Source organism: Dama dama, chromosome 5 (genome assembly GCF_033118175.1).
Source record: "Dama dama isolate Ldn47 chromosome 5, ASM3311817v1, whole genome shotgun sequence".
Taxonomy (NCBI): Eukaryota; Metazoa; Chordata; class Mammalia; order Artiodactyla; family Cervidae; genus Dama; species Dama dama.
The window spans coordinates 79,507,022-79,578,781 of record NC_083685.1 but is presented as its reverse complement, the minus strand read 5'-3'; the positions used below and the strand labels follow the sequence as shown (position 1 = coordinate 79,578,781).

Sequence of the window (71,760 nt, the reverse complement as noted above, 5' to 3'; positions counted from 1 at the left end):
AGGAGCCTAGCAGGCAACAGTCCTTGGGATCATAGAGTAGGACATGACTGAAGCGACTTAACTTGCACACAACCTAGTTGACCTTTCTATCTATCTGTAAGATCCCCTGCTATATCCTTCCTGTTTGAAGTGTGGTCTGCACTTTGAGTAGAAGAGTCTGCACCTGCAGCATTGGAATCCTCTGGGAGCTATCTGGGCCCGTCCCAGACCTATCAAATCAGAATCTGCATTTTCACAAGATCCCTAGGTAACACTTATTCACATTAAACCTGGAGAAGTACTGCTCTATCTCATCTTTGACAGATCACCAAGTCTCTGGTTAAAACTCCTGGTTGGAGAGCTCATTACGTAGCAACCTGCTTCTTTGGTGGGTGGTTCTAATTACTGAATACCTCTTTCTTAGAGTGAGTTCAGCTATTCACTCACCCACATGTATTTTCTGTTACTATGGGCACAGTCTAAAAAGCTGAACAAGAAAAACAGTCATCACACTTCAGCCATTTAAATTTTAAAAAATTATTTTATTGACGTATAGTTGATTTACAATGTTGTATTGATTTCTGCTGTACGGCAAAGTGAGTAAATTTTTTATATGTATATATATACACACACACACACACACACACACACATATATACACACACACAATCTTTTACATATTCTTTTCCATTATGATTTATCACAGGATATTGAATATAATTTCCTGGGCTATACAGTAGGACCTTGTTGTTTACCTATTTGACAGGTAGTACTTTGCATCTACTAATCCCAAACTCCCAATCCAGCCCTCCTTCACCCTCTCTCCCTCAGGCAACCACAAATCTGTTCTGTATGTCTGTGAATGTTTTCTGTTTTGTAGATTAGTTCATTTGTGTCATATTGTAGCTTCCACATGTAAGTGATTTCATATGGTATTTGTCTTTCTCTGTCTGACCTACTTCACTTAGTATGATAATCTCTAGGCCCATCCATGTTGCTGATTATGGCATTCCTTCATTCCAAAATGGCTGAGTAGTACGCCATTTTGTGTGTGTATATATATATGTGATCATCATCATCACCATCTTCATCCATTTGTCTGTTGATGAGCATTTAGGTTGTTTCCATATCTTGGCTATTGTGAAAAGTACATTTCAGCCATTTTTAAAAACTGTAACTCACAGGCAACGAGAACCTCTCTTAACAGAGATATGTTTCGTTCTTTCTCTGTTTTCACACAAGCCAGTGTGAGGCTAAACATGCCTCTTTTTTGTACAAAAAAAAGAGGCTTACCAAGTGCTACAAAAGTTGGCAACACAATCCTGCATCCTCCTCCTAACGCAACAGAAAGCACGGCACATAGACTGTCTTCCCAGACACCAGCTTAACACCTTGCTATATAAAGTGTGGCTCATGGATCAGCAGCACTGGAATCACAGTGGGAGCTGTGATGCTAAATACCAAAAAGGATTGCTAACTTTTCAGCCCAGGATCAAGCCCTATCTTTCCAGGTCAGCCAATTTCATCAGATTTAAAATCTGTTCATTGCAGCATTCCAAACTGATTAAGAGCTTAACTATTTTCTTCTGTTGAAAGGATAAAAGTACTTTTCCTTCCACCCTCCCTCAAGAGAGCAGTTAAAAGCTTTGTGTCATGGAAGGCTGGATTTTTCTTGCCTCCCAGGAAATTAATAAGCTTTTGTTTTAAACAAACAAGCAGATAGTCAACCTATCAACCACCATCACTACAACCGGCATAACTGACAGACAAACCTAGGTCACAGGAGTCGGGGAGTTCCTCTAAGGTATTGGGGCTGTAGAGTGGGGAGGAATTGAAGTTTACCTCTGAAACCCCTTTTTTCTTCTTCCTGTATCTGGACATTCAACTCTTGTCCTTAACTGAATTGGGAAATTTTGCTTCTTGCCCTGTATGGCCTTGGCTCCTTTTGTTCTTTGCAGACTTGCTAGCAACTGATAAGATCTTCATGCTCTGGTTCTTCAATTTCCTGCCTGGTGACACTGACATTAAGTCCTGAGAGGGGGTTAATTGAGAGAGTAGCTTTGACATTTATATGCTACCATGTGTAAAATAGATAGCTAGTGGGAAGGTGCTATTTAACACAGGAACCCCAGCCTGATGCTCTGTGGTGACCTAGCAGGGTGGGATGGGAGGGAGACTCAAGAGGGAGGGTGTATATATGTATATATATATCAATTCAGTTCAGTAGCTCACTCATGTCTGACTCTTAGTGGCCCCATGTACAGCAGCATGCCAGACTTTCTTGTCCCTCACCATCTTCCAGAGCTTGCTCAAACTCATGTTTATTGAGTCAGTGATGCCATCCAAACATCTCATCCTCTGTTGTCGCCTTCTCCTCCTGCCTTCAATATTTCTCAGCATCAGGGTCTTTTCTAATGAGTCAGCTCTTTGCATCAGGTGGCTAAAGTATTGGAGCTTCAGCTTCAGCATCAGTCCTTCCAATGAATATGCAAGACTGATTTCCTTTAGGATGGACTGGTTGGATCTCCTTGCAGTCCAAGAGACTCTCAAGAGTCTTCTCCAACACCACAGTTCAAAAGTTCCTCAGCGCTCACCTTTCTTGATGGTTCAGCTCTCACACCCATACATGACTACTGGAAAAACCATAGCTTTGGCTATATGGATCTTTGTTGGCAAAGTAATGTCTCTGCTTTTTAATATGCTCTCTAGGTTTGTTGTTAACTCTTCTTCCAAGGAGCAAATGTCTTTTAATTTCATGGCTGCAGTCACCATCTGCAGTGATTTGGGAGCCCAAGAAAAGAAAGTCTGTCACTGTTTCTATTGTTTCCCCACCTATTTGCCATGAAGTGGTGGGACCAGATGCCATGAGCTTCGTTTTATGAAAGCTGAATTTTAAGCCAGCTTTTTCATTCTCCTCTTTCACCTTCATCAAGAAGCTCTTTAGTTCCTCTTCATTTTCTGCCATAAAGGTGGTGTCATCTGTGTATCTAAGGTTATTGATATTTCTCCTGGCAATCTTGGTTCCAGATTGTGTTTCATCCAGCCTGGCATTTTGCATGATGTACTCTTTATAGAAGTTAAATAAGCAAGGTGACAATATACAACCTTGACATATTCTTTTCCCAATTTGGAACCAGTCTATTGTTCCATGTCTGATTCTAACTGTTGTTTCTTGACCTGCAGACAGGTTTCTCAGGAGGCGTGTAAGGTGGTCTGGTATTCCCATATCTTCAAGAATTTTCCACAGTTTGTTGTGATCCACACAGACAAAGGTTTTAGCATAGTCAATGAAGCAGAAGTAGATGTTTTTCTGGAATTCTCTTGCTTTTTCTATGATCCAGCAGATGTTGGCGTATTGTTCTCTTGTTTCTCTGCTTTATGTAAACCCAGCTTGTACATCTGGAAGTTCTCAGTTCATGTACTGTTGAAGCCTAGTTTGAAGTATTTTGAGTATTACCTGGCCAGCATGTGAAACAAGTGCAAATGTACAGTAGTTTGAACATTGGCCTTGCCTTTCTTTGGAATTGGAGTGAAAAGTGACCTTCTCCAGTCCTGTGGCCACTGCTGAATTTTCCAAATATGCTGGCATATTGAGTGTAGCACTTTAACAGCATCATCTTTAGGATTTGAAATAGCTCAACTGGAATTCTATCACTTTCATCAGCTTAGTTCATAGTAAAGCTTCCTAAGGCCCACTTGACTTCACACAGTAGGATGTCTGGCTCTAGGTGAGTGATCACATCATCAGGGCTATCCGGGTCATTAAAACCTTTTTTGTACAGTTCTGTGTATTCTTCCCACCTCTTCTTAATCTCTTCTGCTTCTGTTCTTTGCAGTTTCTGTCCTTTATCATGCCTATCTTTGCATGAAATGTTTCCTTGGTATCTCCAGTTTTCTTGAAGAGATCTCTAGTTTTCCCATCCTATTGTCTTCCTCTATTTCTTTGCATTGTTCACTTAAGAAACCTTTTTTATCTCTCCTTGCTGTTCTCTGGAACCCTGCATTCAGTTGGGTATATCTTTCCCTTTCTCCTTTGCCTTTTTGCGTCCCTTCTTTTCTCAGCTATTTGTAAGGCATCCTCAGACAACCACTTTGCCTTCTTGCATTTCTTTTTCTTGGGGATGGTTTTGGTCACCGACTCCTGTACAATGTTATGAACTGTCATCCATAGTTCTTCGGGCACTCTGTATATCAGACCCAATCCCTTGAATCTATTTGTCACCTCCACTGTATATAAGGAATTTGATTTCCCTTAAAAGTATTTCAAACTCTTCTACACTCACAATTCTCATTATCCTTCCTTGTTTGATTTTTCTTCATGGAACTGGCCACCAAATATTGTACCATGTTTTACCTTTTTCTTTGTTTACTGTCTGCATGTCTACTTAGAATGTAAATTTCATGTGGTCAGAGAATGTTTAGTATGTCACATATCCACAGAGCTTACACAGTGGCCTACACGCAAAAGACCAACAATAAATATTTGTTGAATCAAGTGAATTAATTAATAAATTGTGGAGCAAACTTATAACTATCACATCTTAGGGGCCCAGAGAGGATTGCTAAGAATTCATACTCAAAGTAATTTGTATCATCACTTAATTTCAACGTTAGTAGCTATAACCAAATAATTCTTTTGCGGCAATAGCCAAAAACTTGATTCAAAATTATTGTGTAGATATAGACACAATAACTGGATACAGACACAAAAAACTGTTGATATGGGGGGGGGGTCAGTGAACCTTAATGAAATTAAACTCGAAAGACTCACAGTTGGCAGAAAGTTCTACCGTTTATGAGAATTTAGTGAAGAGATAAATTTCTTTGTATTTCTGTATTTCCAGGAGAATGCGAAGAAAGGGAGGAGCATGGAAAGAAAAACTTAAAGTCCCCGTGTTTCCAAGAATTGAAACCACTTCTTGGAGGAGGAGGGGCCATAGAAGCCAATGTCATCAGAATCCTACCATTGAGAACACTCCTTTTGCTCCAAATCTTGACCGTGTCACTGAAGGCCTGGGCCAACTTGTTGGGACACATTGTAGGGAAAATGGGCTGCCCAAGATGAACGCATTTGATTATCAAAAGCTGAGTATGTTTCTTAAGAAAAGATATTTGAGTTCTGGCTAGGGCACACAAATGAACAGTTTCAGAGGCTGGGTACTGTTGATCTCCTTTATTTTCCTACTGATTCTGGTAATATCCATGTCATGACACCCATGTGGTCCCACCTGTTCCACTGTTGACTCATTGCCTGGAAAGGGCTGGGGAAAGGTGAGGATGCTTCCTCTCTTGGTGCCCTGGGTAAGCTGTCCTGTAAATAGCACTCTTGTACCAGTGTTTCCTGGAATCTCCAAAACACACTTGCAGCAGATGCTGTTGGCACCCTGCCCAGGTCCCCGTGACCAGCTGCTGAGCATGTTGGCTGTTAACAATTTATACATGCACTCATCTCAGGATTGCCCTTGGCTGATGGAAGGCATCTAGCCCAGTGATTTTTAAGAGGTTCCATTCTATTTCTTCCAGGAAATCAATCAATTCTCCAAGGAGATTTGATCCCTTGTAATGAAGAATGATAGATACAAACCAAATCTGGGTACTAGGGATGTTCATTTCTACTGGAAAGTGACTGCTTCTGGACTCTCTGGATGGATAGAGCTGGGAACTATATGTATGTATGGAACTCATGCAAACACACATACGTACATACTTACATACCTATATTCATGTCTGACTCTGTCTTTGTACATATTTTTTTAAATATCCAGGAGTTTTATTGTTAACTCCAAATCTGATCCAGCACCACAGGTTTCATTCCCCGCTTTATCCCCTTTTCTTATTTGCAACTTCTTTCTCAGACACTGAGAAGCATGATTCTTGTTCTCTACAATATGATTACTTATTTGTTCAACTCTTGTAGACAAATGAAGTAGTTTAAGAATTGTGAACCAATAATCCCCTGAGAGATGAATTTGCTAACTAGAATACAGTGTTTGTGGACAGTTCTTTTTGTCTTTAGCCTTGTGAATCTATCAAAACACTACTTTCCAGAGTTATTTCAGTTAGCGCCTTATTTTCTCACTCCCTTCAGTGTGGTTATGTAAGTTATTTGTAAGACAGTTAGAATCCTTGGTCATAGTCTGCATTCCATTTTGGATCCTTCTCACAACTCGGTAAATAGATTACAATTTACATACAATGACATCCACTCGTTGTGACACATGGTTCTTTAGATTTTGAGTTGTGTTTGGCTCTTTGGATCCCATGGATTGTAGCCCATCAGGCTCCTCTGTCCATGCAGATTCTCCAGGCAAGAATACTGGAGTGGGTTGCCGTGCCCTCCTCCAGGGGATCTTTCCAATCCCAGGATCGAACTCAGGTCTCCTGCATTGCAGGCGGATTCTTTACCATCTGAGCCACCAGGGAAGCCCACTCAGCACACTCACAACTTGGTAAATAGTTTACAATTTACATACAAGGACATCCACTCATTTTGACACACAGTTATACAGATTTTAAGTTGTGTACCATCACCTTGAAAGTGAAGTCACTCAGTCGTGTCCAACTCTTTGTGACCCCATGGACTGTAGCGTACCAGGCTCCTCCATTCATGGGATTCTCCAGGTGAGAATACTGGAGTGGGTTGCCATTTCCTTCTCCAGGGGATCTTCCCGACCCAGGGATTGAACCCGGGTCTCCGGCATTGCAGGCAGACGCTTTAACCTCTGAGCCACCAGGGAAGCCTATAAAACAGTTTCTTACCCCCCAAGTTCCTTTATGTTGCCACTTTATTGTTATTTGCTGTTGTTCAGTCACTGAGTCATATGTGACTCTTTCCAATCCCTTGAGGAACTCTTTGGCAGGTTCCTCTGTCCTTCTCTATCTCCCAGAGTTTGCTCAAATTCATGTCCATTGAGTGGTGATGCTATCTAACCACCTCATCATCTGCCACCGTTTTCTCCTTTTCCCTTCAGTCTTTCCCCACATCAGGCTCTTGAGTTGGCTTTTCACATCTGGTGGCCAAAGTATTGGAGCTTCAGCTTCAGCATCAGTCCTTCCAATGAATATTCAGAGCTGATTTCCTTTAGTATTGACTGGTTTGATCTCCTTATTGTCCAAGGGGCTCTCAAGAGTCTTCTCCAGCCCAATTCAAAAGCATCAATTCTTTGGCTTTCTTTATGATACAACTCTCACATCCATACATGACTACTGGAAAAACCAGAACTTTAACTATATGGACCTTTGTCAGAAATTCCAGAGGGAATGCTTTCAAACACATTCTATGAGGCCAGCATTTATCCTGATATCAAAACCAGAGACATTACCCCCCCCCCAAAAAAAAAAATCAGGGGCCAATATCACTGATGGACGTGTTCACAAAAATCCTCAACAAAACATTAGCAAACCAAATTCAATGATACATTAAAAGTATCATACATCATGAGTAAGTGGAATTTATTCCAGGAATATAAAGATCATTCAATATCCATAAATCAATGTGTTACACCACATGAATACAATGAAGTCACATAATCATCTCAATAGATGCAGAAAAAGCTTATGAAGGGAGGGAGGAGCCAAGATGGCGGAGGAATAGGACAGGGAGACCACTTTCTCCCCTACAAATTCATTGAAAGAACAATTGAACGCTGAGCAAACTTCACAAAACATCTTCTGATCACTAGCAGAGGACATCAGGCACCCAGAAAAGCAGCCCATTGTCTTCGAAAGGAGGTAGGACAAAATATAAAAGATAAAAAGAGAGACAAAAGAGCTAGGGATGGAGACCCGTCCTGGGAAGGGAGTCTTAATAGAGGAAGTCTCCAAACACCAGGAAACCCTTGCACTGGCGGGTCTGGAGGAAGTTTTTGAATCTCGGAGGGCAACCTAACTGGGAGGAAAAATAAATAAAACCCACAGATTACATGCCTAAAAGCAACTCCCAGCAGAAAAGTACCCCAGACGCCCTCATCCACCACCAGCAAGTGGTGGCAGAACGGAGAGGAGCGGGCGGCATTGCTTAGGGTAAGGACCGGGCCCAAAGGCCCTGAAAGCAATCAGAGGGAGCTTTCATGAGATAGGAACTTAAACTGTGGGATAGCAAGAGAGAGAGAGAAAATTAACCGGTCCAAACACACTGCCGGCTGTTCGCAGAACAAAGGGGCTGAGCAACTCCAGAGAAGAGCTAGCCGGCTGTGGACCAGCCCAGCCCCGCCGGAGGCAGGAGGCAGTGGGGAGGGGAAAGGGGCAAATTCGGCCCCAGAGACGGTATCCCCTACCACACTGCAAACAGGCCTCCAGTTTCTAACCAAAGACTTCCTGAGATTCTGGATGGCTGACATCCGCCGGGAGGGTCGTGGCTAAACACAAGGCACACGCACCAACTGGCATGGGCTGAGGCTGGGACCGCGGAGGGGAGAAGGCACACCGCACCCGGGGAGAGTACGCCTGTCAGGCTGTCAAGCTGCCTGAGCTGCTCGGGCCAGGAAAGGCACAAAACGCAGGCGCAACCGAGCCCACACTTTTGTGGAATACCCGAAAACTGGAACCGCACACCACGCAGGGCCCGCTCCATATAGAGCAGCCGGGAGCCTGAGCAGTGTAGACGGGGAAAGCACACACACCTGTGAGCGGGGCAAACCCAGTGTGGCTGGAACACTGTGAGTGCTCCCCACACACAGCGATATCTGTCTGCAGCGCCCCTCCCTCCCCGCAGCAGGACTGAATGAGCGAACCTGAACAAGAGACCACCTCCGCCCGCCTGTGTCAGGGCGGAAATTAGACACTGAAGAGACCGGCAAACAGAAGCCAAATAAACAAAGTGAACCGCTTCAGAAGGGACCGGTGCAACAGATTAAAATCCCTGTAGGTAACACCGACTACACCGGAAAGGGCCTATAGATATCGAGAAGTGTAAGCTGGAACGAGGAGCTATCTGAAACTGAACTGAACCTCCCACTGACCGAAACAGCTCCAGAGAAATTCCTAGATATATTTTTACCTTTTTTTTTTTAAATTAAAAAATTTTTTTCTTTTCTTTTTTCTCTTTTATTTTCTTTTAAAATTCCCTATTACTCCCCCATTACTCCTTAACTTTCATTTTCATATATTTTTACGATTTTTTTAATTAGGGAAAATTTTTTTCTTGTTTTTTTTTTCTTTTTTTTCTCTTATTTTCTTTTAAAGTCCTCTATTACTCCTCTATTACTCTTTAATTTTCATTTTCATTTCACTGTAACCTTGCAAAAAAGAAAAAAAGAGAAGCCCTATTTTTAAACCGAACTACATATATATTTCTAAAATTTTTTGTGTTTTTGTTTTTGTTTTTAATATTGTATTTTTAAGAGTCTAACCTCTACTCTAGATTTTTAATCTTTGTTTTTCAGTATGTGATATAAATTTTGGACATTTAAGAATCCAGTATTCAGTTCCCATTTTTATTCAGGAGTGTGTTGATTACTCTCTCCCACTTTTGACTCTCCATTTTCTACCTCAGAACACCTCTATTTCCTCATTCCCCCTTCTCTTCCCAATCCAATTCTGTGAATCTTTGTGGGTGTCTGGGCTATGGAGAACACTTTGGGAACAGAGAACTGCGTAGATCTGTCTCTCTCCTCTTGAGTCCCCCCTTTTCTCCTCCTGCTCATCTCTATCCCCCTCCTACCTCTCCTCTTTTTCATGTAACTCTGTGAACCCCTCTGGGTGTCCCTCATGGTGGAGAATCTTTTCACCATTAACCTAGAAGTTTTATTATCAGTGTGTATAGTTGCAGAAGTCTTGAGACTACTGGAAGAATAAAACTGAAATCCAGAGGCAGGAGACTTAAGCCCAAAACCTGAGAACACCAGAAAACTCCTGACTACATGGAACATTAAGTAATAAGAGACCATCCAAAAGCCTCCATACCTACACTGAAACCAACCACTACCCAAGAGCCAAAAAGTTCCAGAGCGAGACATACCACGCAAATTCTCCAGCAATGCAGGAACATAGCCCTGAGCGTCAATATATAGGCTGCCCAAAGTCACACCTAACACATAGACCCATCTCCAAATTCATTACTGGGCACTCCATTGCACTCCAGAGAGAAGAAACCCAGTTCCACTCACCAGACAACCGACGCAAGCTTCCCTAACCAGGAAACCTTGACAAACCAATCATCCAACCCCACCCACTGGGTGAAACCTCCACAATAAAAAGGAACTACAGACCTCCAGAATACAGAAAGCCCACTCCAGACACAGCAATCTAAACAAGATGAAAAGGCAGAGAAATACCCAACAGGTAAAGGAACATGAAAAATGCCCACCAAGTCAAACAAAAGAGGAGGAGATAGGGAATCTACCTGAAAAAGAATTTAGAATAATGATAATAAAAATGATCCAAAATCTTGAAAACAAAATGGAGTTACAGATAAATAGCCTGGAGGAAAAGATTGAGAAGATGCAAGAAATGTTTAATAAGGACATAGAAGAAATAAAAAAGAGTCAATTAAAAATGAATAATGCAATAAATAAGATCAAAAACACTCTGGAGGGAAGCAAGAGTAGAATAACGGAGACAGAAGATAGGATAAGTGAGGTAGAAGATAAAATGGTGGAAATAAATGAAGCAGAGAGGAAAAAAAAAAGAATAAAAAGAAATGAGGACAACCTCAGGGACCTCTGGGACAATGTGAAACACCCCAACATTCGAATCATAGGAGTCCCAGAAGAAGACAAAAGAAAGGCCATGAGAAAATACTCGAGGAGATAATAGCTGAAAACTTCCCTAAAATGGGGAAGGAAATAGCCATCCAAGTCCAAGAAACCCAGAGAGTCCCAAACAGGATAAACCCAAGGCAAAACACCCCAAGACACATATTAATCAAATTAGCAAAGATCAAACACAAAGAACAAATATTAAAAGCAGCAAGGGAGAAACAACAAATAACACACAAGGGGATTCCCATAAGGATAACAGCTGATCTATCAATAGAAACCCTCCAGGCCAGAAGGGAATGGCAGGACATACTTCAAGTAATGAAAGAGAATAACCTACAACCTAGATTACTGTACCCAGCAAGGATCTCATTCAGATATGAAGGCGAATTCAAAAGCTTTACAGACAAGCAAAAGCTGAGAGAATTCAGCACCACCAAACCAGCTCTTCAACAAATGCTAAAGGATCTTCTCTAGACAGGAAACAAGGAAAGATTGTATAAACGTGAACCCAAAACAACAAAGTAAATGGCAACAGGACCACACCTATCAATAATTACCTTAAATGTAAATGGGTTGAATGTCCCAACCAAAAGACAAAGACTGGCTGAATGGATACAAAAGCAAGACCCCTATATATGCTCTCTACAAGAGACCCACCTCAAAACAAGAGACACATACAGACTAAAAGTGAAGGGCTGGAAAAAAATATTTCATGCAAACAGAGACCAAAAGAAAGCAGGAGTCACAATACTCATATCAGATAAAATAGACTTTCAAATAAAGGCTCTGAAAAGAGACAAAGAAGGACACTACATAATGATCAAAGGATCAATCCAAGAAGAAGATATAACAGTTATAAATATATATGCACCCAACATAGGGGCACCGCAATATGTAAGGCAAACGCTAACGAGTATGAAAGAGGAAATTAATAGTAACACAATAATAGTGGGAGACTTTAATACCCCACTCACAACTATGGATAGATCAAAAAACAGAAAATTAACAAGGAAACACAAACTTTAAATGACACAATGGACCAGCTAGACCTAATTGATATCTATAGGACATTTCACCCCAAAACAATCAACTTCACCTTTTTCTCAAGTGCACACGGAACCTTCTCCAGAATAGATCACATCCTGACCCATAAATCTAGTCTTGGTAAATTCAAAAAAATTGAAATCATTCCAGTCATCTGACCACAGTGCAGTAAGATTAGATCTCAATTACAGGAAAAAAATTGTTAAATTCAAACATATGGAGGCTAAATAACATGCTTCTGAATAACCAACAAATCATAGAAGAAATCAAAAAAGAAATAAAAATATGCATAGAAATGAATGAAAATGAAAACACAACAACTCAAAACCTATGGGACACTGTAAAAGCAGTGCTAAGGGGAATGTTCATAGCATTACAGGCTTACCTCAAGAAACAAGAAAAAAGTCAAATAAAAACCTAACTCTACACCTAAAGCAACTAGAGAAGGAAGAAATGAAGAACCCCAGGGTTAGTAGAAGGAAAGAAATCTTAAAATTTAGGGCAGAAATAAATGCAAAAGAAACTAAAGAGACCATAGCAAAAATCAACAAAGCTAAAAGCTGTTTTTTTGAAAAAATAAACAAAATTGACAAACCATTAGCAAGACTCATTAAGAAACAAAGGGGAAAGAACCAGATTAACAAAATCAGAAATGAAAATGGAGAGATCACAACAGACAACACTGAAATACAAAGGATCATAAGAGACTACTACAAGCAGCTCTATGCCAATAAAATGGACAACTTGGATGAAATGGACAAATTCTTAGAAAAGTATAACTTTCCAAAACTGAACCAGGAAGAAATAGAAGATCTTAACAGAGCCATCACAAGCAAGGAAATCGAAACTGTAATCAGAAATCTTCCAGCAAACAAAAGCCCAGGACCAGATGGCGTCACAGCTGAATTCTACCAAAAATTTAGAGAAGAGCTAACACCTATCTTACTCAAACTCTTCCAGAAAATTGCAGAAGAAGGTAAACTTCCAAACTCATTCTATGAGGCCACCATCACCCTAATTCCAAAACCAGACAAAGATGCCACAAAGAAAGAAAACTGCAGGCCAATATCACTGATGAACATAGATGCAAAAATCCTTAACAAAATTCTAGCAAACAGAATCCAACAACATATTAAAAAAATCATACACCATGACCAAGTGGGCTTTATCCCAGGAATGCAAGGATTCTTTAATATCCACAAATCAATCAATGTAATACACCACATTAACAAATTGAAAGATAAAAACCATATGATTATCTCAATAGATGCAGAAAAAAACCTTTGACAAAATTCAACATCGATTTATGATTAAAACTCTCCAGAAAGTGGGAATAGAAGGAACACACCTCAACATAATAAAAGTTATATATGACAAACCCACAGCAAGCATCACCCTCAATGGTGAAAAATTGAAAGCATTTCCCCTGAAATCAGGAACAAGACAAGGGTGCCCACTCTCACCACTTCTATTCAACATAGTGTTGGAAGTTTTGGCCACAGCAATCAGAGCAGAAGAAGTAAAAGGAATCCAGATAGGAAAAGAAGAAGTGAAACTCTTGCTGTTTGCAGATGACATGATCCTCTACATAGGAAACCCTAAAGACTCTACCAGAAAATTACTAGAGCTAATCAACGAATATAGTAAAGTTGTAGCATATAAAATTAACACACAGAAATCCCTTGCATTCCTATACACTAACAATGAGAAAACAGAAAGAGAAATTAAGGAAACCATACCATTCACCAGTTCAACAAAAAGAATAAAACACTTAGGAGTATATCTACCTAAAGAAACAAAAGACCTATACATAGAAAACTATAAAACACTGATGAAAGAAATCAAAGAGGACACAAACAGATGGAGAAATATACCGTGTTCATGGATTGGAAGAATCAATATTGTTAAAATGGCTATACTACCCAAAGCAATCTATAGATTCAATGCAATCCCTATCAAGCTACCAATGGTATTTGTCACAGAACTAGAACAAATAATATCACAATTTGTATGGAAATACAAAAAACCGCGAATGGCCAAAGTAATCTTGAGAAAGAAGAATGGAACTGGAGAAATCAACCTGCCTGACTTCAGGCTCTACTACAAAGTCACAGTCATCAACAGAGTATGGTACTGGCACAAAGACAGAAATATAGATCAATGGAACAGAAGAGAAAGCCCAGAGATAAATCCATGAACCTATGGACACCTTATCTTCGACAAAGGAGGCCAGGATATACAATGGAAAAAAGACGACCTATTTAACAAGTGGTGCTGGGAAAACTGGTCAACCACTTGTAAAAGAATGAAACTAGAACGCTTTCTAACACCATACACAAAAACAAACTCAAAATGGATTAAAGATCTAAATGTAAGACCAGAAACTATAAAACTCCTAGAGGAGAACATAGGCAAAACACTCTCCGACATAAATCACAGCAGGATCTTCTGTGACCCACCTCCCAGAATATTGGAAATAAAAGCAAAAATAAACAAATGGGACCTAATGAAACTTAAAAGCTTTTGCACAACAAGGGAAACTATAGGCAAGGTGAAAAGACAGCCATCAGATTGGGAGAAAATAATAGCAAATGAAGCAACAGACAAAGGATTAATCTCAAAAATATGCAAGCAACTCCTGCAGCTCAATTCCAGAAAAATAAATGACCCAATCAAAAAATGGGCCAAAGAGCTAAACAGATATTTCTCCAAAGAAGACATACAGATGGCTAACAAACACATGAAAAGATGCTCAACATCACTCATTATCAGAGAAATGCAAATCAAAACCACAATGAGGTACCATTACACGCCAGTCAGGATGGCTGCTATCCAAAAGCCTACAAGCAATAAATGCTGGAGAGGGTGTGGAGAAAAGGGAACCCTCTTACACTCTTGGTGGGAATGCAAACTAGTACAGCCATTATGGAGAACAGTGTGGAGATTCCTTAAAAAACTGGAAATAGAACTGCCATATGACCCACTTTGGGCAATCCCACTTCTGGGCATATACCCCGAGGAAACCAGATCTGAAAGAGACACGTGCACCCCAATGTTCATCACAGCACTGTTTACAATAGCCAGGACATGGAAGCAACCTAGATGCCCATCAGCAGATGAATGGATAAGGAAGCTGTGGTACATATACACCATGGAATATTACTCAGCCATTAAAAAGAATTCATTTGAATCAGTTCTAATGAGATGGATGAAACTGGAGCCCATTATACAGAGTGAAATAAGCCAGAAAGATAAAGATCATGACAGCATACTAACACATATATATGGAATTTAGAAAGATGGTAATGAAAACCCTATATGCAAAACAGAAAAAGAGACACAGATGTACAGAACAGTGTTTGGGACTCTGTGGGAGAAGGCGAGGGTGGGATGTTCTGAGAGAACAGCACTGAAACATGTGTATTATCTAGGGTGAAACAGATCACTAGCCCAGGTGGGATGCATGAGACAAGTGCTCGGGCCTGGTCGATTGGGAAGACCCAGAGGGATCGGGTAGAGAGGGAGATGGGAGGGGGGATGGAATGGGGAATACATGTAAATACATGGCTTATTCATGTCAATGTATGACAAAAACCACTACAATATTGTAAAGTAATTAGCCTCCAACTAATAAAGATAAATTTAAAAAAAAAAAAGATTTTTAAAGGAAAAAAAAAAAAAAGAAAAAGCTTATGAAAAAATTTCAACATCCTTTTATGATAAAAACAATCTCAACAAAGTGGGTGCAGAAGGAACACACCTCAACATATAAAAGGTCATTTATGACAAACCTAGAAGCTAACATCATTTTCAATGATTGAAAATTGAAAGCTTTTCCTTTAAGATCAGGAACAAGACAAGTTAGCCCATTCATGCTACTTTTATTCAATATAGTAGTGGAAGACCTAGCCACGGTAATTAGATAAGAAAAAGAAATAAGAGACTCCCAAATTAGAATGGAAGAAATAAAACCATCACTATTTGTAGATGTCATGATATTACATAGAGAAAACCATAAAGCTTCTACCAAAAATATTAGAGCTAATAAATGAATTCAGTTAAGTTGCTGATACCAAATTGATATACAGAAACATTTTGTATTTCTATACACTTATAATGAACTATCAGAAGGAAAAACCAAGAAAACAATACCATTTACAATATCATAAAAAATAATAAATATCTAAAAGCAAATTTAACCAAGGGGATAAAAAAATCTGTACTCTGAAAACTATAAGACCTTGATGAAAACAAAGATGACACAAATAAACATAGAGCTGTACCATAATCATGGATCAGAAAAATTAATATTGTTAAGTGGTCCATCCTACTCATGTCAATCTACGTATTCAATGCAAACCCTATCAATGTATCAATATCAATGACATTTTTCACAGAACTGGAACAAATAACCATAAATTCTGTGTGGAACTACAAAAGACCCTGAATAGTCCAAGCAATCTTGATAAAGAAGAATAAACTTTATCTTTTTATACTCTCCTGGAAATACTCCCCTTGACTTCAAACTACCCTACAAAATTATAGTAATCAAAATAATATGGTATGGATTTACATAAGATGGTGGAGTAGAAGAATGTTCTCTCATCTCCTCCTGCGAGAGAACCAAAATTGCAACTAGCTGTTGAAAAACCATCAAAAAGAGGTGCTGGAACCCACCAAAAAAAAGATACCCCACCATCTAAAGACAAAGAAGAGGCTGCAGCAAGATGGTAGGAGGAGTGCAATCATGATAAAATCAAATCCCAAACCTGCCGGCTGACTGACAAACAAACTGGCGAACAATAACACTAAAGAAGTTCTCTTACTGTTGTGAAGGTTCAGAGCTCCATGTCAGGCTTCTTAGCCTGGGGATCTGGCAAAGAGACTGGAAATCCCCAGGGAATCTGAACTTGAATGCCAGCGGGATTTGATTACAGGACTTCCACAGGACTGGGGGGAAAAGAGACTCCACTCTTGGAGGACACAAACAAAATTTGGCATTCATCAAGACCCAAGGGACAGGGACAATGATCCCACAGGAGACTGAACCAGACCCACCTGCAGGTGTTGGAAGATCTCCTAGGGAAGGCATGGGTTGGCAGTGGCTCACCCCAGGAACCAGGGCATTGGTAGCAGCAGTCCTGAAAGCTGTTCCCTGGCTTAAGTCCTCTTGGAGGTCACCGTTAACTCTACCGTAGAGCCTATAGACCCCAGGGCTGGGTCAGCTCAGGTCAAACAACTAACAGGGAGGGAGTGCAACACCACCCATCAGCAGATAATTAGATTAAAGAAGACAGAAAAAACACAGAAGGTGATTGCAGAGAAGAAAGCATTTAAATGAGAAATTAATATCTGATCTTATGTCCTAGATATGTCTCCTAGTTTATAGTCTATGGGAACTTGAATAGAATTTGTATCCTATTGTTGTGTGAAAATTGTATAAATCTTAGTCATGTCGAACTGGTTCACTGTGTTTTTCAGGTCTACTGTATCCATCTACTTCTCTGTATATTCATTCTATCAATTTTTGATAGTTTGATATTGAAACTCCAACTAAAAATCTTAATTTATCTACTTAAAATAATTATACAATGGAACTGTATGTAACCTTGTTCTGTATTTTTCAAGTCTCCTGCAAATGTGTTATCATATTTTCATAATTAAGAAATGCTATTACAATTCACAAAACTCCCTTGAGATTCTGTAATTCTCAAGAAATGAATCATTTTAATTCATACTATAAAACAGCTATTTATAAACAGCATTATTCTACTACTTCTAGTTTTAAATGCATCAAGCACTTCTAAATATCTAGAAAGTCTAGATATTCATATAAGAACTTAATTGGCCACTATGTACACAACACTGTTAAATAAAATGCACACATGTAACAATGGTAAAAAAAAAAATAGTACGGTATGGTACTGGCACAGACATACACACATAGATCAATGGAGCAGAGTAGAGAGCCCAGAAATAAACTCATGCACATATGATCAATTTACTGATGACAAAGGAGGCAAGAATATATATTGGGGAAAAGATAGTCTCTCTTTTGGAGAGAAAAATTGTTGGAAAAACTGAACAGCTACTGTAAAAGAATGAAACCAGACCATTTTCTCACCTGTATACAAAATATAAGCTGTATACAAAATAAGCTCAAAATAGATGGATCAAAGACATAAACATCAGACCTGAAACCATAAAACTTCCAGAAGAAAAATCACTCTTTGACATTGATTTTAGCAATAATTTTTGGATCTTATTTCTCAAGGCTGAGCAACAAAAGCAAAAATAAATAAATAAATAAATAAATAAATAAAAGAGATCATATCAAACTAAAAATCTTGTGCACAGTGAAGGAAATTGTGGACAAAATGAAAAGGAACATACTGAATGGGAGAATATATTTGCAACTGATAATGTCTAATAAGGAGTTAATGTTAAATATCCAAAGTATACAAAGAACTCATACAACTCATTATATAAAAATCTGATTTAAAAAGGACCTGAAACAGCAGTTTTCCAAAGAAAACATATAGTTGGCCAAGAGACATGAAAAGCTGCTAACCATCAGGGAAATGCAAAACCACAGTGAGACATTACTTCACACCTTTCTGGTACACTGGGATGACCCTGAGGGATGGGATGGGAAGGGAGGTGGGAGGGGGGTTCAGGATGCGGAACACATGTACACCCATGGCTGATTCATGTCAATGTATGGCAAAAACCACTACAATATTGTAAATTAATTAGACTCCAATTAAAATAAATACATTAAAAATAAAGAATTATCAAAAAGAGAACAAATAACAAGTGTTGGTGAGGATGTAGTAAAAAGAGAACCCTCGTAAACTCTTGGTAGGAATATAAATTGTTGTGGTCAGTGTGGAAAACAATATAGAGAGCCCTCAAAAAATTAAACCTACAACTACCATACTATCCGGAAATTCCACCCCTGGGTTTTTATCTGAAGAAAATAAAAACACTAATTCAAAAAGATGTATACCCACAGTGTTCACTGTTGCATTATTTATAATAGCCAAGATATGGGAGCAGCCTGATGTCCATCAATAGATGGATAAATAGATGTGGCATATATACACAATGGATTATTACCCAGCCATAAGAAGAATGAAATCTTGCCAAACGCGACAGCAGGCATGTACCAAAAAGGTATTATGCTAAGTGAAATAAGATAGAGAAAGACAAATACTGAATGTTCTCATTTATATCTGGAATTTAAAAAACAAAACAAACAAAAAAGTAGAATAAAACAGAAATAGACTTACAGATACAGAGGACAAACTTGGGGTTGCCAGAAGGGAGGAGGGTTCAGGGATGTGCAAAATGGGTGAAGGGAATTAAGAGGTACAAACTACCAGTTATAAAATAAATAAGTCACAGGGATAAATGTACAGCATAGGTAATATAGTCAATAACACTGCAATAACTTTGGTGCATAATCTATAAACATATTGAATTACTATGTTGTACACCTAAAATTAATACAATATTGTAAGTCAATCATACTTCAATTAAAAAAAAAAGAGTGTTAATATCTCCAACTCTAACTGGATTTGCCTATTTCCCCTTTCATGTCTGTCAATCTTTTGCTTCATGTATTTTGAAATTGTTAAGTGCATAAATGTTTAGTTTTCTTATGTTCTCTTGATGAATTGGTGCATTTATCATTACAAAATATACTTCCTTATTCCTGGTAATATCCCTTGTTTTGAAATCTATTTTGTCTGTTAATAAGATAGCCTTTCTAGTTTTCTTTGGATTAATGTTTGCTTGGTAAATCTTTTTCCATCCTTTAACTTTAAAAAGCTAATTTTTTTTCTTTTTCATTTCTTCTTTTGTTTTCATCCAGTTTTATTGAGATCTAACTGACATACAGCACTGTGTAAGTTTTAGGTGTACAGCATAATGATTTGATTTATAAACATCATGAAATGACTATCAGTAAGTTTAGCAAACATCCATAATCTCATACAAAATTACAGAATGCAAAAGTACATATACAAAATTAAAGAAATAGAAAAATATTTTCCCTTGTGATGAGATTGCTTAGGATTTACCTTCTTAATAACTTTCATATGTAATGTACAGCAATGTTAATTCTATTTATCATGTTGTACTTTATATACACATATTTTTCTTTTAACTGGAAGTTTGCACCTTTTAAGTGTCTGAATCCAATTTCCCCTCTCCCTACCCCCCACTTCTGATAAACACAAATCTGATCTCTTTTTCTATGAGTTTTTAAAATATAACTGAACTACAACACTATATTAGTTTCTGTTATTCAACAGTGGTTTGATATTTCTATACATTTCAAAATGATCAACATGGTAAGTTTAGTTATGACCTCTCATCATACAATATTACATAATTATTGACTATATTCCCCACATTGTACATTTCATACTCATGGCTAGCTTACCTTGCCATTAGATGTTTCTATTTCTTAATCTGCTTCACCTATTTCTTTCCTCCCCTCTCCCTGCAACCTATTTGTTCTTTGTATCTATAATTCTGTTTCTATTTTTTTGTGTTTGTCTAGTTTTTAGACTCCACATATAAATGAAATGAAAGCATTTATCTTTCTCTGACCTTTTTTCACTCGGCATAATAACCTCACTCAGCATAATATCCTCATAACCCTGTTGTCACAAATAGCAAGATTTCCTTATATTTTTTTAACTTTTAAATTATGAATGTCTTTATATTTAAAGTCAGCATCTCATGGACAGCATACGGTCAGATCTTGCTTTTTATCCAATCTGACAATCTCTGCTTTATGGTATGTTTAAGGCCCTCACTTCCATCTTCAAAGTCAGAGAGAGAGGGAGAAAAGCGAGAGTCAAGTCTATTATTCCTCATAAGATTGTTCCATTTCAGAAGGATCTCTTCTCTGGACCAAGGTCAGTTCAAGGGACAGTTATTAGGCACAGAGCACAGACAGTGTGGGACACAGAAGAAGTTTGGGAGAACCATATGACTTTCCTCCTCTTCTGTAAGAATAAGACCTAACTTTGTAATAAAGTATCAGCCAGAGAGGGGAAAGAGAGTGATTGGACTGTTATGATGTAGCTCAGATGTGACCAGTTTAAGAAAGAAAAAAATGGGCTTGGGAATGGGAGTAGTTGTAAGGAGACAGCCCACTTCATAGGAGAGCCCATAGGTTTGAGTCAAAACATCTTGAACATAAATCCAGGTTCTACATTTCCTGCTCGTGATTGAGAAATACTATTAATGTATTGGCTTATAAACGTGAAAAGGAGGCTATGTTTATCCTTCATGATTGTGCAATCATTTTTTAACCAAAAAAAAATTATCCAAATAATGGCACTAGTTTAGGGAGAACACACTAAATATCAACTCTGAGTGTTCCTGACTAGGAGTAGGGGAGGAAGCATTGCTGGTGATGGTACAGGGGATTTTGCCCTTTATGTTATGTAATCCAAACTTTACATTTTTAACAAGATGTCAGTACATAAACATAGTGGGGATCAGGCTCTTCTTGATATCAGGATACAAACTCCTTCCAGAATCTGACAGAAACCATGAACTCTTTCCAGAAAAATGGCCCACACAAAATTCAAGGAGGGTTTTTTGTTTGTTTGTTTGTTTAATTTGCATCAGGGCTTAGTTGCAGCAGGGTTGTTGCAGGCTTTGTTGCATCATGCAGGGTCTTGCGTTGTGGTGCACAGATTCTCTAGTCGTTGTGTGAAGGCTCAGTAGTTGTGGCGTGCTGTCTTAGTTGCCCTGTGACATGTGGGATCTTAGTTCCCACACCAAGGACCAAACCCGTGTCCCCTGAATTGGAAGGTGGATTCTTAACCACCGGACCACCAGGGAAGTCCCTGGGGAGTTTTTTTTTTAGTTGAAGTATAGTTGATTTGGGCTTCCCTGGTGGCTCAGATGGTAAAGAATCCACCTGCAATGCAGGAGAACTGGGTTCAATCCCTGGGTTGGGAAGATTCCCCGGAGGAGGGCCTGGCAACCCTCTCCAGTATTCTTGCCTATAGAATCTCCAAGGACAGAGGAGCATGGCAGGCTACAGTCCATGGGATCGCAATGAGTCAGGCAGGACTGTGTGACTAAGCACAGCACAGTCAATTTAGACCATTAGTTTCAGGTGTAAAACCTGAAACAGGGATTCAATAGTTCTATAGATTATATTCCATTTAATTACAAAATAATAGCTATATTTCCCTGTGTTATAAAACATATCTCTGTTTCTTATTTATTTTATACACAGTAGTTTGTATCTCCTAATCTCATACCCCTATCTTGCTGCTCTCCCTTCCCTCTACCAACTGGGTAAGGGAATCAGTAGACCCCTTGAACTCTGCTCATGGATCCCAATTTTAAGAATCCTGATTTATATCAGTAAATAAAGGGAATAAAAATCTAGTTTACCTGTATAAAAGTAATTTATAGTTACTTAGACAAATCACTTATATTTGCATATCATGTGATACAGTACTTTGCTTATGTCAGGTTGACTTCACTCTAAGTTAGATTTGGTGTAAAACTAAACTGCTGGTTCAGGCTCCAACTTTATCATTTGTTGTTCATATGGCAAACTGTTGCCTATTCACAATTTTAAAAGAAAAAATTAGAGTGATCTTTTTCCTTAAGAACTGATATTCTGCCTCCACGGTTTCACCTGTTGAAACAATTATTACTATTTCCCAGGTTGGGAATTGTGTGCTCTTACAGAATAAATTGGTAGGTAAGAGGTTGTGAAGCAGAGTGGAAGGTGTTCAGGCTTCAAAAGACAGGCCTGGGCTGGAGTCTCAGCTTCTCTACCACTTACTCCAGTTCAGTCTTTAAGTTCTGGCCTTCAATAATTTCATTGGCTTTCTAGGAGGATTAGGGACAATATAAACAAGGAGCCCAGGCTGTATTAGATCTTACATAAATAGGGCTATTGTTATAGTGAGTCTTTAGTATTACACAAGAGCAGCTTTATTGCTGATGGCTGCCAATGCCATATAATCAAACTGGGTTCAGGGGACAAGAAGCAGCAAATGACAAAGGCTGATAACTGCTGCCATCTCCAAGGTGCTAGAGAGCCGGACTTGAGGTTACAGGTGTGTCCCGCCTTTGGCAGCCCAATGAAGCACGTCTTCAGAATGGCATTTTATTGACTTTTCTCAAGGTCAGTGCGGTATCCAAGGTGGCTTACAAATCGGGAAATAACACAAGCAGGGGAAAAACCAGTGCAATAATGACATCTTTTCCTTCCTTACTGCTAGCTTCCTTGTTTCTTTTTTCTCTGGTTCAGTGAATGCCAACCGAAGGATTAATAAATCTTCTGACATTTTTGTTTGCTTCCAAGAAAATACTTTCATGTCTGGGTAACTGTCTTCATCTCCCGTCACTCCTCTGGGAAGAATGGGTGCATTCTGCGAGTCCCCGTCAACCGATTTTGAGGCCAAAGTGTCCCCGGATTCAGTGTGGTGGGAAAAATAGTAGCTGAGAACTCAGGACACTCGGATTTGGGGCCCACGACCATTTCTGTCTGAATCTACATAATGGGGGCCGATAGCGCTGCTTTAGTTTCCTCATTCGTCAAGCGCCTCCAGCCCGGCCTTGGGTGTGAGCGAGCTTTGTTCGCACTCAAGACCAGCGGCGACCCTGCAGGGCGACCCTGCAGGACCACCCAACCGGCGTGGGCAGGGACTCAGCCAGGGCAGGGCCCGCAATGGGCGGGGCTTCTGCCGCGCCGCCTAGGGAACCGGGTTCCAGGCTCCTGACGGCATCTCAGTTGCCAGGGGAACCGGGGCGGTGCGCTTTCCGGCGCAGTCGTGCGCGGCGCAGCTGTCATGGCGGAGGCCATCTGGAGCACTGACACAGGAGAGGCCGTGTACCGCTCCCGGGACCCCGTGCGCAACCTCCGCCTCCGGTAGTCGCATCACCCCAGAGCCCCGTGCTTTTATGCTCTCAGATAATTGGAGCCTGAATTACACTTTTCCTTTGCTGGGGCCCTCACTTCCGTTTGCAGTACTGACCACTGTCACCCCGGTCTCCTCGCGTCTCCCTCACTACCCGGAACCCTCTTCACTCGCAGCTTCCAGACTCACCCTTTCAGGACCCTATGCCCCCCAAATTCCTCAGAGCCCTGTGTCTCCCTCCAGTACACTCTCGCATCCTCTCCTTCCTGGGGCCGCGTGCCCCCCTCCCCTCCCTTCTGTTGCCTGCACCCCGCCACATCTCTTGGTAGCCATAATCTCTTCTGTGTTTTGTTTCCCCATCCTTGTTCGTCTCCTGCTTCTGTGTCTTGTAACAGTATTTTGGGCTTCTTTTTTCCTGGCAGAGTCCACCTGCAAAGAATCACATCAAGCAACTACCTCCATTGCCAGCCTGCTGCCCAACTGGGGAAGGATCTCATAGACTTGGCCACTTTTAGGCCTCACCCAACGGCCAGTGGGTGTATAGTGGTGATGGGGCTCCTTGGGGGTCTGGGGAAGGGCCTAGGGCGGAGGTTACCTCTTAAGACAGAGTAGACCCAGGTCTATAGTCTGAGAAAAGGTATAGAGAGGTTGGGTTTCTTGTCCAAGGTCACTGGGCTGCTAACTGTTGAAGTCAGAATTTGATCCCAAGCAATTTTAACTACTGCATTATGTTGTGTGAAAAGTGGATAAGACGAGATTCCTATCATCAAGAAGCTGATCTGAACTGTGGTCAAATGTAGTGAAATAGCAAATACCGTGCTTTAGGTATATTATAAATTTACCTCTAAACCCAAATGCCATTTGTGGCATTTATTTTTTTTTCTAAGAGAAAATATCACTCCAAGCTTGAAACTTATGATATAAACACTTTTTAAAAACAAGTTAAACATTTGGGTCTGCTTGGAAAATGCACTTTTATTTTTTTTTACCTTGCTGTGTGGCATGTGGGATCTTAGTTTTCCCTGTAGGGATGGAACCCATGCCCCCTGCAGTGCAACCAGGGGACTACCAAGGAAGTCCCAGAAAATGTACATATTAGTATTATCTGTGTTCTAGCCTTTTTCCTTCTCTGAGAAGCCAGAAAAGTGAGAAAGAGAAGACTGTGTTTGTGTTAGGTCACTAGTCTCTTTGCTTTTGTTGTTTCTGTTCAGAAATATTCCTGGGCAAAAGTGTGAGCTGGTGGGTTTTGAAGCATATACCTTTGGAAAAGGCATACTCATATAGGAGTCTACATATTAGATTTAGTTCTTTAAAAAAATCACTTATATGTCTTTCCTTTTCTCTCTTAACACTTGATCTTTTAAGGTTACAGTGTTTGTGATTCTAGGTTTATGGCTTCAGAAATAGTGAAGATAAAAATGCCGTGGTTCGTATCTAGCAAATGTAGACAATTGGGATTGAGAAAGAGCTATTCGGCCTATATCTAAATTTCAGCTCTTGACTCTGAATTAGATTAAATAATTCCTGGAGGACATGATTTCTTTTATTAAAGTTAGAGGAGTGATTAAAACTTCTTGGCTCTTAATCTTGGCTTCTGCACATATCTACTGCCTCTCTAGAGTGAGTACTTCATAAAATCAGTGAACTCCAACTGGTTTTGTGGCAAATATAAGACCACAGACTTTGGTTATAACCAACCAGAGAGCAAGAAGTGGTGTTAGTTGGGCTCAAACATTTGACTCACTCTGTTTTCTTTGGAGGTGGACACCGCCCAGAGGAAGAAGAAGAGGAGGTTGTGATTGGGTGGCAAGAGAAGCTCTTCAGCCAGGTGGGCTAGTGTCCCTTGTCTGCTGGGTCTGCCTGCACCTGGCCCACGTCCTCCTCCCTGGTCGCAGGGAAAGGTTCTTGATACATAGCGCCAAACTGATTTCCAGAAAGGTTACAACAATTTATACTTCCCACTGCTGTGTTTACAAGATCGGTGTAATGTAGTACCTTCCACTAGCCAGTGTTATGATCTTGAGTAACACGCTTTTCACCTCTGTGACATGCAGAATTCCTGTCTTGGTATGTCAGTTCCATAACAGCAGAATTGAATTAGACTATCGGTCTGGTTCCTTGTAGCTCTAACCTTCGTTGGCTTTTCTGTCCTCCATCAGTTTAGATAAAACATCCTGACAAATGATATTTGACCAAACAGTTGTAGCGACCAAATTAAAATACTCTCAGTGGAACTCTGTTTCTTTGTGACCTCAGTTTGAAGTAGATCTGTACCAAAATGAAGCAGCCTGTCAGAGCCCTTTGGATCATCAGTACCGTCAAGAGATTCTGAAGCTGGAAGATTCAGGCGGCAGGAAGAACCAACGGATCTTTACCTATACTGACTCTGATAGATACACCAATTTGGAGGAGGTATCATTCTTTCCCAAGTAGACAGACTCAGGTAGACTTAGCCAAGCTCTGTAGTTCCCTTCATCTTTGTTTCCCCTGGCTTTCTGGCTCGTGTTTTAACTCAGAAGCCTGTTAAGTGAGCCTGTCTAGGAATTTCAGTGTGTTCCCGGCAGCCAGGCTGGAGTAGGTAGGTGGGCACAGTCGGTGGGTGGTGTGGCTGCTGCTCCCTGCCCCCCTGCTGGAGGGACTGGGGGAGCCGGCAGTGTCTCTAATGCTAGGCTTGCAGACTACACACTGCGGGGAGCAGCTACTAGGTTTTATTTCCCCCGTGTGTCATGAGATCAACAGGTAGATGGAGTCTAGAACCATCTAGATTAAGTTCATCATGGGATTCAGCCAAAACTGAACATACAGATTTGAAGAGGAATTCAGTACTGTATGGGGAATGGCTTATGTCCTCAGTTTGCTGAGGACAGCATACCCTTGTGGCCTCTTTTTAGATTTTCTTCAGTCACTATATGATATGTTCTATCTTCTCAGTGAGATTATAAATTCCTTGAAGGAGGGGAGAGCCTATATTTTCTGATTTTTGTCTGTGACCCTGTAGATATCTAAGCCAGGTGTTAAGTGAATGTTTTTGAAAGTTGTGGGTTGGGAGCATGTAAAATTTAGGTTGTCTGTTTTGGTAAAGAAAGGAAAATTACAGTTAGTGTTCAGTTACCTGTGGGAGGGTTTTCCACGGAATTCTTGTGTTACATTCGGCATCTTCCAACCACCTAGTGATGTCAGCATCTACCGGGTCGACTCACCCAACTCTGTTGGTACGGGCTTACAGACTGCAGACTCATTTCTCAAGAGTAATGTGCTGCTACAACCTTAGGGCAGATCAGGGCTTGGTCTGGCTCTTCTCTGAGCTGTTTGTGTCACTGCGCCCTCCATCAGCGTGTGCTGTTGTGAGGTGGCTGTGCTCTTAAGGTCCTGTGAGGTTTCAGAAGGAAGATTTCCCTCCAGGTGCGTGGTCCCACGTGGCCCTGAGCAGCTGGCTTATACCAAGCTGCTCTGTTTTCCCAGCACTGTCAGAAAATGACCACCGCAGCCAGCGAAATGCCATCCTTCTTGGTCGAGCGGATGGCAAATGTCAGGCGGCGACGGCAGGACAAGCGAGGGATGTGAGTGCAAGCGTGGATGGGGCTGGGGAGGTCCCCGTGCTCCTTTTGTGCCTGTGTTCTCCGTGAGTTCACTGATGTGTGTGTCCCACTCTGCAGTGGAGTGCTCCCCTGTACTCCTCCTGGGTGTGCCCCGTTGTGTTCTTCCTTCAGGCTCTTCAGGGGGTGCCAGGGAAGTGAGCCTTCCTGTGGTGTCTCCCAGGGAGGGTGGCATTCTTAAGTCACGAGTCGTCACCTGGGAGCCCTCAGAAGAATTCATCAGAAACAACCATGTCATCAACACCCCTCTTCAGACCATGTACATCATGGCAGACCTGGGGCCCTATGGAAAGTGAGTGAAGCTTCTCACTGCCCAACTCAGACCTTCATCCTCTTCTGTCACTAACCATCATCCTCCCGTTACAGTCATCCCAGGTATATGGGAGGGAGGGATTTTGTTTCCTGCTTTTTCTTGGGAAGGAAATGTTTTACTCTGACTGTTCTCACTGCAGCCTCTGTCTTCTCCCCTGATGTGGACTGAATACCTATTCCTCTTTCCCAGAAATGGGGCTGGCAATCTTGAACTCTGGTGTTACCCCTGGTTTCTAGGCTTGGCTATAAGAAGCATGAACATGTCCTCTGTACTCTGAAGGTGGACAGCAATGGAGTGATCACAGTAAAACCTGACTTCACTGGCTCCAAAGGGCCCTACAGGTGAGAAGAGGAAGAAAGAGACGGTGGAGACTAGCATTCCTTTCCTTGGCTTCACTTCTTGCCTCAAGTTGAGGAAGTTCTCAGAAAGCCCTTCCTCTCTCCTAACATTTAAATTCCCAGCTGACAGTTTGTCCCTGGATTGGGCCTGGAGGGCCTCGTCTCCTGTTTTCCCAGTTAGTCCCTTTGTGACTTTGACCTTACAGAATCGAGACAGAGGGGGAGAAGCAAGAGCTGTGGAAGTATACGATTGACAATGTGTCTTCCCTCGCCCAGCCTGAGGAGGAGGAGCGGGAACAGCGCGTCTTCAAGGACGTGAGTGCTGATTCATCCGAGAACCAGAGAGCTGGGAGCTGAGGCCGTGCCTGAGGGTGGGTCAGCAGTGGCCGGGTCTTGCTCTTGATGGCCTCTCCTGATTTGGGAAGCCCTTCTAACCTATCAGACACAGGCTTTGAGCCTGTTACAAGATCATTATGCTAATGATGATCTATCTGAGCATGGCCTGTGCTCTGTGCTAGGGCCTTCACATACCTAATTTCATTTAGACTGTGCCACAACCCTTCGAGGGAATGCTTATTTTATGACCATTTTATAAATGAGGCAGTGGAGATCAAGAAGCTGAGCAGTCTGCCCAAGGCTGCGGCAGTGTGGGAGCTGGGTGGGTCCCAGGCTAGTAGACCCCAGGGCCTCTGTGCTTCATTGTCGGATGTCTGGCAGGAATGCTTAGGCACCCAGCTGTCTGTGGCGTTTCCCATTCCTGCTGCGTTTCTCCCTCCCGTTCAGATCTGAACCCTGGTCTGGCTGGGACTGCATCTTGAGGCTTGGTGTGGTTTGTTTCCTCAGCTCTATGGCCGGCACAAGGAGTATCTCAACAGCCTCGTGGGCACTGACTTTGAGATGGTGAGTAGCCCAGCTTCCTGCACCACCATAAGCTGGGTTTCTGTAGCCAGAGCGCTCTGACTCTAGCTGAGTGATGGTCCTCTCTTCAAGGTCCCCAAGACACACTCTTCAGTGTAAGAAGAAACTAGAAAATAACATACAGAGTATAGTCCTTGCTGTGTTTTTGAAGCATTGCATGTTGGTATAGAACTGTTGATGCATAGGAAGAGGTCTCAGAGGGCACACGCCTTCTGGGGGCTTTCTCTGGGAAGGGGGTGGAGTTGGAAGACAGTAGGTGGCTATTGAGGGGTGAGAGGGATATGTCAGGAATGTTTCCTTTTTATTCTCTAAACTTAGGTAGTTTTGAATTTTTATCAGTGGTGGTGCATTCATGTATTACTTTATAATTTATTTTATTATTGCTGTTCAGTCGCTCAATCATGTCCAACTCTTGGCGATCCCATGGACTGCAGCATGCCAGGCTTCCCTGTCCTCCACTATCTCCCGGAGTTTGCTCAAACTCATGTCCACTGAGTCAGTGATGCTATCGAACCATTAATTTTTTTTAAAAATAAGTATAAAGATGAAAAATGTCTTCCTTACTCTTAATGTAGATATTTTTCCTTCATGCCCCATAAAGGAGGGAGGTGTCTCATTTCTGTTCGTCAGATAGTTTGGCTTTTAAGACAGAACAGTTTGAGTCCATAATCCTGTGGTCCTGTTCTTATCTTCTCTTATTCCAGGAGTTCCATTTCTAGATCTGGAAACAAAGATAGAGTTACTTGGTGGTCTCCCTCTCTGTCTGTAAAAAATTAGCTCTCACTATTTTTATATTGTATTAGCAACAGATGTTCAGTGCTAAAAAGTTAGATAAGATAGAGACACAAATAATTTTAAAAGGAAACTGCCTAGTTTCTTGACCTCAGCCCTCCAGAGGGAGCAGGGTTCTCCAGCCTCTTGCTGTAGGGCAGTGGGCAGCTCTGGATGCTTCTCTTGGCCATTCTCATAAGTTCCCCACACTCCATTGCCCTCTCCACCATTTAAATTAGGTGCTTTCCCCCTACGTTACACATTTGAGAAATGAAGGAAACAGATTTGTGGAGAAATGGCAGATGGGGAGGAAGCGTGGGTAGTTACACGCCAGAATTGGACGTCTCATGTCAGGTCCTCTGGGGGTTTATGGACAGGCTGGAGGAGAGGCGTCGCTTCCCTCAAACCTCCTGACCTGTTCTCACTTCTCTCTACCCCAGACCGTACCAGGTGCCCTCCGGCTCTTCGTGAATGGAGAGGTGGGTAAGTGTCTCACCAGACAGAGGTCCCCTGAGGCTTGGCAAGTGCCAGAGAGAGCACTGTGGAATAGTCCTCCCCACCCCAGCAGTGGCCTTGGGTTGTCCGCAGCGCTCGGGAGACTCAGGCTTGAGTCTTTCCTGGAAGCACAGAGAGTTCCCGGCCCTCAGGGGACTTGCTTCCCCAAGCGGGTAGGCCCTGCAGGACTGGGTCAGGCGTTCGGGGTGATAGGGCAATAAATTGAAACCATTTCTTGTTTTCTTAGTTTCAGCCCAGGGCTATGAGTATGACAACCTGTACGTCCACTTCTTTGTGGAATTGCCAACTTCTAGTAAGTAGTATTCACAAGTCTCTCTTTTTACCCCTTCTGACAGTTTTCCAGAGGCATTCAGTCAGGTGTCCTTCCCCACTCTTCCACTGAAATTGTTATTGTTCTTTTCAAGGTCCTAGGTCACTTCCAAGATGTGAAATCCTGTGGGGATGTGTCTGCCTTCACCCTCCTTGGTCTGTCAGTTGCTATAGCTCACTTTCCTCACTGATCCTCTCCTCTTGCCTTCTGGCTCCGTCCTCCTGTCTGCTCTCTCGCTGGTGGCTCGGCAGCCTCCTTGGCTGTTTCCTCATCTTCTGTTGACCTAAAACTATTAGAGTATCCAAGGCTGGGCCTGACCTTCTTTCACTGTCTCTCCACAGTCTTTCTAGGTGGCCTCATCCTTCCTGTGGCTTCAGTTCTGTGTGTGTGTCTCAGACTCCCAGACTTCTATCTCTAGTATTGGCCTCTCCCTGAATTCTAGACTCATGCCTACTTACCTGTTTGTTGTTTCTGTTAACGTGACTGAAAGCATCCTTGATTCCTCCTCTTGCTGCACACCTGCCCTTATGGTCTTCTCCATCTTAGCAGAACCACAATGTCATCTCCTTGGTTTCTAATACCAGGAATATAAGAGGCATCCTTAATTCCCCACTTTCTCTAGCTCCCTACCACCGTTCATGCCATCAGCAATTCCTGTCAGGTCTGTTTCCCAAAGATGTCCTGAATTACCTGTTCTCTTGAGGACCCTGGACCAAACCACCATCATCTCTTACTTAGGCCAAAGCATTAAGTGTCTAATTTATCCCCTTGCTTCCTGTCTTGCTCTTAATGTTTTTTTCTTTTTCATTTTTTAAATACTTTTTATTTATGTGTGTGTTTTTAGCTGTGCTCAGTCTTGCTTGCAGCGGGGGCTCCTCTCTAGTTGCTGTGCTCAGGCCTCTCACGGCAGCGCCTTCTGTTGTTGCAGAGCACGAGCTCTCAGGCGCTGAGGCTTCAGTAGCTGCGGCTCCCGGGCTTTGGAACACAGGCGCAGTAGTTATGGTGCACCGGCTGAGTTTCTCCTCGGCCTGTGTGAATCTTCCCGGACCAGGGACCGAACCTGTGTCTCCTGCATTGGCAGGTGGATTCTTTACCATTGAGCCACCAGTGAAGCTCCCTCTTATGTTTCATTTGCCATACACACCACAGCCTAACCGAGCCTTTAAAATGTAAACCAGCTGTGTCTCTCTTCAACTTAAAGCCCCCATGGCTTCCCTTCCCACTTTGAGCAAAGTCCAGACCCCATTCCCTGAAAGAGCTGGCCCCGGCCTATCTCTCCCTTATAACATTCCAGTCCTGCTTCCTGTTCCTCAACAGGCCAAGTTCATTCCCACTCTAGTGCCTTTTCAGGACCATTTCCTGTCGGAAACCTTTTGTATCCTGTCTTTGCACGACTGCTTCAGTTTCTGTCTTTGCACGACTGCTTCAGTTTAGGTCTCAGCCTAAGTGTCACCTCCGAGTGTCCCTCTGCATCCCTCAATGAGCCTCCAGGCCTCTCAGTCTCTTCACCCTGTTTTATATTTAGCTTTTATCACTCCCTGATGGTCTGTTGTTCGTTGGTTGGCTTTCTGTGCCCCCTCCCACCCCCAGCTAGAAGGTCAGCCCCATGAGAGACAGGAAGCTTTTCTGTCCGGTCACTGAAATGTCCTCAGGAACACACACAATGGACCCAGTGAACATGATGTGAGTGACTGATCACGTGCATGAGTGACTGAATGAGGAAAGGAGCTTTGTGTTTCTCCCAACTGCTCGCCTTCCTCCCAGGTTGACTTACTCTGTGTGGTCTTTGGCTTTTAGACTGGTCAAGCCCAGCATTCCAGCAGCTCTCAGGAATAACACAGACCTGTGCCACCAAGTCCTGGGGGATGGTATGGCAACAAGAGGGGCACCTGGAGGGAATAGGGCTGCTCCCGGCATGACATCCAAAGGTGATCAGGCTGGCAGCCAGGGGAGGACGCCAGAGCTGGGTCTGGTGCTTTGCTGTGGGCCCTACAGGGCCGCCTGGCCCCAGGGTTCTCTGCCTTTTTGAGAATGGCAGCAACTTGCGTCTGGGGGTCCCTTCCCCTCTTAGCCTCTTATTTCCTGTGTGGAGTGATGGTTTTTACTTTTCCATTGGGACCGAGTATAAAACAACAGTCCTCCTTTTTAGGATAACGTGGCCTACTTCTCCTACCCTTTCACGTTCGAGGCCTCCTTCCTCCATGAGGACGAATCTGTCGGTGAGTGGCCAGGCCGGTCCCCGGCCTTGGGGCTCCTCAGACGCGCCCTCTTCCGTGGGGGCCTCCCGGGACCTGGCCGCTTCTCCCCTCCACAGGTGCGCTCCCAGAGTGGCCCGTGCTCTACTGCGAGGTCCTCTCGCTGGACTTCTGGCAGCGGTACCGCGTGGAAGGCTACGGGGCTGTGGTGCTGCCCGCCACCCCAGGTGACCTCTCGTCCCTGCCCTGCACGCGGCCCTCCTGCCCCCACTCCTAGACGCAAGGCTGACGCTTCAGAGGACTCGACCGCATCCTGGGAGAAGCGGGGGTGACGGGGAACTAGATGCACGTAACTTGGGAGATTCTGTGCTCCTTTTGAGGGCATTTTCCGTCTCTGTTAGAGACAGCCGAGGAGCTCTGGGCTCTGATCCTGGCTCCTCTGATTGGACCTGCAGCCTTGGGGGAGCAGCCTGTGTCCAGATGGGCTCTGAACAGACATGTACTGAGCGGGTCCCCGTTCCTTTTGAAGTAATAGCCACTGTCTTCTGCTGCCTGTGTCTGCTGCCTGTGCAGCAGGCAGTGTGCTGAGTTCTTCTCGTTTAATTCTCCCCACCACTCTCTGAGGCATAGGTGTTGGTATTATTTCCGTTTTACTAGATGAGGAGAATGGGGTTCAGAGAGGCTGAGAAACTTGCCCCGGCAGGAGCTGGCAGAGCTAAGATCTGAGCTTTTGTCTGGTTGATGCCCACGTGGTTCCCCTAAACCTCTGTGGTGACCTTCAGCAGCAGTCAGGCTGTCCCCAGAGCAGGTGTCTCAGTGTTGGCGAGTCCCGGGTCACTGCTGGGGAGCCCGCGAGGGACCGCAGGCCCTCCCTAGCCCTGGCTGCGTCCTCTTTTGCCCAGGCTCTCACACCCTGACTGTCTCCACCTGGAGGCCCCTGGAGCTCAGCCCAGTGGCTGAACTGCGGAGGTTTTTCATTGGTGGCTCTCTGGAACTGGAGGACCTCTCCTACGTGTGGATACCAGGAACCTTCAAGGTGACTTTTGTTTCTGGGTAGATTTCACCCTGGGAAGTTATATCCCTGTCTTCTGGGAAAGGCGCAGTCTGGGTTAAGGCCCCTTACTCATTCATTGCTTCATCAGTTCTTAGTCTCTTCTTTCTGTGGCTCCAGTGGGAAATCTCAGCCACATCTTGAAGCACATACAGATGTCACTGCGCTCCTAGGAGAGCCCTGAGAAGTAGGACGCATAGGGATTCCCCCTGGTCCCCATCAGAGTAACCACCCTCTCCCCATAGCCCATCCCTGAGACCTCAGGAAGCAGAGGGTCAGTTGGCTTCTTAGAAGACTGCTAATTCTCAAACGAGGCTGGACTGTTCCCTGATTGACATTCGGGAGGTGATGGCATTTGGGTGTTGGGATGAAGTTTCCCCAACAGACCTGTTCTCCCCAAATGGGAGTGAGGCCAGCATGGTGCCTGGGGTCTAGAAACCAACCAAGACCTGAGACTAACCGGATCCACAGGGGAAGCGTCTGAGTCGCTTCGGACTCCGCACCGAGACCACAGGCAGCGTCACCTTCCGCCTGCACTGTCTGCAGCAGTCCCGGTGAGTGGCCCTGGCCCTCTGCCTCAGGGCTCCTGATCCCCAGGGCTGCGGAGCAGCCGTGGTCAGGTGGCCGGCTCCCCCACAGGGCCTTCATGGAGTCAAGTTCCCTCCGGAAGAGGATGCGGAGTGTATTGGACCGTCTGGAGGGATTCAGCCAGCAGAGTTCCATTCATAATGTTCTGGGTAGGCTTCCCCCTCCACCCAGGTCCAGCCACTACCCCGCCCCCCACCCCCGACATCCACGTGGGCCCCATTGCCCCCACACCATGGTCCTGACTCCTGTGTCTGCTTCCCTCACAGAGGCCTTCCGGCGAGCCCGGCGCCGTATGCAGGAGGCCCGAGAAAGCCTCCCCCAGGACCTTGTGAGCCCCTCGGAAACCTCAGTCTCCTAGCTTGCTGCAGCCCTGGCCTCTGCGATGAGTGATACCCACCACGGCCCGGGCCCTGCCACCTCTTCATCTTTCTGGTTAGAGACCCCGCTGACCTGCTGAGAACCAGAGGAGCTGAGAATCCTGACTCCCCCACCTGCTCTTCAGCTGCCAAATGGCAACAAAGCCAGAGACCCTGTGGCCCACAGGTGGTCCCCTCTTGATATGTCAGCCCCTGCACACGTCCCTTACAAGAGGACAGGTGTTTCGGGGTTGAGACCCGTTTGGGGGTAAGGCCAGAGTTACTTCTGTCCTTGGCACCACTTGCTCTCCAGCCTGTCTCTGGGTCTCGGGGGCAGAGCGCAGCGGTCCGTCCTGCTCTGCACCTGCTGCACACTTGGGGCCCGAGAGAAGGCAGCCGAGGGAGCTCTTCCATTCCCAGCCCGGGAGCCCAGCCACCTCTTTCCGCCGGGGGCTGGCTGCCAGCGTAAATGAAGGCTGAAGGCAATGTCCAGTCCTTTCTGCTAGCTGGCTAGTAGCTTTTGTTGTGTTTTTTGTGCATAAAAAGATTTTCTACCATCTGACATTCTGTCGGCTTGCTTTCTCCTCAGGCCTCTGGCATGGCCAAGGTATTCTCCTTAACGTCATGGCTCCTAACACTGCCACCCTTCCCTGCCTTTTCCTACTCCAGAGTTTCTTTGGATTCTCCAAACTCAGCCCCCAGGAGAGTCTTCAAGGTTAGTGCCGGCTATGTCTTAGCAGCATTCCTCTGAAACATCCGGAGTGAAGTGCACGACAGGTCCTACGCCTCCCCATCCCCAGCTCAAAGCAGAAACAGCTTCTGCCCTCAGCGGTGCTTTCTTGGTAGAAGCAGTGAGTGCTGCCCACCCTGCAGGCTCCAGAGGAAACCGTGGGGTGGCTGGAGGCTGGGACTCTGGCCTCCCAGTTCTAGGCAGGGGTCAGGAACAGGCTGGGAAATGGACGAAAGCGGCTGGAAACCCTCCTTGCCTGGGCCTTCCAGAACCCCTTGCTTGGCTCTTGAGTCCTTGTACGTGGCACTGATGTGTGACCTGACACATGAGAGGGTTGCCTGGCAGAAGGCTCATTGCTGCCGGGAGCCCCAGCCGTCACTCCAAGCCGGAGAACCAGCCATAGCTGGCAAAAGCATGAGCAGGAAACGGTTGCTCCAGGGGAGAAGGTAGCCTTGTGGTCTTCCCAGGTTTCCTTGTCTCCAAGGTCAGAGGCCTGGGACGGACTCGTGAGGAAGCAGCACAAGTGGACAAGTGAGGGACTTGCTGGATGTCCAAAAGCAGAACTCTTTTAGGGTGTTGATGACTCAGCCGAGGCTAGGTGGATACTTCCTAATTGCCCCCCAAAGCCCTGGGCCCTGGGAGTAACTGTCAACCCAGAGGCTAGCATACTGGGGAGACACTGGGAAAGCATGTCCTGTCCCTAGAGGCAAGTTCTGTGTTGCTGCTTAGAGGCCTGAAAGGACTGAGCTGTCCTGCCCAGGGACAGATAAGAAGGCCTGAACCAGCCCAGGCTGTCGGAGGAGGCCCTCTTACTTGTGGAGGCCTCATCTGCCTCTCTAGGCAGATATTTTCAGGCTGGGGATGTAGGAACAGGGCACAAAGCCCCAAAAGTAGAGCTGGCCCTGAAGATGTCCCTTGGATCAGGGGTGATACCAGGGTTGTCACACACAGTTCGAGACAAGGAGATGTGGCTCAGGGCCACACGCTGTCTCTCAGTGAAAACACCTTGATTCTGCCCACAGAACCTACCAGGACAGTAGAGAGACGTGGGTGAAGGTTGCAGGGGATGAACAAGAGTGAGCACCTGCTCTGCGTGAGGTATTTTAACCACAGGGCGACATTATTTCATTCAGTTCTCCAAAATCCTTGCAAAATAGGTATGGTTCCCATCATACAAAGGAAGAAATGTGTTCAGCGGTCAGATAAATTGCCTTGGTTTTAAGTGCACAGTAATTTTAAGTATCCAGGACTGGATTTGAACCCAGGTCAGTGCTAAATCCAAATGAGGAGTCAAGTCTTAAACCACAAACTTGTTGGCGGGAAACCAGATTTATTAATAGCTCTTTATGCCTGTGTTTTCTGGGACCCTCAAGCCTGAAAGAGCCAGGCTGAGAAGTTTGTCTCCTGGGTTAAGGCAGCTCAGGTAAGTGGCCTCTCCCCTCTGACCGAGCCTCCTGGTCTCAGGTCCTATGAACTAGGAAGCAATGAAGCTAAAAAGAATATTCTCTCATCAAGTCTTGAAGTTCTAGTGCTTTTCTGCCCTGCCTCCAGGGCTGGTCCCTTTAGGGGTGGGTCACTTACCTGTCTCCATCTCAGGCTCTTCGAAACTGGTTCTCAGAAAGACAAGCCAGGAGACACTCCACTCGGGCCCCTGGCAAAAGAGGCTCTGTGATGGCCCTGATTCAGATGACAGTGTTGTCTGGTGTCCCGTGCAGATCCAGGAACTTCCTTGCCAAACACTCGTTTTTCAGAACCCGGCTAAGCTGTGCCAGATTCTGGGGCTGGGAGAGTCCACAGAAGCACCTCCAAGCATTATACCCTGTAGGTCAAGGAGCAGGAGCAGTTTCGTCTTCCCCCTGTGGATTCCCATTGGCTTCTGCTCACCACGATTTGTCTTGATTTGTCCCAGGAGAGCTGTGTGGTCAGGCAATATTGAGCAGAACAAAATCCCTGCTGGCAGAAGAGGCCTTGAACTTTCCAAAAACCGAAGCACTGCTCTCTGGTTTTCAATTTGAGCAGACAACTGTGTTTTGTGTGGACGCTGAGGAGTATGTCCTAATGTAGGAAGCTGTTGTAAACCAACACTCACCACCACAATGATACAGTCATGGCATTAACTAGACACAAGTAAGACAGTACCCAGAATATAAAGACTTCCAGATTTGTAGAATGACTGAATGAGTACATCAATGAACAAACCAAGAAATGAAGACCATGGATAAAATTTAGCTGCTCAGAAGATGACCACCTGCTGCATGATTCCATTTATATGAAAGGTCCAGAATAGGCAAACATGTAAAGCTAGATTAGTAATTGTCAGGGGCTGGGGTGGGGATAGGGAGTGACTATTATTACTGTTTCTTTTGTGAGTAATGAAAATGTTCTGAAATTACATATGATGTACAACTTTATACTAAAATCACTGAATTATTTACTTTATAGGGTAAATTTATGATATATTAATTATATCAATATAATTTAAAATTAAGTTTTAAATTAAAATTTAAAAATTTAATTAAAATTAAACATTTAGATTAAAAATTAAAATTTAAAAATTAATTAAAATTAAAATTTTAATTAAAATAAAAAATATTTTTTACCCACTCAGGAACTAACAAAGACTAGCCATATTGATTTCTGAGCCATCAGGATCTCACACCAGGACCAAATCACATGATATGATGGGACCATCAAGATAGGAGATAGCTTTGCCATGACCCAAAGAGACTGCAGCCCAACATTGTCCACTCAACTACCACTCCCAAACACCATCCTCAAGCTGAACAAAGGAAAACCATATGATGTTTCCCATTAATAGGCATTGCTGTGTGAATAACTCTCAGGATCCTCACACTTCTGAAGTACTTAATAATCCTCATGTTATCAATGGGTATTTGCTGAGCTTGAGCAACTGTGACTTTTCCAAGGTCACCCCAACATTCCATGGAGCTCAAACCAGGCCTTCCAACTCCAAAATTTGGTATTGGACTTGGGAAGGGATTAGTGGAGACTGCAAGAGTTAGGATGAGACAGCTTAAAGGGAATAGGAGTTCGCTGTGTGGCTAACTTGGGCAGCTAGCAATCTCAGATCTCCAATGGGAGGCGCCACCACCCTATCAGAGCACCAAAGCGGAGGGAAGGAAAGACACTCAGGTTCTTGAGTGTCTGCTATGTGCCTGCCTGGTCCTACGTTAGGTGCAGTAGGAATTGCCCACCTTTTACTATACACTGCCAGAGATTAGCAGAGGCAGATGGGGCTTCAGGTTGCATTTAGACAGGAAGTTAGGAGATTGGGAGAGGGAGAGATAAGCAAGGCTTTGGCCAAAGCCTTCCCCTGACATCATTATATCAACAGAACACACTGGTCATGGCAAACACCCTTCTCCAACAACAGAGAGACAACTCTACACATGAATATCACCAGATGGTCAATACCAAAATCAGATTGATTATATTCTTTGCAGTCGAAGATGGAGAAACACTATGCAGTCAGCAAAAACAAGATCTGGAGCAGACTGTGGCCCAGATCATGAGCTCCTTATTGCAAAATTCAGGCTTAAATTGAAGAAAATAGGGAAAACCACTAAGCCATTCAGATATGACCTAAATAAAATCCCTTATGATTGTATAGTGGAAGTAATAAACAGATTCAAGGGATCAGATCTGGTAGACAGAGTGCCCGAAAAACTACTGGTGGAGGTTTGTAACATGGTACAGAAGACATGACCAAAACCATCTCACAGGAAAATTCAAGAAGGCAATAGTTAGTTGTCTGAGGAAGCTTTACAAATAGCTGAGAAAAGAAGAGAAGTGAAAGGCAAGGGAGAAAGGGAAAGATATACCCAACTGAATATAGAGTTCCAAAGAAGGGCAAGGAGAGATAAAAAGACCTTCTTAAATGAGCAATGCAAAGAAATAAAGGAAAGCAGTAGAATGAGAAAGACTAGAGATCTCTTCAAGAAAACTGGAGATATCAAGGGAACATTTGATGCAAGGATGGTGTGATAAAGGACAGAAGTGGTAAGGACCTAACAGAAGCAGGCGAGATTAAGAAGAGGTGGCAAGAGTACACAGAAGAACTATACAGAAAAGTTCTTAATGATCAGATAAACATGATGCTGTGGTCACTCACCTAAAGCCAGACATCCTGGAGTGTGAAGTTCAATGGGCCTTAGGAAGCATTACTATGAATAAAGCTAGTGTAGGTGATGGAATTCCAGTTGAGCTATTTAAAATCCTAAAAGATGATGCTGTTAAAGTGTTACACTTAATAAGACAGCAAATTTGGAAAACTCAGCAGTGGCCACAGGTTTGGAAAGAATCCCAAGAAGGGCAATGCCAAAGAATGTTCAAACTACCACACAATTGTACTCATTTCACGTGCTAGTAAGGTTATGCTCAAAATCCCTCAGCTTTAGCAGTATGTAAAACTGAGAACCTCGATAACCTCAGATATGCAGGTGACACCACCCTTATGGCAGAAAGTGAAGAGGAACTAAAAAGCCTCTTGATGAAAGTGAAAGAGGAGAGTGAAAAAGTTGGCTTAAAGCTCAACATTCAGAAAACTAAGATCATGCCATCTGGTCTCATCACCTCATGGGAAATAGATGGGAAGACAGTGGAAACAGTGTCAGACTTTATTTTTTTTTTGGCTCCAAAATCACTGCAGATGGTGACTGCAGCCATGAAATTAAAAGACGCTTACTCCTTGGAAGGAAAGTTATGACCAACCTAGATAGCATATTAAAAAGCAGAGACATTATTTGGCCAACAAAGGTCCGTCTGGTCAAGGCTATGGTTTTTCCAGTGGTCATGTATGGATGTGAGAGTTAGACTGTGAAGAAAGCTGAGCGCCGAAAAATTGATGCTTTTGAACTGTGGTGTTGGAGAAGACTCTTGAGAGTCCCTTGGACTGCAAGGAGATCCAACCAGTCCATCCTGAAGGAGAACAGTCCTGGGTGTTCATTAGAAGGACTGATGTTGAAGCTGAAACTCCAATACTTTGGCCACCTCATGCGAAGAGTTGACTCATTAGAAAAGACCCTGATGCTTGGAGGAATTGGGGGCAGGAGGAGAAGGGGACAAGATAGGATGAGATGGCTGGATGGCATCACCGACTTGATGGGCATGAGTCTGAGTAAACTCCGGGAGTCGGTGATGGACAGGGAGGCCTGACGTGCTGCGATTCTTGGGGTCGCAAAGAGTCGGATACGACTGAGTGACTGAACTGAACTGAACTGAACTGAACTGAAAACTGAGAACTTCCAGATAAACAAGTTCCATTCAGAAAAGGCAGAAGATACAGAGACCAATTGCCAACATTCGTTGGATCATAGAGAAAGCAAGGGTTTCCAGGAAGACATCTACCTTTGCTTCATTAACTATGCTAAAGCCTTTGTGCAGATCACAACAAATTGTGGAAAATCCTTAATGAGATGGGAATACCAGACCACCTTATCTGTCTCCTGAGAAATCTCTATGCAGGTCAAAACCAACAGTTAGAACTGGACATGAAATAGCTGACTGGTTCAAAATTGGGAAAGGAGTATAACAAGGCTGTATATTATCACTTGCTTATTTAACTTATATGCAGAGTATATCCTGAAAACTGCCAGGCTGGATGAATCACCGGCTGGAATCAAGATTGCTGGGAGAAACATCAACAACCTCATATATGCAGGTGATACCACTCCTGTGGCAGAAAGTAAAGAGGAACTAAAGAGCCTCTTGATGAGGGTGAAAGAGAAGAGAGAAAAAGCTGGCTTAAAACTCAACATTCAAAAAACTAAGATCATGGCATCTGGTCCCATCACTTCATAGCAAATAGAAGGGGGAAAAGTGGAAACAATGACAGATTTATTTTCTTGTGCTCCAAAATCACTGCAGATCGTGACTGCAGCCATGAAATTAAAAGATGCTTTCTTCTCAGAAGGAAAGCTATGACAAACCTTGACAGCATATTAAAAAGCAGAGACATCACTTTGCCAACGAAGGTCCATTATAGTCAAGGCTATGGTTTTTCCAGTAGTCATGTATGGATGCGAGTGTTGAACCATAAGGAAGGCTGAGCACCAAAGAAATGATGCTTTGGGATTGTGGTGCTGGAGAAGACTTTTGAGAGTCCCTTGGACCGCAGGGAGATCCAACTAGTCAATTCTAAAGGAATTCAACCCTGAATATTCATTGGAAGGACTGATGCTAAAGCTGAAGCTCCAATCCTTTGGCTATCTGATGTGAAGAGCTGACTCATTGGAAAAGACCCTGATGTTGGAAAAGATTGAAGGCAAAAGGGGAAAGGGGAAGCAGAGGACGAGATGGTTAGAAGACATCACCAACTCAATGGCCATGAATTTGAGCAATCTCTGGGAGATGATGAAGGACAGAGAAACCAGATGTGCTGCAGTCCATGGGGTTGCAATGAGTCGGATGGACTTGGTGAATAAACAACAACAAAAACAGAGTGGACTGAACAGGAGGACGAAAGGAGAAATTTTGAACCTGATTCGAATTGTACTACTTCCTAGTTATGTGGGCTTGGGCCAATTACTAGATGTTTCTGAATTTATTTCCTCATCTATAAAAATGGCTGTCACAGCTGCTTTCAAGGTCATTGGGAGGACTGGAAGAGTTAATGTCCATTAAAGATCCTAGCAAAGTGCCTAAGTTTTCCTCTTTCCTGGGATAAAATCTTTTTGTGTCCTTACCGAACAACTGAGGCAGGCTTACTTTGATTCCACTGGTTCCCTACTTCTCAGGCTCTTTGCCTTTCCCCACTCAGAGCCAAGATCCAGTTTCTATATCCGTGGGACTTCCTGGATCTTGCCAGGGTGGTGGGCAGGGGCAGCTCTTCCCTGCCTTTTAAAGCTACTGTGTGTGGTTTTTTTTTTCCTACTTGGAAAGTCCTGATGTCCTTGTTCAGCACCTGTGTCAAACCTGATGTGTCCCTAAAACTAGAGACTCTGATGAGAATGGAGAAGATGTGACAGGACAACAAAAGGAGGTCCCAGGGATGCTTTACTGCATCAGCCTCAGCACATCCTGTAGACTGGCTTTCCAGTCAGAAAGGAGGCACATCCTGTAGACTGGCTTTCCAGTCACAAAGGAGGCACCAAGGATCTTCCCTGACCCACCCTGCTCTCCACTACCATCACCAGCAGCCCTGCTCAGGGGCAGCCAGGGAGGAGGGGCCAGCAGCCCCCTCACCTGGGAGGCTGTGGTCCTGGCTGCATGTAGAGCAGCCAAGTCCAGACCGATCACTCTCACTTGCCGAAACAGCTGGTCCTGAAGCTCATCACGAACCTGGAATCTTGAGGGTTCAGCTTGGTGGGGTGGTGGCCATGAGGCCTTGGAGGAAGGGGTCAATGCCACTGGGTGTCAGGAAATATGAACAGCACAGATTGGACCAGCCTCTTGGAAGCCCCAAGGGTCATCATACAATGCCAAGCTAGCTCAGAGCTGGACAAGCCAGTCACTTGCATCTGTCAGGTTTGTGTCATGAAACAGAGGCCTGGGCGGACACAAAGGGGTCTGGAGCTGGCTGGGCAGGAAGTCTCCCCTCTCACATACTTCTTTGAGAAGGAGAGGAAGGCAAGCTCATTTCAGGAGCACAGCCACCCATCTCCTCCCCTTTTAGAAATCCTCTAATCTGGAGTGGGTGGCAGACTCATGACCGAAGGTGTTGGTGGCACCTGCTTTATTTTCACGGTCCTGGGGAGATGATCAGCAGAGGCCTGGCCTCCTGGCACTAAGCTGGGCTCCACCCCCGACTCCCACCTGCACCTGGGGAACCTGGTCACCGTCCTGCACGATCTACCAGGTGGCAAAGAAGGCAGAGCTGAGTGGGACTCAGGAGTTGGGTGCTGAGGCCTGGTACTGGCTGTCCAGGCAGAACATGAAGGGCTGGAGCGTGGTGTGGCTGAAGTCGAAGGCCAGGGTGAAGACATTGGTGTGGTAACCCCCAGGAGGGTCCCATGGTTTTTCTGGCCCTGTTCTCTCCCAGAACCAGGGGTAGAAAGTCCTGGTAGGGGAGGATCTGGAAGAAAAGATGGAGGAGGTGGCTGCCCACCTACTCCATTGTCTTTGGACAGATTTTTTGCTTTTTTGAAGGACTGCTCAGATATTTTGATTCTTTCTTGGCATTATGTTAATTGTGACAGCATTAATTTCCCACTGTCTGATGAGGGATACTGATGCCCAGAGGGGTTGGGTGACATGAACAGGGTCACAGAGTGAGTAAGTGGCAGAGTTGAGGGGACAGGTCGTAGATCAGGAACACCAGACCTAGTTGACCTGAGGCACATCTATCTGGTTTGTGCCTCCTCATGGCTCCTAAGGGGTGCTGGGGCCCAGGGCCCCCTACCTGGACCATGGCCCCCACGATCTTCCTAGCCTCCTGGTACAGCTTGTCGCCAGTCCACCAGCGATTCAGGTGTCTCAGCTCAGTCGCCAGCCGGGTGTGCATGACTGCCAGCTTTGGGGTTTCTCTTGACCAGGTGTCACCCCGAAAACTCCAAGTTCAGAGTCACCACAGTCCTTCCCAGAGAATCATCTTTCTGATAAGGCAGACACACACAGCTCTGGGGACTAGAAAGAGGCGGTGAGGCTTAGTGACCTGGGCCAAATTCCTGGCCCTCACTGGACCTCCATCTCCTCAGTTTTGCTGCGAGGCTCCTCTGACCCACACAACAGGCCAGGAGGGGGATGACAGCGGTCCCTAAGTCTCAGGTTCCTAAGTTCCTAGAAGGGATTTGTGTAAAATGGGCAAGCATGGGGCAGTTGTTGGTTTGGGGCAGCAAAACCTTTGCCTGATGATTCTGCCTAGCAGGATGACCAGAGCCTTGGCTGGTGGGGGTCCTGGGTGATTCTAGGAGCCTTGCCTTTGAGACTGAGTCCACCTGTCCAGTGAGTTGCATCCCTCTGCAGGGTCTCTCCTGGGCGCTGGACCTCTCCTTAGCATTGGGCTTGGTTTTATGGTGCTCTCCCCAGGGAGCCCCAGGGAGCCCCAGGGAAGGAGAAAGAAGGAGAGTCGGGCAGAGTCTGTTTCTGTAGTCAGGCTTTCTTCTCGAGGCCGGGAAGGAAAGTGCCGTCCTGAAGGTCATTTGCTGGTTTTGAGTTAAGCCTTTGAGTGTGGTCTTATTCAATCTATTCTTCAGTAGACCAAGGAGCCTGCTGCTCTTAACAGGAACAAAGAAACATACAGTCCTTAGAAAGGGGGCTGGAGCGAACTCCCTAGGAAGGAGGTGGTGGAGTAGAGTGGAAAGAGCCCAGACCTGGCCACTACACTGATTCCAGTCCCCGCGTGCACTCTGCCATCAGACATTCTGCTCTGGAGTTCGTTAGTTATCTTTGTTGAGCTTTTAGTCTGCAAAACGAGGGTGATGACAGGCTATAATGATGAGAGATGGCATATTCAAATATCTTAAATAACCAGAAGTGATGGCCATCATGATGATAGAGAGCAAGGGTGGGGGCGGGGGAAGATCCCCAGGAAATTTCGGATTATGCACCTGGCAGAAGGTACCAAGTGCCCGTTTCTGGATAGTCCAGGGAGGAAACTGGCTTCTAAGGAAATTAGGCCTGCAGAAGAAAAATTAGGTGGAAGTGAAAGCTGCTTTCAGGTATTTAAAGAGGCTATTACTGTGTCAAAGAGCGAGAGCTTCTTCTCTGAGGGTCTAGAAGCTTGGTGAAGAGCAACAGATGGACGCTGGATCAAAATGAGGGGGCCTTTTTATACAATCAGCACCGCTCCAGACGGACTGTGGAGGGGATGAGCCCCTTATCGGTGGAGAGAGTCAAGTGATGATCTCTGGACACACACCGGTTTTGCTAAAGAACTCCTTCCAACATACTGATTCTGGGAACCATGCACAGATATGTGTGCCTAATATTGAGGTCTGAAGCCATGGACCCCTGCATGGAGTACTCTGGTCTTCCCCTCCTGGAACCTGGGACTGGCTTTTTCCTAAGGAGACAAGACTGTCCATCCCTGAGTCTGTCCAGCCAGGAAGCAAGGGATGCATGCCAAGCAGTCGGCAAGAAGGCAGAGTCATCGTGCAGGTTGTCAAAGGGCAGCAGGGCCTGGCCGTTGTCCTGGAAGTGGGTGCTGAGGGACAGAAGCCCCAGGAAGTTGGTCTGGTTGCAGAGGTCCATGGCGAGGGTGATCTCACTGCCGTACAACATGCTGGCGTCCATGAAGCAGGTGAGTCCATTGATCTGGTTGCGGACTTTTTTTGCTTTTGTGCCAAGTGGAAGAAGGAGATGCAGTCTTGCTTACTGGTGATGTGTGGGTCATTGTGTGGGGTCCGAGGTGGAAGAGAAGTCACTTACACCGGGGCCCTTCCTGCGCAAGCTCACTCCTCCAGGTCATCCCCCACGTGCTTCAGAGCCTTGCTCAAAACTCCCTTCTTAGCTGTTGTATGTATAGCACAAGAGCTCAGCTCCAGCCTCCGTGATACCTACAGGAGTGGGGTGAAGGCTGAGAAGGGAAGGGGCATATGTTTACATACAGCTGATTCAAGTTGTTTTATAGCAGAAACTAACAACATGCAGAACAGCTATACTCCAGTTAAAAAACAAAAGCAAAAACTTCCTTCTTCCAGGAAATCCTCCTTGACTCATCCAGACTCAGGCTGCTCATCAGGTTATCTGAGCATCCTTAGCACTTGGTGCTGTAGAGTCATGAAAGGTTAGATATGGATGAGGCCTTAGAACCTCATGTTACAGACAGGGAAACTGAGGCTCAGAGAGAGGAAGGACAACTCCTCAGTGGGAGAGGAGGGAGTAGAAACTAGTTCTCTGACATGAAGGCTTGTGTTGCTTTCACTCCACTCAGTTCAACAGACATCAGCCCCTTCTTGTGCTGGTCGCCTTGGAGATCGTGAGGATCAAGAAAACTCCAGACAGGCTGCAGGAAGCTGGCAGTTCATTGAGCACAGGCCTGCACATAGAGTAATGTAACTCTAAGTTAAGGTGGCATTTGCTGTGTTAGATTTACCAGTCAGAAGTGCTAGTCCTCAGTCATGTCTGACTCTTTCCAATCCCATAGTCTGTAGCCTGCCAGGCTCCTCTGTCCATGGGATTCTCTAGGCAAGAATACTAGAGTGGGTTGCCATGCCTTTCTCCAGGGGATCATCCCGGTCCAAGGATTGAACCCTGGTCTTCCATGGTGCAGGCAGATTCCTTACCATCTGAGCCACCAGTGAAGCCAGTAACAGTATACCAGGAAGATAGGGGATGGCTCCCCAGAGATGCTGGAGGAAGAAGCCAGCTAGGGGCCCTCACATGACACACTGCAAGAACAGTAAGTGTGAGTGAACATGTGAGTGTGTGTGGGGTCTCTGCTCCCTAGAGTCTGTCTTTCTTCCCTTGTGTCCCACAGCATCCTTGCTCTCAGCATGAAACAGAACACTGTCCTCCCAACTGGACCCTAAGAATTGGTGGGAACTGCAAGGGCCTCGGCCTACCCCAAAGGGAGGGAAGGACAAGAGCTAAGAGACTCTAAAGGCTTCCAAAAGCAGCAGTCCGCAGGCTTCCCCTGTTGGAATGGGACCCACAGGTCAAGGCCAGTCTTATTTGCTTCCCCTTTTGTGAAGCCTGCACCAAATCTCCCGGCAGTTGCCCCACCCTCATCCCTCAAATACATTCAGAACTAGGTGTCTGTGTCAGACTGTGCATCTTCTCACTGTCTGATACTCCAGCATCTCGGGCAGCTCCTTAAGGCAGGTGCTCTAGGCTTCCAGATGCCCAGCCCCAGCTTTTGGCCGGGGATGGAGCCTGGGAGACCTCAGTACGTACCTTGATGAGGAAGCAAAGGGGCAGGTGGGCACAGGTCCTGTCACAGTCAACACCCTCAGTGAAGGCCACTCTGTCTGTGGACTCAGGGTGAAGTCCAAGACATAGTCAATGAACTGGCCCCACTGCATGAACTTAAGGGTGCAGCTGAGGTCAGAGGTCAGCCTCTCACTGCAGAAGCGCATGATCTGGTTGGAGACAGCCTGGACCTGGTGGGGGAGCAATCAACGTGGTGCACTGAGCCCACACATGTCAGAGCCAACCCAGGACTCAGAGGCTGACAGCTTTCGCCCACTGGAGTTAAAGCAGCTTCTCCTCCTCTCCTGCCCTCCCCTCCCCTTTCCTGCTTTGTCCCACTTTTCCTGCTTTGTCCATCTCTGTCATTCCTACAGAGATATTCTCCTGCCTGGATCCTGAGGATTCCAGGAGTAAAGAAAGGGGAACAGACCAGATTGGCTGACTCAGACCCCACCAGGTCCTCCAGAGAGATAAATGATAGATTGGTTTATACAGATTAATGGATAATTAGATAACAGAACTTATTGATAGATGCAAGGATTGGTTGCTAGGTGATGGATGATAAATAGAGAACTGGGTAATGAAATGAGCAATGGAAGAAAAATTAATAAATAGATGCTGATAGATTGATAGATGATAGATTGTGATATTGACATATGAATAGAAAACTGATAAATTCTTAAATGTGAAATAGGTCAATACATAGAGCTACATTAAGCTGTATTGCTCTTAAAGATACTTTGACATGAATTCTTTCAGAAAAAACAATACTATAATGGCTAGTACTAATATCTTCCTTTCTTTTTTGTTTTTTTAATATATATTTATTTATTTTAATTGGAGGCTCATTCCTTTATAATATCATATTGGTTTTCCCATACATTGATATGAATCCACCATGGGTATAGATGTGTTCCCCATCCTGAACCCCCCTCCCACCTCCCTCCCCATCCCATCCCTCTGGGTCATCCCAGTGCACCAGCCCTGAGTACCCTGTATCATGCATTGAACCTGAACTGGAGATTCATTTCACATATGATAATATACATGTTTCAATGCCATTCTCCCATATCATTCCACCCTCGCCCTCTCCCACAGAGTCCAAAAGACTGCTCTATGCATCTGTGTCTCTTTTGCTGTCTCACATATAGGGTTATCATTACCATCTTTCTAAATTCCATATATATCCATTAGTATACTGTATTGGTGTTTTTCTTTCTGGCTTACTTCACTTTGTATAATGGGCTCTAGTTTCATCCACCTCATTAGAACTGATTCAAATATATTCTTTTTAATGGCTGAGTAATATTCCATGATGTATATGTACCACAGCTTTCTCATCCATTCATCTGCTGATGGGCATCTAGGCTACTTCCATGTCCTGGGTATTATAAACAGTGCTGTGATGAATATTTGGGTATGCATGTCTCTTTCAATTCTGGTTTCTTCAGTGTGTATGCCCAGCAGTGGGATTGCTGGGTCATATGGCAGGTCTATTTCCAGTTTTTAAATGAATCTCCACACGGTTCTCCATAGTGGCTATACTAGTTTGCATTCCCACCAACAGTGTCAGAGGGTCCCCTTTTCTCCACACCCTCTCCAGCATTTATTGCTTGCAGACTTTTGGATAGCAGCCATTCTGACTGGTGTGAGATGGTACCTCATTGCAGTTTTGATTTGCATTTCTCTGATAATGAGTGATGTTGAGCATCTTTTCATGTGTTTATTAGCCATCTGTATGTCTTCTTTGGAGAAATATATATTTAGTTCTTTGGCCCATTTTTTGATTGGGTTGTTTATTTTTCTGGAATTGAGCTGCAGGAACTGCTTGTATATTTTTGAGATTAATTCTTTGTACATTGCTTCACTTGCTATTATTTTCTCCCATTCTTAAGGCTGCCTTTTCACCTTGCTTATAGTTTGTTGTGCAGAAGCTTTTAATTTTGATTAGGTCCCATTTGTTTATTTTTGCTTTTATTTCCAATATTCTGGGAGGTGGGTCATAGGGATCCTGCTGCGGTTTATGTCAGAGAGTGTTTTGCCTATGTTTTCCTCTAGGAGTTTTATAATTTCTGGTCTTACATTTAGACCTTTAATCCATTTTGAGTTTATTTTTGTGTATGCTGTTAGGAAGTGTTCTAGTTTCATTCTTCTGCAAGTGGTTGACCAGTTTTCCCAGCACCACTTGTTAAAGAGATTGTCTTTTCTCCATTGTATATTCTTGCCTCCTTTGTCAAAGATAAGGTGTCCATAGGTGCGTGGATTTATCTCTGAGCTTTCTATTTTGTTCCATTGATCTATATTTCTGTCTTTGTGCCAGTACCACACTGTCTTGATGACTGGCTTTGTAGTATAGCCTGAAGTCAGGCAGGTTGATTCCTCCAGTTCCATTCTTATTTCTAAAGATTGCTTTGGCTATTCGAGGTTTTTTGTATTTCCATATAAATTGTGAAATTATTTGTTCTAGTTCTGTGAAAAATAGCGTTGGTAGCTTGATAGGGATTGCATTGAATCTATAGATTGCTTTGGGTAGTATACTCATTTTCAGTATATTGATTCTTCCAATCCATGAACTCAGTATATTTTTCCATCTATTTGTGTCCTCTTTGATTTGTTTTACCAGTGTTTTATAGTTTTCTATATATAGGTCTTTTGTTTCTTTAAGTAGATTTATTCCTAAGTATTTTATTTTTTTCATTGCAATGGTGAATGGAATTTTTTCCTTAATTTCTCTTTCTGTTTTCTCATTGTTAATGTATAGGAATGGAAGGGATTTCTGTGTGTCAATTTTATATCCTGCAACTTTACTATATTCATTGATTAGCTCTAGTAATTTTCTGATGGAGTCTTTAGTGTTTTCTATGTAGAGGATCATGTCATCTGCAAACAGTGAGAGTTTTAATTTTTCTTTTCCAATCTGGATTCCTTTTATTTCTTTATCTCCTCTGATTGCTGTGGCCAAAGCTTCCAAAACTATATTGAATAGTAGTGGTGAGAGTGGGCATCCTTGTTTTGTTCCTGACTTTAGGGGAAATGTTTTCAATTTTTCACCATTGAGGATAATGTTTGTTGAAGGTTTCTCATATATAGCTTTTATTATGTTGAGGTATGTTCCTTCTATTCCTGCTTTCTGGAGGGTTATTTTTTCATAAATGGATGTTGAATTTTGTCAAAGGCTTTCTCTGCATCTATTGAGATAATATGGTTTTTATTATTCAATTTGTTAATGTGGTGTATTACATTGATTGATTTGTGGATATTAAAGAATCCTTGCATTCCTGCCCACTTGGTCATGATGTATGATCTTTTTAATACGTTGTTAGATTCTGTTTGCTAGAATTTTGTTAAGGATTCTTGCATCTATGTTCATCAGGGATATTGGCCTATAGTTTTCTTTTTCTGTGGCATCTTTGTCAGGTTGTGGTATTAAGGTGATGGTGTCCTCATAGAATGAGTTTGGAAGTCTACCTTCCTCTGCAATTTTCTGGAAGATTCTGAGTAGGATAGGTGTTAGTTCTCTAAATTTTTGGTAGAAATCAGCTGTGAAGCCGTCTGGTCCTGGGCTTTTCTTTGTTGGAAGATTTCTGATTAGTTTCAATTTCCGTGCTTGTGATGGGCCTGTTGAGATTTTCTATTTCTTCCTGGTTCAATTTTGGAAAATTTTGCTTTTCTAAGAATTTTTCCATTTCTTCCAAGTTGTCCATTTTATTTGCATATAGTTGCTGATAATAGTCTCTTATGATCCTTTGTATTTCTGTGTTTTCTGTTGTGATCTCTCCATTTTCATTTCTAATTTTGTTGATTTGATTTTTCTCCCTTTTTTTTTTTTTTTTTTTTGATGAGTCTGGCTAATGTTTTGTCAATTTTATTTACCTTATCAAAGAACCAGCTTTTGGTTATGTTGATTTTTGCTATGGTCTCTTTTGTTTCTTTTGCATTTATATCTGCCCTAATTTTTAAGATTTCTTTCCTTCTACTAACCCTGAGGTTCATAATTCCTTCCTTTTCAAGTTGCTTTGGGTGTAGAGTTAGGTTACTTATTTGACTTTTTTCTTGTTTCTTGAGGTAAGCCTGTATTGCTATGAACCTTCCCCTTAGCACTGCTTTTACAGTGTCCCATAGGTTTTGGATTATTGTGTTTTCATTTTCATTCATTTCTATGCGTATTTTGATTTCTTTTTTTATTTCGTCTGTGATTTGTTGGTTATTCATCAGTGTGCTGTTCAGAATTTTTAATAGTTTTTCTCCTGTAATTGAGATCTAATCTTACTGCATTGTGGTCAGAAAAGATGCTTGGATGATTTCAATTTTTTTGAATTTACCAAGGCTAGATTTATGGCCCAGGATGTGATTTATCCTGGAGAAGATTCCATGTGCCCTTGAGAAAAAGGTGAAATCCATTGTTTTGGAGTGAAATGTCCTACAGATATCAACTAGGTCTAACTGGTCTACTGTATCATTTAAAGTTTGTGTTTCCTTGTTAATTTTCTGTTTAGTTGATCTATTCTTAGGTGTGAGTGGGGTATTAAAGTCTCCCACTATTATTGTGTTATTGTTAATTTCCCCTTTCATACTTGTTAGCATTTGCCTTACATATTGTGGTGCTCCTACGTTGGGTGCATATATATTCATAATTGTTATATCTTCTTCTTGGATTGATCCTTTGATCACTATGTAGTGTCCTTCTTTGTCTCTTTTCACAGCCTTTGTGTTAAAGTCTATTTTATCTGATATGAGTATTGCAACTCCTGCTTTCTTTTGGTCTCTATTTGCGTGGAATATCTTTTTCCAGCCCTTCACTTTCAGTCTGTATGTGTCCCTTGTTTTGAGGTGGGTCTCTTGTAGACAACGTATATAGGGGTCTTGTTTTTGTATCCATTCAGCCAGTCTTTGTCTTTTGGTTGGGGCATTCAATTCGTTTACATTTAAGGTAATTATTGGTAAGTATGATCCTGTTGCCATTTACTTTGTTGTTTTGGGTTCGAGTTTATACACCCTTTCTGTGTTTCCTGTCTGGAGAAGATCTTTAGCATTTGTTGGAGAGCTGGTTTGGTGGTGCTGTGTTCTCTCAGCTTTTGCTTGTCTGTAAAGCTTTTGATTTCTCCTTCATATTTGAATGAGATCATTGCTGGGTACAGTAATCTGGGTTGTAGGTTTTTCTCTTTTATCACTTTAGGGATGTCCTGCCATTCCCTTCTGGCCTGAAGAGTTTCTATTGAAAGATCAGCTGTTATCCTTATGGGAATCCCCTTGTGTATTATTTGTTATTTTTCCCTTGCTGCTTTTAACATTTGTTCTTTGTGTTTGATCTTTGTTAATTTGATTTATATGTGTCTTGGGGTGTTTTGCCTTGGGTTTATCCTGCTTGAGACTTTCTGGGTTTCTTGGATTTGGGTGACTATTTCCTTCCCCATTTTAGGGAAGTTTTCAACTATTACCTCCATAAGTATTTTCTCATCATTTCTTTCTTTTTGTCTTCTTCTTCTGGGATTCCTATGATTCGAATGTTGGGGTGTTTCACATTGTCCCAGAGGTCTCTGAGTTTGTCCTCATTTCTTTTAATTCTTTTTTCTTTTTTCCTCTCTGCTTCATTTGTTTCTATCATTCTATCTTCTACCTCACTTATCCTATCTTCCTTCTGCCTCCGTTATTCTACTGTTAGTTATCTCCAGAGTGTTCTTGATCTCAGTTGCTGCATTATTCATTATATATTGACTCTCTTTTATTTCTTTTAGGTCCTTGTTAAACATTTTTTGCATCTTCTCAATCCTTGTCTCCAGTCTATTTATCTGTAACTCCATTTTGTTTTCAAGTTTTGGATCATTTTCACTATCATTATTCTGAATTCCTTTTCAGGTAGATTCCCTATCTCCTCCTCTTTTGTTTGGTTTGGTGGGCATTTATCATGTTCCTTTACCTGCTGAGTATTTCTCTGCCTTTTCATTTGTTTAGATTGCTATGTTTGGGTTGGCCTTTCTGTATTCTGGCACTTTGTGGCTCCTCTTTATTGTGGAGGTTCCTTGCTATTGGTGGGGTTGGACAGGTGTCTTGTCAAGGCTTCCTGGTTAGGGAAGCTTGTGTTGGCGTTCTGGTGGGTGGAGCTGGATTTCTTCTCTCTGGAGTGCAATGAAGTGTCCAGTAGTGAGTTTTGAGATGTTAATGGGTGAGGCGGCCTCAGGCTTGAGAAGGTCCCCCCAAGAGGGCCTGGAGGGGGCGGTGACAGGCCTCCCTGGCTGCTCCCATTCCCATCCCCACCGCACACCTCTAGGGTGGCCACTGCACGTGGGATGAAAGCCAGTGGAGCAAAGCAGGCAGGGGAGGTGTCCCAGAGCCTGAGAGTGTTAGCTGCATAGATGCCACCAGAAAGGTCCTGAGGCATCCATTTCTGCCTCCTGGCATCTCAATACTTCAGGAAAGAATGAATGTCTGAAAGATGTAGGAATTTAGACACCCCATTGAATGCAATAGTCTCTGCCTGGGGCACTTATAATTTAGAAGGCTCAAAAACGCAAACAATGACTTGAAAGACTGTACAGGTTTTATCCCTGCCTGTCCCGCCCCACCCCAGTCACAGCCCCCTCAGCTTCTGGTGTGGTTATGAGCTTGGGGGTCAGTGGGCCCAGTGTCTTGACATCACTGGAGGTGGCAGGTGTCAGCATCCAATGTCAAGGGAAGATGATCCGCTAGCCAGAGACCTTTGTGCTGAGTGAGGGCTTCTCTCTCTCCCCTCTTCCCCTCCTATACCCCCAATTCAGTCTTCTGAGATGGTCATGGGGAGAAATGAGACCCTTCTCTGCTCTTCCTCATCCCTGGAGGATACAAGTCTCATGAATGCAACCTGACTTGACATCAGAGTGGGCTACCCTGGGTCTGTCACTTGTATTGGGCTCTGGGCTAGGGCAGCTCTTCACTTCCTTTGTGTCCATCTGGGCAGTGATGATGGAATCAGGCCTCACATCCAGCGTGGGCACAGGCTTATCCCAGAAGAGATGGGGCCAGGCGCTCCCCTGATGCTTCTCCCAATTACTGAAGGCTAATTGGGCTGATGTATACCGTCTTCCAGGACTAATGAGGGATTTACAGTACTATTTATTTGTTTATGTTTTTAACCAAAATGTATGGAGAGTCTTCCCATCCAGGGCCTGTGCTGGTGGTAGGGTTATAGTAGTGAACAAAAACAGCCATCTAACAAAGGAGAAGCATGAAACAAACATGCCCTTGCAGGTGCGAGGAAGGAAAAAGCTCTAGGTAAATCCATATAAACGCAAGAGGTTCTTCTTTTCCTCCAGTGTTAGGTGATTTGCCCAAGATGACAGAGGATGAGGTGGTTGGATGGCATCACTGACTTGATGGACATGAGTTTGAGCAAGCTCTGGGAGTTGGTGATGGACAGGGAGGCCTGGCGTGCTGCAGGCCATGGTGTCACAAAGAGTCGGCCACGACTGGGTGACTGAAACCAACAGCTGACTAGTGTAGGAACTTGAATCCAAGTCAAGTTCTTAATCCGCTCCACCAGGTTTGACCCTGTCACCATCCTCTGCCCGGAAACCAATATGGCCTATTTAAAATATAAATTTTATAGTGCCACCACTCCCTTCTACACCCAAACACTCCTAATACTTTCACTGCAGTTGTTGTAGCCATGCTTTCTGGGGAACAAACTCACTCAGAAGGACAATGCAGATAGTAGAGTGCAGTTTATTACACCATCGGGCCCAAGGCAGAGTCTCCTCTTAGCCAAGGACCCCGATCAGCATTTGTGAAAATCTTTTATACCCCATGTGTACATGTCCAAACCCACCTCCCCAAATTCCTTGAGACTTACATAAATTAAGGAAGGGTAAATACAATCCCAATAACCCCATCACTCATGTGCCATGTGCTCAGACAGTTAAACAATTAGCCAATAATCAATAAGCACGAGGTTACACTCCAACAGGTACAGAAAAATTTATGGCCTGTCTGGAGGAAGGGGTGATTAGTGTATGTGTTCTCTTAGGCGATGAGTAATCTGGATATGATCTTCAAGATTCCCGTCCAGAGGCGGTCTTATACGTCTGTTGTCATTTCCACAGACACTAAACACGGAGTTCAGAGTCCATTGGAGAGGTGGCCGAGCATGATCAGCATGAGCAGGCCTAAGATGGAGTCCAGGCCCTATGAATTCCTTCTTCACAGTTAGAATAAAACTCAAACTCTTTCATGATCTGGTTCTTGGCCAATCTGTGGTATTTAAAAGGTACACCCACAAGTTCTTTGACATTCCTCATTCAAAAAATGGAATCTAATTCCCCTCCCTTGATTGTTCACTTCTGTCTAATAGAATGCGGTGGAAGTGATGCTATGTGTTTTCCAAGGTTAGATGTAAAAAGAATTCAGCTCCTACCTGGCTCGCTCTCTCTCAGGACACTTGTCCTTTGGAAGCTACCATGCTGTGACGGTAGCCCCCGGCCACATGACGAGACTCATCAGTAGCCTCACCTATGCATCCAGCCAACACCAACCTCAACAGTTAGACAATGTGAGTGAATGAAACTGCAAGCCATTCTGTCCCTGGCCTTTGAGTCTTCCATTTGAAGTTCAAGACATCCGGAAGCAGAGATGATCTGTCTCCACCATGCCCTGTCAGAATGCCTGGCCCACAGACGCTGTGAGAGGTAAAACACGATTACTTTGTTTTCAGCTGCAGTGGTAGATAACTAACACAACACCTCAGACTTCGCCTCCTCCCAAGAGCCTCTTTGTTCATCACACTCCTGTTATGCTGACCTCTTTTGTTCTCCTTGGGCACCAAGTTCGTTCTTACCTCAGGACCTTTGCACTTGGTGTTTCTTCTTTCTAGAATACTTGCCCATCACACGGACCTTTGTCTGACTGTCTCCTTCTCATTGTCCAGGTCTTTGCTCAAATATCCCCTCCTCAGAGAGTGCTTCCCTGACCACATTTTATAATACTGCCCATCCTACCAGTCACTTACTCCCAAGCATTTCCTTGAAAGCTTTTATTCTATGAAATTATCTTATTTACTTATTTGTCCATTTATTGCTTGTCAGTCCTTCACACTTCTTCCTTCCTCTTTCCAGCCCCTCCTGTCTGGTGTTGATGGGGGAGGATGAGACAGTGAAACCACACGAACTTTGCTCATGATAGTTCCCAGTGCAAAGTAGCAGGTCTCTTGGTCATTGTGGCTGCTCTGTCAGTTTGGTCTCAGCAAGGCAGCTGTGAGCAGTGATGGTGAGATCTTAATTTCCAGCCAAGGGATTGGACCTGGGCAACCTGGATGAAAATCAGGAACACTAGCCACCAGAGCAGCAAGGACTAGAGACTAGAAGTTCTTTTCCCTGGATCTTTGCCCCCAGTCAAATATGCATTTATCATGAAGGCAGAAACTGTCAATGGAGGTACAAGTTTATTATTAGAGACATAGCACAAGAACAAGTGGGAGAACACACAGAGAAATGGTTTATTTAGTTAAGATAGAAGCAAGGCAGATGTGCACACCTGGAGAGAAAGGGTGTGAGCATCACCTCCAGGGAGGAGGAGCACAGTAAAGAGGTGATTCACAGTTAATATCCAGGATATGGAAGCAACCTAGATGCCCATCAGCAGACGAATGGATAGAGAAGCTGTGGTACATATACACCATGGAATATTATTCAGCCATTAAAAAGAATTGATTTGAGTCAGTTCTAATGAGATGGATGAAACTGGAGCCCATTATACAGAGTGAAGTAAGCCAGAAAGACCAATACAGTATACTAATGCATATATATGGAATTTAGAAAGATGGTAACGATAACCCTATATGCAAAACAGAAAAAGAGACACAGATGTACAGAACAGAATTTTGGACTCTGTGGGAGAAGGCGAGGGTGGGATGTTTTGAGAGAACAGCATCGAAACATGTATATTATCTAGGGTGAAACAGATCACCAGCCCAGGCTGGATGCATGAGGCAAGTGCTCAGGCCTGGTGCACTGGGAAGACCCAGAGGAATAGGGTGGAGAAGGAGGTGGGAGGGGGGATCGGGATGGGGAATACATGTAAATCCATGGCTGATTCATGTCATTGTATGACAAAAACCACTACAATATTGTAAAGTAATTAGCTTCCAACTAATAAAAATAAATGAAAAAAAAAAAAAATAAAGAGGCGATTCGGTCATTTACATGTCAGTTCTTCCAGGGGTTTCTATTCCTGGTTCCATTGGTAAAGGAGTACTTCAAGGATGTATATTGTCACCTTACTTATTTAGCTTCTATGCAGAACACATCGTGTGAAATACTGGGATGGATGAAGCACAGGCTGGAATCAAGATTGCCAGGAGAAATATCAATACTCTCAGATATGCAGATGACACCACCCTTATGGCAGATAGCAAAGAGGAACTAAAGAGCCTCTTAATGAGTGAAAGAAAGGTGAAAGAAGAGAGTGAAAAACTGACTAAAAGCTCAACATTCAGAAAACTAAGATCATGGCATCTGGTCCCATCACTTCAGGGCAAATAGATGGGGAAACAATGAAAACAGTGAGAGACTTTATTTTCTTGGGCTCCAAAATCACAGCAGATGGTGACTGCAGCCATGAAATGAAAAGATTCTTGCTCCTTGGAAGAAAAGCAAATACAAATCTAAATAGCATATTAAACAACAGGGACATTATTTTGCTGAAAAATGTCCATCTAGTCAAAGCTATGGGTTTTCCAGTAGTCACATATGGATGTGAGAGTTGGACTATAAAGAAAGCTGAGTGCTGAAGAATTGATGCTTTTGAACTGTAGTGATGGAGAAGACCCTTGAGAGTCCCTTGGACTGCAAGGAGATCCAACTAGTCAATCCTAAAGTAAATCAGTCCTGAATGCATTGGAAGGACTGATGTTGAAGCTGAAGCTCCAATCCTTTGGCCACCTGATGCAAAGAACTGACTCATTTGAAAAGACCATGATGCTGGGAAAGATTGAAGGCAAGAAAAGGGGAAGACAGAGGATGAGGTGGTTGGATGGTATCACCGACTCAATGGGCATGAGTTTGAGCAAGGTTCAGGAGTTGGTGATGGACAGGGAAGCCTGGCGTGCTGCAGTCCGTGGGGTCACAGAGTTGAACTGAGCAACTGAACTGAGCTGAACTCAGGCCAAATATCTGGCTTCTTTTCTTACACCTGATCCACTCTGGGACCCTCCCCTAGGGTGCACATGCACACCTCAGCCACGGTGGATCTCAAAGTGAAGGCTTCTTGGAGAAGCAAGACTCATCATGGTCTGGTGTTATCCCCTGACTTTTAACCCACAAGGAGTCTTTCTGTGCATGTGTAGTGTCTCCCTTGTCCCAGAAGAGGGAGGAAGCAGATCCCTTAATCATTCTCTCGAACAAGGTTTTCCCCTCTGTGCCCTTGTCACGACTTGACCATTGCCATGATTATTACCTTAAGGTGTATACAAGAGAGAAACACTGCCTATTATACCCTGTTTCTGTTGTTACTTCCATTTTGGAGGGCAAACAGAAGGCTGATTGTAAATGCCTTAACTGGAGCCCACCTATCTCTTGTCTCGGAAAATCCTTTTAACAGTTTTAAGTATCCAGCTTGAAGCCTACTTCTTTGTACCCCATGAAATGTAAATAGGAGGCCAGTTGTAAATGTCCAACCTGGAGCCCATCTATCTCCTACATCAAGTTCATGCTGCTGGTCAAAGCAAAGGCCCATGGGCCCATGTTCAGATTCTTGGGAGAGCTGTACAGGGGACCTTGGGGGCACATTCTCTGTCATGGGAGACAGGCTTCAACTCAACCTTTTCCCTCACCCAAGCCTTCGCCTGCTTTATTGACACCCTTGAAGAGCCCAAAAGAATATGTGATCACCTTTCAACCACTTAACACTCCCCTTCATAATACCTTTGATCTTCCCTCCCTAATTCTAATTTACCCCCAGATTCTCAGGACCCCATCTGTCTGTTGCACACACACACACACATGCATGCACATTTGTACCCACAAACACACAGGTTTATGAAGACTAGGGTGGTAGGAACAACCCATCTGACAGGAAGGAGTATTTTAGTGCTGACATTATTTAGAGTTGCCTGAACACGGTAATTATAATAAGCACCTTTCATCAGTTTAATTGTTGTTTTTAAGTTCAACAAGAAAACAGAAAACACTTATGTCTTGCACGGGCACCCTCTGCCCTGCACTTGGTATGTCCCAGTGTCAATGCAGTTAGAAGACATGGCCAGGGGTGGAGATCCAGGCAGGCAGGCATGGCATCATTGTCCCTGGGTGTCCAGATGCCTCCTCCTGCCCTTAGCTCTCTCTCCATTCCAGCTCTCTCAGAAACTGCGGATGGCTCCTCCTGGGTCAGCCCCTGCCACTGCCACAGCTACAGCCACCTGTCCTCTTAGAATGCTCTACTTCCTCAGGCTCCTGTCCTTCCTTTAATTGGTTCAGCCAAACAAACTCAGGAACTTTCCCCAAAGACCTAGTGGGCAAAGAGAACAAAGTAGAATAGAAGGAGTAATTGTAGGCAGTAAATACTTATCTGATGAATGAATAAAAACATGAATGTCTAGACATAACCAATGACAAGTTTCTTTGATTGTGCCATGTAAGAGGTGTGTTGCTTATTCCTTTCATGAGAGACATACTTTGGGGGAGTTGGCACCCACAAGCTCCTTCTCAGGGAACAACCCTCACCCACAATCCCTGCTCAAAGGGTGGACTTATGTCACATGACCCCTACATTCCTCAGCCACTTGGGATACATGGTCCAACCTCAACAAAAGACTTTGGAATTTGAATCCAGAGAGACTGAGCTAGCTGAGTGTGAAAGCAGAAAGAGAAGTTCAGCTTTCTCGGGAGAGGCTCCTATTTGAGCCATATACAGGTGACTGCATAGGCAGGGAACGATGAATGGAGGGAGGGGGGAGGAGGACCAGCTGTGTCAGTCTTGACAGTTGTTTATTCCCGTAATACCTGACTTCACCTTATTTCAGTGACAGCTTTACATCATTAAAATAAACAGCTTCTTTTTATTTAAATTTGTTGGGTTCATAGCCCCTTGCAACTCTAACCATAAACTCTTTCTTCTCTTCAACTCTAATAACCTGACCCCAAAGCCCCAGTTTGATAGTGGAGGAAAGACATGACAGGTGTGTGATATGAAAGTCCAAGCAAAAAGAAAGCAAGGCACACCAGTGAATTGGGGGGAATGGCTCAGATGGATGTAAGGAAGACTAAACTGGTGGAAATCATGTATGGAGGGAGAGAGGGAAAGAGCAATGGGAAGAGGAGTGTATAGAGAGATAGATAATCAACAAACCTTCATAGAGCACTTTCTATGGATAAAGTAGTGCATTAAGTCCCAAATGGATGCTGGAATAATTACAAATACAAATTAATGAATGAGGAAGTGAGTGGATATTCCCATTCCTGTTGCAAGAAGTATTGAATCTGAAGATTGGGGTGGATGTGGTAATAGCTGTAAGTAGTCAGAGTCTTGCAGACATAGCCCTCAGTTAATATCTCTCTCTAATCTCAATATTACCCTTAGGCATGTTGCATGGCCCCTCTGGAGTTCAGCCCTCACCCTCTCCACACCTCCCTCACTGCACAGAGGAATATCTGCCCTACTTCCAAAACACTACTCAACTGATAAAGTATAGTTTTCAGAATAATAACCATGAAAAGAATCCTTACATAGGTTCTATGATTTACAAAATATATCTTATACATTTTTATTTGAATCTTTAACAAAAGTGAGATTAATGAGACAGATATTGTTTTATGCTAGCTTGGTGAGGAAATTCATGACTCCAAGAGAGACCAGGTGGATCATTCCAGGGTACTAGTGTGTTAAGTAGTGGGTCAAAAGCTCCCAGTTTATGGCTAAGTCTTCAAGCTCTGCACTATATCATTCTGGACAAAGAACAAAAGGGTTATTGGGCAAAGAGGTCAAAATGCAGAAAACAGGACTGCTCTTCTGGGGAAATTCTGTCATCCTAAGAGGAAAATGCCCAAAAGAGAGAAAGGATGGTGTGGGTTTCCAAGTAAACATATCTGATTGTCATCGGAATGTTCAAATCAACCTTCACACAAAAATAATAAGGATATTTTCCTTTTTCCTAAAAATCTCAGTTGCTTAATTTCAAAATTATAAAGTTCTAAGATGAACTTCGCAACATTTCCAAAGCTATGAAGAGGCATATAGCAACTCTCTCTCTACCTTATCAATGGAAAAGAAAGTCAAAGTGACTCACCCTTCTATCACTCCTTTCTATAAGATAGCCAGCACCTCCCTAATCTCTTCACTGCTGCCTGCATCTCCTGGTTCCTCAAGGTATAGATCATGGGGTTGAGCATGGGGGTCATGACAGTTTGGCTAACGGACACAGCCTTGTCCATGGAGAAGGAGGTGAAGGGCCGGGCATAGAGGTAAATGCTTGGGACAAAGACCATAGACACTACGACGATGTGGGTAGTGCAGGTGGAAGCTGCCTTCCTCCTCGCCTTCTCAGAGTGGGACCTCAGCATCACCAGGATGGCCGAGTAGGAGACCAGGAGGAGGAGGAACCAGATGAGGACCAGCACCCCACTGTTGGAAATGATAAGGAACTCCAGGAAGGAGGTGTCAGTGCAGGCGAGTCTCAGCACTTGTGGAACATCACAGTAGAAGTTATCTAGGATGTTGGAGGCACAGAAAGGCAGTGGGAGCATCAGAGCCAGTTGGGAAATCGAATGGATGAAGCCTCCCACCCAGCTAGCCACCACTAGCCCAGCACAAACCTGAGTGCTCATGATTGTGACATAGTGGAGGGGCCGGGAGATGGCAACAAGGCGGTCATAGGCCATCACTGAGAGGAAGAAGACCATGGAACCTCCCAGAAAGTGGAAAAAAAATATCTGAGCCATGCAGCCCTGGTAGGAGATGGTCTTCTTCTTAGAGAGGAAGTCTGCCAGCATCTTTGGGGCAGTGACTGAGGAGAAACAGAGCTCTAACACAGCCAAGTTTCGGAGCAGAAAATACATGGGTGTTTGGAGCCGGGAATCAAAGGTCACTGTGACCATGATGAGGAGGTTTCCCATGAGAGTGGTGGTGTAGACAAGCAGGAACACCAGAAACAAGAAGAGCTGGAGCTCCTGAGTCTGGGAGAGCCCCAGGAAGACAAACTCTGACACCCATGTGAGGTTCCCTGATGCCATGGTGTTTTCTCCATACACCTAAAGGAAACACACCAGAGAGAGAGAGAGATGCATGAAATTGTTTCCTGTCCTTTTAGTGCTTTTATGGTCCAGGTCTAGATAATGGATGTTTATGTGTAGATTGTAATACCAGGTGGTGATTAAATGACCTTGTCTCTGGAGAGTTCACTAGTTGGTGCTGGAATACACATTCTTGAGATATCTTAGAGCCATCCAGTGACACATGTAACTTGCCTTTCAAAGATTCAGTGTCATATGCTGGTGGGAAGATACTCAGAGTACAAAGGACCTGCAGTCAAATTTCACAGCCTCTATTTCCTTTAGATTTGGCCTTGAGCTGGTTGCTTGATCTCTCTGCATCTCAGTTTCCACTTCTACAGGAAAAACATTTTCTTAGTAGAAATAATCCACGGCAGGGGTCCCCAACCTTCAGGATTTGAATTGATTTCTCCTGTCAGATCAGCAGCAGTAGCCAATTAGAAATAGAGAGTACATTGAGTGTGATACGCCTGAGTCATCCAGAAACCATCTCCCTCTTCACAGTCTGTGGAATACAGACTGTCTTCCACAATGCAGATTCCTGATGCCAAGGAGATTGGGGACTGCTGGTCTATGAGATTAAGTAAAGTAACACATGAGGTTCCAAGAACAGTGTCTGGAATAATAGATGGTAATCACTCTCCTCTGTGTATTCTCCTACTCTAAAGATCCTCCCTTGTTCCAGCTTCTATAATGATTTTTATACCAATCATTTTTCATGCCATAACTAACACATCATAATGTTAATGAATTTCTCATGTGTCCCCCTTTTCCTGTGCAATTCATAATGCGCTACAGACATAGGTCTTGAGTCACAATTTATTTGTGCCCTTCCTTGGGGCTTGCTCATAGTTAGTACTTAATAAATACCTGATGTTAACTGCTGAGTGGATGAAAAGCTACTGTGTGTGCAGATCCATGCAGAATAGCCTCCAGTCACACCTGGACACCTGGGACATTCCATTTCTTTTCATCCTCCACAGCAGGTGGCCCCTTACTTGGTGAAGCTCCCCAAGTCACAGATGGAGACAAGAGGCATAGGGGTAACAACATTAGTGAAGAAATAGATGAATATATTAGACTTAGAGCTCTTCTGAAAGAGCAGCAATTTTAGAATATAATATTGAATCCAAGGGTAGAAGAGGAAGAAAACGTTGGAAAGAAACGGAAATACATAAAAATCTAAAGGGAGGAAGGAAATTGCAAGAAAGGAAAATGGAGGACTAGAAGAGAAATGGAGAAGTGATGTGGCGGGGAGTGAATGGAACTGAAGATGAAAAAGGACTCAGAGGGTGAGAGACAGAGGTGACAGGTGAGGGTAAGCACCCTCCCTACCCCCTGTTTTCACTTAGCTTCCACCCTGACCTCCCCCATTCCATTATCCATTAGAGATCACTGCCTTCTTATTTTTCACTTTCATCTTCTTTCACTCCAGTCCACCTTCTACATAGCTGCCCATGAGACCTTTCTAAACACTGATCTGATCCCTTTCCCCTCTCATATCTATTCTTGTAGTGATTCCACCAGAGCCTTTTAGGAGCCACATGCATTACTTTGTGGATCAAGTCAGGGTAGAAACAAATACACATGTGCATGCAACTTTAGCACGTCACACACGGCTGTAAAACGTAACCTCCTGTGTTTCAAGTATCTGTGCGTCTGCGGAACCACTAGCTCTTTAATGGATTATAGTCTTAAACATGCCACATATATTTTATTTCCAGGTTTATTTCCTGAGATTCTTTTCATACTTTCACAACCTTGGAAAAGCCCCACTTAAACATCACCCTTTCTGTCACTGCTGTCACCATTTCTCACATGCAGAACAAATTCTCCTTTCTCAGGGTTCTTATAATGTTTTGAATTTCCTCTGTTATTCAGATCTTGTAATAAATCTTATGATATTATAATATTTTGAATTTACCCCTGTTACCTCCTCTCCAGGGGTTGGTGATGGACAGGGAGGTCTGGAGTGCTGCGGTCCATGGGGTTGCAAATAGTCGGATACAACTAAGTGACTGAACTGACTTCTGTTATAGGTTTACTGTCATTCGTTTTTTTTTTTTTTTTTTTTTTTTTCAGCTTCCCGCCTCAATTCACTACATTGTAATTTGGAACAGCAGCTCTGATACAGCACATGCTCTGCATATATTGTCAAATTTATGTAGTAAGTGGGCAACTGATAATGTGGAGATTTTTTAACTGAATTTCCTTATCTTCTGTTCCCTGTCTCAGATCTATACGTGCTTGTTAAAGTTAATGGATTTTACATGCAACCAGAAACATTGAAAGCATATTCACCCCAGTTACTTCCCAAGTCTCTCCTCCACTTTAAGCTTGGTACCATCAAGTGTATCACTTGTTTTTTTCTGTCCAGCCTCTAGCAGGTGTTTAAAGAACCTAATTACCACTGACCTGTTGGCAGATGTGGAAACCCTCATGCTCTCACCTTCCTACAGCCCAAATGCAAAAGAGACTTGAGGTCTTACATCTTCCTGGAAGGTCCTCTCTATGCATCTTCACAGCTTCCTGATCTCTGCCCATCCCTCACACACACACGACTCATGGGCATGACCCTGGGGAAGAGTGTGCATCCTCAGGGAGAAATTGTTGGACTGGGCACAGGAAGCAGAGATGGAATGAGTCCTGCTGGGGATGAGGGAACAATGGGAGTTGTTAAAAACTTTCTAAGTCTTTGAGAATTACTATTTGGCTATAGCCTCCAAGGTGACCTAGGTTCAATGCAATCCCTATCAAAATGCCAGTGGTATTTTTCACAGACCTAGAACAAATAATTTAAAATTTTGTAGAGAGTGAAAAAGACCACTGATAGCCAATACAATCTTGAGAATGAGAATTATGCATCCTGACTTCAGAGTATAGTACAAAGTATAAAAATGGTACTGGCACAAAAACAGACCCATAGATCAATGGAACAGGATGGATAGCCAGAAACAAACCAACGCATTTAAGGTCAATTAATTTCTAACAAAGGAGGCAAGTATATACAATGGAGAAAGACAAACTCTTCAATAATTGGTCCTGAGAAAATTGAACAGCTACATGAAAAGGAATGAAATTAGAATATTCTGTCACACAATACACAAAAATAAACTCAAAATGGATTAAAGACCTAAATGTAAACCATATACTATAACATAGGCAGATGCTCTTTAACATAAATGCCACAGTATTGTTTTGAATGCATCTCCTAAAATAAAGGAAATAAAAGCAAAAATAAACAAATAGAACCTAAAATGTTGGCTTAAAACTCAACATTCAGAAAACTAAGCTGATGGCATCCAGTCCCACCACTTCATGGCAAACAGATGGGGAAACAATGGAAACAGTGACAGACTTTATTTTCTTTCTTTCTTTTTTTCCATTTATTTTTATTAGTTGGAGGCTAATTACTTTACAATATTGTAGTGGTTTTTGCCATACATTGACATGAATCAACCATAGATTTACAAGTGTTTATTTTCTTGGGCTCCAAAATCACAGTCATTAAATTAAAAGACACTTGCTCCTTGGAAAGAAAGCTATGACCAACCTAGACAGCATATTAAAAAGCAGAGACATTACTTTGCCAACAAAGGTCCATCTAGCCAAAGCTATGGTTTTTCCAGTAGTCATGTATGGATGTGAGAATTGGACTATAAAGACAGCTGAGCACTGAAGAATTGATGCTTTTGAACGGTGGTGTTGGAGAAGACTCCTGAGAGTCCTTTGAACTGCAAGGAGATCCAACCAGTCCATGCTAAAAGAAATCAGTCTTGAATGTTCATTGGAAGGATGGATGCTGAAACTGAAACTCCAATCCTTTGGCCATTTGATGAGAGGAAGTGACTCATTGGAAAAGACCCTAATGCTGGGAAAGATTGAAGGGGGGTGGGGGTGGAGGAGAAGGGCACGACAGATCATGAGATGGTTGGATGACATCACTGACTCAATGGACCTGAGTTTGAGTAATCTCCAGGAGTTGGTGATGGACAGAGAAGCCTGGTGTGTTGCAGTCCGTGGGGTCACAAAGAGTTGGACATGACTGAGCAACTGAACTGAACTGACCTGACCTAATTAAACTTAACAGCTTTTGCAAAACAAAGGAAATCATTGATGAAATGAAAAGACAACAACTGAACAGGAGAAAATATTTGCAAATAATAGGACCGATTATGGGTTAATATCAAACATATGTAAACAGCTCATACAATCTCAAGAAAACAAACAACCCAATGAAAAAATTTGCAGAACTTAATAGTTGTTTTTCCGAAGAGGAAATGTAGATGGCTAACAAGCACATGAAAAGATGCTCAATGTTGTTAATCATTATGGAACTATAAACCAAAATCACCATGAGATATCACCTCACAGCTGTCAGAATGGATATCACCCAAATGAGCACAAATAACAAATGTTGGCCAGGATTTCGAGAAAGGGGGAACCCTTGTGCACTATTGGTAGGACTATAAATTGGTACAACCACATGGAAAATAGTATGGAGGTTACTCAAAAAACTAAGAATGGAACTACCATGTGTGTGTTAGTCGCACAGTCTTGTCCGAGTCTTTGTGACCCCATGGACTGTAGCACACCGGGCTACTCTGTCCATGGGATTCTCTAGGCAAGAATACTGGAGTGGGTTGCCATTCCCTTCTCCAGGGGATCTTCCTGACCCAGGAATCGAATCTGGGTCTCCTGCATTGCAGGCAGATTCTTTACCATCTGATCTACCAGGGAAGCCCCTAGAACTATGACATGACCAAGAAATTCTACTCCTAGGTTTGTTGTTCAGTCCCTCAGTCATGTCCAACTCTGCAGCTCCATGGACTGCAGTACACTAGGCTCCTCTGTCCTCCACTATCTCCCAGAGTTTGCTCAAATTCATGTCCTTTGGGTCAGTGATGCTCTCTAACCATCTCATCCTATGTTGCCCCCTTCTTTTCCTGCCTTCAGTCTTTCCCAGCATCAGGGTCTTTTACAATAAATCAGCTCTTCACATCAGGTGGTCAAAGTATCAGAGCTTCAGCTTCAGCAACAGTCCTTCCAATGAATATTTGGGGTAGATTTCCTTCAGGATTAACTGGTTTGATCTCCTGGTAGTCCAAAGGACTCTCAAGAGTCTTCTCTGTAGCCTAATCCTCCTCAGTCCATGGGATTTTCCAGTCAATAATACTGGAGTGGGTTGCCATATTCTCCTCCAGGGGATCATCCCAATATTCATCGACAGGACTGAAACTGAAGCTACAATACTTTGACCACCTGATTCCAAGAGCTGACTTATTGGAAAAGACCCTGATGCTGGGAAAGATTGAAGGCAGGAGGAGAAGGGGATGACAGAGGATGAGATGGTTGAATGGCGTCACCAATTCAATGGACATGAGTTTGAGCAAACTCCGGGAAATAATGGAGGACAGGGAAGCCTGGCGTGCTGCAGTTCATACTGTCACAAAGAACTGGACAGGACTGAGAGACTGAGCAACAAGGATTGGGAGACCAAAATCAGAAAGGATAGAGTCGCTCCAAAAGAAACAATATTTCTGGGATTTTTAGGAAGGACCCATTTCATTTCATAGAACAGTGATTCACACACTTGACCATGTATTAGAATCACCTGGTTGTTGTTGTTTATTTGCTAAGTCAAGTCTGACCCCATGTCCAAATACATACATACACACACACACACACACACACACATATATATATATATAATGTAGGTTGATTAGTCATGTCTGACTCTTTGAGATCCCATGGAGTGTAGCTCACCAGGCTCCTCTGTCCATGGGATTTCCCAGGCAAGAATACTGGAGCGGGTTACTATTTCCTTCTCCAGGTCATCTTCCCAACCCAGGGATTGAACCCTCATCTCCTGTATTGAAGGTGGATTCTTTACCACTGAGCCACATGCAAAGCCCAGTAGAATCACCTGGAGGTGAAGTTAAAACTCAGAAACACTCGAGCAGAATTTTTCATTTGGTGGATCTTGGGTGGAGCCTGAGAATTCACATTTCAAACAAGTTCTCAGTTAATACTGATGCTGCTTATCTCAGGTCACAGTTTTGAGAACCACTGACTTTGAGTTTCACTGCTCTTAGCACAATGAACAGTTCTGTCTCACAGCATCACAAGACAACCAGTTTAACAGTTTCATTAAAAAAAAAAAAAAGAATTAATTGTTCTTAACTTGGACAACATCATAGATGAGAAAATGTTTATATAAGACATTGGAAACAAACCTTGTAAACTGTTTTTTATTTTGTCAACCAGATTCCAAGATTAAATCCCCATTCATATGCAATTCTATCACACCATTTATAAAGCTCTAGTACTCTTTACATATGGATTATTACTCAATAAAATCCTTCCTTTTATACAAGGGCTAGTACAGGAAATGCATTTTTTAAAAATTGTGATGAACCAGTCAGAGTCAGATTAGTGGTTTTATAATCTTGGTGGGCTCAATGAATCACAAGCTGAACTCAAGACTGCCAGGAGAAATATCAACAACCTCAGATATGTAGATGATATCCCTCTCATAGCAGAAAGAGAAGACAAACTAAAGAGCCTCTTGATGAAGGTGAAAGAGGAGAGTGAAGAATCTGGTTTAACACTCAACATTCAAAAAAATAAGATCATGGCATCCGATCCTATCACTTCATGGCAAATAGAAGGGGGAAAAGTGGAAGCAGGGACAGATTTTATTTTCTTGGGCTCCAAAATCCCTATGGACAGTGACTGCAGCCACAAAATTAAAAGATGCATTCTCCTTGGAAGGAAAGCTATAACAAACCTAGACAGCATATTAAAAAGCAAAGACATCACTTTCCCAGCAAGGATGCATATAGTTAAAGCTATGGTTTTTCCAGTAGTCATGTACAGATGTGAGAGTTGGACCATAAAAAAGCCTGAGTGCTGTAGAATTGATGCTTTCAAATTGTGGTGTTGGAGAAGACTCTTTAGAGTCCCTTGGACAGCAAGGAGATTCAACTAGTCCATCCTAAAGGAAATCAACCCTGAATACTCATTGGAAGGACTGATGCTGAAACTGAAGCTCCAATACTTTGACCACCTGATGTGAACAACTGACTCATTGGAAAAGACCCTGATGCTGGGAAAGATTGAAGGCCGGAGGAGAAGGAGGCAGCAGAGGATGAGATGGCTTGATAGCATTATTAACTTGATGGACATGTTTTGAGCAAACTCCAGGAGATGGTGGAGGGCAGAGGAACCTGGCATGCTACAATTCATGAGGTCCCAAAGAGTTGGACCTGACTCAGCAACTGAACAATGACAAAAATCACAGTAAAAACTGTGATTTCTTTGATAGACTTTCCCATTCTACATGAGACTTCCAGGATGATCTGAGTTCTTCTGTTACAAATATTTCTACTTAGCAAGAACATAGAAAAACACTATCTGAAGCCCTGGCTCAACCAAACACAAGAGGTAGATTTTAAAAACATGAATTCTCCCAAATTTAGAGCTTTAGATGGTAATGATAACCCTATATGCAAAACAGAAACAGAAACACAGATGTACAGAACAGAATTTTGGATTCTGTGGAGGAAGGCGAGGGTGGGATGTTTCGAGAGAACAGCATCAAAACATGTATATTATCTAAGGTGAAACAGATCACCAGCCCAGGCTGGATGCATGAGACAAGTGCTCGGGCCTGATGCACTGGGAAAACTCAGAGGGACTGGGTAGAGAGGGAGGTGGGAGGGGGGATCAGGATGGGGAATACATGTAAATCCATGGCTGATTCATGTCAATGTATGACAAAAACCACTACAATATTGTAAGGTAATTAGCCTTCAACTAATAAAAATAAATGAGAGAAAAAAAAAAAGGTCATGAGAGAGAGAGAGAGAAAGTGGGAACCTTTAGTTTTACTGAAAGGTAGGTTGCCAGATAAGATCCTTCTCTAGGGGAACTTCCCGACCCAGGGATCAAACCTCCTGCACTGCTGGCAGATTCTTTACTGACGGAGCCACCAGAGAAACCCCATATAATACAGGATGCCCTAATAAATTTGTACTTCATGTTAAAAACAAACAAACAAACAAACAAACAAAAACCAACCACTCATTAAAATAGCATGAGCTGCTGCTAGGGAAGGGAATAGGTCTTTTTTTTTTTTTTTTTTTTTTAGTTGGAGGCTAATTACTTTACAATATTGTAGTGGTTTTTGCCATACATTGACATGAATCAGCCATGGATTTACATGTATTCCCCATCCTGATCCCCCCTCCCACCTCCCTCTCTACCCAGTCCCTCTGAGTTTTCCCAGTGCACCAGGCCCGAGCACTTGTCTCATGCATCCAACCTGGGCTGGTGATCTGTTTCACTATAGATAATATACATGTTTCAATGCTGTGTCACTGATGAACATAGATGCAAAAATCCTTAACAAAATTCTAGCAAACAGAATCCAACAACATATTAAAAAAATCATACATCATGACCAAGTGGGCTTTATCCCAGGAATGCAAGGATTCTTTAATATCTGCAAATCAATGTAATACACCACATTAACAAATTGAAAGATAAAAACCATATGATTATCTCAATAGATGCAGAGAAAGCCTTTGACAAAACTCAACACCCATTTATGATTAAAACTCTCCAGAAAGCGGGAATAGAAGGAACATACCTCAACATAATAAAAGCTATATGTGAGAAACCCACAGCAAGCATTACCCTCAATGGTGAAAAATTTAAAGCATTTACCCTAAAATCAGGAACAAGACAAGGGTGCCCACTCTCACCACTACTATTCAACATAGTTTTGGAAGTTTTGGCCACAGCAATCAGAGCAGAAAAAGAAGTAAAAGGAATCCAGATAGGAAAAGAAGAAGTGAAACTCTCGCTGTTTGCAGATGACATGATCCTCTACATAGAAAACCCTAAAGACTCTACCAGAAAATTACTAGAGCTAATCAACGAATATAGTAAAGTTGCAGGATATAAAGTTAACACACAGAAATCCCTTGCATTCCTATACACTAACAATGAGAAAACAGAAAGAGAAATTAAGGAAGCGAATAGGTCTTATCCACCTCCTGGACTGTCAGATGTCACTAACTGTAACATTATTAACAGTGACTAATTAAATTACCTGAATTAATTCATTATTATTCTGATCTGGCTTTCAATAAGAAAACCTTTATATCTTCTACCTTATATATTTCTCCTCTTAAGGCATTTGTAAACACATTTCAACCCAAAGCTGATTTCTTGGAACACTATTGTGGATGATAAAATCTGTTGTATTTTTTTACTTTCTGTTTTTTCATTTTGGCCACACTGGGTATTTGTTGCAGCTATGCAGAGGCTTTTCTAGTTACATTGGGCAGGCTTCTTATCGCAGAGCATGGGCTCTAGAGAAATCAGGCTCAGCAGATG

General features: G+C 43.4%; 2 protein-coding genes and 1 pseudogene across 4 annotated transcripts; 1 reads left to right on the top strand and 2 right to left on the bottom strand.

Annotated features, from left to right (window-relative positions):
• The first annotated feature begins 23,521 nt into the window (after nucleotides 1-23,521).
• On the top strand, nucleotides 23,522-35,161 carry MKS1 (MKS transition zone complex subunit 1). 3 transcript variants are annotated; one of them, XM_061142619.1, is made up of 18 exons: nucleotides 23,522-23,646; nucleotides 24,058-24,167; nucleotides 25,396-25,463; nucleotides 25,892-26,047; nucleotides 27,098-27,195; nucleotides 27,395-27,523; nucleotides 27,781-27,885; nucleotides 28,089-28,197; nucleotides 28,726-28,782; nucleotides 30,012-30,054; nucleotides 30,314-30,379; nucleotides 32,195-32,265; nucleotides 32,547-32,616; nucleotides 32,712-32,819; nucleotides 33,495-33,628; nucleotides 34,115-34,197; nucleotides 34,283-34,380; nucleotides 34,498-35,161. In XM_061142619.1, the coding sequence occupies exons 1-18, from the start codon at nucleotides 23,567-23,569 to the stop codon at nucleotides 34,587-34,589; spliced, it is 1,677 nt and encodes a 558-aa protein (XP_060998602.1). In that variant the 5' UTR covers nucleotides 23,522-23,566; the 3' UTR covers nucleotides 34,590-35,161. The 3 variants fall into 3 exon arrangements, 2 of the variants coding, with proteins under 2 accessions (XP_060998602.1, XP_060998603.1); XR_009692918.1 differs by lacking the exon at nucleotides 34,498-35,161 and having other exon boundaries at nucleotides 34,017-34,197; XM_061142620.1 differs by lacking the exons at nucleotides 23,522-23,646; nucleotides 24,058-24,167; nucleotides 25,396-25,463 and having other exon boundaries at nucleotides 25,908-26,047; nucleotides 27,346-27,523.
• Nucleotides 35,162-36,141: 980 nt separating this feature from the next.
• LOC133055573 (eosinophil peroxidase-like) lies at nucleotides 36,142-47,331 on the bottom strand (annotated as a pseudogene).
• A 14,049-nt stretch (nucleotides 47,332-61,380) lies between these two features.
• LOC133055572 (olfactory receptor 4D2-like) lies at nucleotides 61,381-62,316 on the bottom strand. The gene has a single exon (XM_061140726.1). It carries the CDS (start codon nucleotides 62,314-62,316, stop codon nucleotides 61,381-61,383), a length of 936 nt encoding a protein of 311 aa, XP_060996709.1.
• Nucleotides 62,317-71,760: the final 9,444 nt, after the last annotated feature.

What these genes read in the sequence shown, in the direction of transcription:
- MKS1 (XM_061142619.1), top strand. Translation starts at nt 23,567, where the DNA reads ATGGCGGAGGCCATCTGGAGCACTGACACAGGAGAGGCCGTGTACCGC. An exon ending in CGGCAGGACAAGCGAGGGAT is followed by an intron (nt 27,196 to 27,394) that starts GTGAGTGCAAGC and finishes GGTGTCTCCCAG; the next exon opens with GGAGGGTGGCATTCTTAAGT. An exon ending in CCACCAAGTCCTGGGGGATG is followed by an intron (nt 32,266 to 32,546) that starts GTATGGCAACAA and finishes CCTCCTTTTTAG; the next exon opens with GATAACGTGGCCTACTTCTC.
- LOC133055572 (XM_061140726.1), bottom strand. Translation starts at nt 62,316, where the DNA reads ATGGCATCAGGGAACCTCACATGGGTGTCAGAGTTTGTCTTCCTGGGG.